This window comes from Physcomitrium patens, chromosome 2, assembly GCF_059467195.1.
Source record: "Physcomitrium patens ecotype Gransden chromosome 2, ASM5946719v1, whole genome shotgun sequence".
Lineage (NCBI taxonomy): Eukaryota > Viridiplantae > Streptophyta > Bryopsida > Funariales > Funariaceae > Physcomitrium > Physcomitrium patens.
The window spans coordinates 21,318,176-21,390,264 of NC_143411.1; the positions used below are offsets into that span (position 1 = coordinate 21,318,176).

The following is a 72,089-nucleotide window of genomic DNA, read 5'->3' on the forward strand; positions in this document are numbered from 1 at the left end:
TAGATTGAAACCTTGTTTTTTGGTTGGTATTTTCAAATACCTTACATCTTGAGAATTTTGTCCTTCGTTTTATTAGCCATATTAAGGTTTGCCAATGCTTAATAGCATAAATCCGCTTTTTATATTTAAACCTAAGGGAGGATATTGGATTTAATAATTATTATTATAATCATAAAACAAACTAAGAGGTCTTAAGGTATTATTCAAATTTGAGATTCTTGCTCTCTTCAAGTGATCTTGGATTTGCTATTAGTAATTCTCTTGTAGAAATTTTAATGGAACTACCTTGTTAGGTTGGCTACATATGTCCGTAGGATAGTTTCTCTTACAGTTTCTACATACTACTCTATTTTTTATTCAAAAATTCTTTGATAGGTGGTTTTTTCCACAAAGATGGTGTACTTCGTGTTGTTGTTATTGTTGATTTCTAAAGCCTTGGGTAGTATTATTTTTGAGGTTGGAATTTGGAATTGAAATCTATCATATCTTGATTCATATGGAGTAGGACATATGATTGTTACCTTCTTTGGTTTTTATGGTAATTTTTTTAGTTTGAGAATTTTTTTTTAATATGTCCTAAATAATTGCATTTAGTGCATCAAAGCCCTTAAGTATACCTACTAAATTCTATGGAAGGTGGAGCTTCATTATGATTTTTTTCTCTTAATTAAAAGAGTCATTTGCTCTTGCATAGCCTTTATTTGTTGAGAAAGTTTATTTTGAAACCTCCAATTGGCTTTGGAGGACTTCATTCTTAAAGTCTTCCTTCTATCTATTTCTATCTTTTGGATATATCAATTTAGGAAGAATAGAAGGTAGTCTAACCTCTAAAGGTCTTGGGTAGTGGTTTATAGATTAAAATTGAGCTTCTACAATTCTATACAAATTTTCTTGAGAATTTTTTATATTTTGGGCATGTATAGGAATAAAACTAGGAATTCTATGGTCTTCCTTCCTCCACATTTATTCTTACTGTTTGTCAATGTCTTCAACTATCTAAGTTATTTTTTTAGCCTCTTCTAAATTATTTGGCCTTTCCTTGAGGATCTTCTGAATTGTTCCATTACTATTGAATCCTTGAATAAAGTGAGTGAAGGTATCATCTATGAGAAGAGTTCCTACAAATCGGATTAATATCAATTCAAGTTGCCAAATGTATTTGGTGATTTCTTCTCCTTTCTCTTGTCTTAAGGAAGAAAGGACAGTAAAAGCATTACTTTGTAGCACTTCTGATCTAAACTTTTCTAAAATGCTCTCATGAGCATGTCTCAATTCTTAAAGATTTGAGGGAAGTGGTTTATATACCATTTGTAAGCTCCATCTTTCAAAGTACTTGAAAACCAAATAAAATAATAATTTGGATTGATTATTAAATACATCATAAAAAATTCCATGAACCTCTCTATGTATGCCAATAGATCATCATCTCTAGTCTCTTTAAATATAAGGAATTTATGGAGCATAGGAACTATCAAAGACAAGAATATAATATAGACAAATAAACAAGTGAGACTTCTTTCAAAGAAAGATGACAAAATAGAAATAACTTGATATGTATATTAAAAAAGAAACTGGAATGGCTATTGTCAAAAGACAAGAAAATTAGAGACCCTTGAAACTAGATTGGAAGCAAGAAAAGAATTGACAAGAGTGAAGAGGGCTTCACTTTTATCTCTATCTATACTATCTAACTAGGGGCTACATGGCGACGTTCTATAGGACCTCCAATATATGTTGACTTTGTAAGATACATGCCTTAACTTATAAGGCAAGTTTTTCTACATGTGGGCCACATAGTTAGCTTGGTCTTCAAGCTAAGAACATGTGTGGTACATGGCCAACTTGTTGACCACGTTTCTAATCCAAAAAATCAATTAAAGACACCTGTAAAGTCAAATTAGCATCTATTAAGCTTCTAGGAAGCTTCCATATCAAATACTATAGAATTAACTTACTTTTATCTATTTTTACTTACTTCTATCTATTTACACATGTAATTATTGGCTTACATGTATATGTTCATGACATTACCCCCCCCCCCCCCCTCCCCTCTTCTAGGAATGAGTTTGACGAGGAGCGGTAATCATATATTAAAGAAATCTATGATACGACGAATTATATTTGCCACATTCTCTCATCTTTGTTCTCTTCGAAGATGATTGATAGGACCTTTCAACCATTGGTAGTGTCCCATACTAGGATGGAAAGACCACCCAATTATTTGATCATTGTTGAGGCCTTCATAATTTCCTTCGAATAAAACATTTGGAATACCATTAGGAGTTGTTCCTACCTCTAGTAAAATCACCAAAAATTGGGAGTCCCTTCCAAGGTCGTGATACCAAATGCGTTGTATTTCACCATCTATTTGAGAAAGAACATGTCGTTCTTGAAGATCTTCATCTCGATTACGTCGTCTTGAAGGTTGAGACAATTGTAATGTCTTGTCTAGTAGATCAACAAACAAAGGCTCTTGAGTTGAATCCACTGGTTATTGGTTCTCCATCTCTTCAGCATCAAAACTATAAAGAAGCTATAAAGAAGGATTGAAAGTAAAATGATATCTTGCCTAGATCTTATTTCTTTTATAAAGAAGGTTTTCATCTTGATTTTGATAGATGTTGTCGATGAAAAGCCTCCACCACCTTTGCTACATTTGCAAGATTCTTTACTGGCTCCCATGAGCATTCACTAATATTATATCTATGCCAATGGATAAGATATTTTAATTTATTTCGGTGCCGCCTTGAATCTAAGACTTCTTCCACTTTAAACTCTTCATTATTGTCCACTTCTATAGGAGGAGGTAGAGCTTGTCTTCTTCTTGGTATGTCCATTGTCTTGTATGGTTCAAAAAGAGACACATGGAATACTGGATGGATTTTTATTGGCTCCAATAGATGTAAACGATATGCAACTAGATTGATTTGTGCAGAAATAGAATATGGTCCAAGCCTTCGATAGTCCAACTTGTCACAAGGACGAGTAGTCTTGATATTGCGATGAAATAACCATACCTTATCACCCATGTGGAATGGTGGTTGTTCCTTTCGATAGACATCCACATTGATTTTTAGTTATTCTTGAGCTTCTTTTAACTGCGCCTTCATCGTTGCATGTAGCTTTGATAAATGAATTGCCAAATCTTTTGCAGCAGGATTATCAACTTTTGAAAAGTCAAAAGTATCAAGTCGTGGATGATAACCATAATTAGCAAAGAAAGGTATTTTTTTTGTAGAAGAATGTACTGTATTATTGTAAGCAAACTTTGCTAATGGCAAAAGAGTTGTCCAATCATCTTGTTGGTAGTTAATGGTACATTTTAAACACTGCTCCAAAACTTGATTAACAAGCTTCATTTGTCCATCAGTTTGAGGATGGAATGTCGAAGATAGTTTTATATCCACTTTTAGAATCTTGAAAAGAGTCCGCCAAAATCTTGATACAAATTGAGTTTTCCTATTTGATATAACATCTTTCGGTATTCCATAATAGCAATAGATATTGTCAAGAAAGAACTTAGTTGTTTCTTCACATGTGATAGATTTTGTACATGGTATAAAATGTGCCATCTTGATAAAACGATCTACTATCACGAATATAGAGTCATAAGAACTTAAGATTGGAAGGTCCATGATGAAATCCATAGAAATAGAAGACCATGGTTGTTCTGGAATAGATAATGGCTGAAGAAGTCCGTAAGGTCGATGACGAGGAGTTTTTGATCTCAAGAAAATATCACAAGATTATACAAAATCTTTAACTGCTTTCCACATTTGGAGCCACCAAAAGTCCCTAGATATTAGTTCCAAAGTTTTATTGTATCCAAAATGTCCTGCTGCTAGAAAATCATGACGAGCATGAAGAACACGAAATCGAGCTTTACCTTCTGGAACATATAGGTGTTCCTAAAAATATAGTAGATTCTTCTTGAATTCAAATTTGGAAGTATCATGAGACTTTGAAGGATTTTCCTTAATATCACGAATAAGAAGATTAGAAGATATACTTGACTGAACTTGCTTAATGAAAGTTGAATCAACAGCTATTATTGATTTTATTGCTCAAAGATGAAGATGCTCTGACTTCAAGAGAATTATCCGTTGTTGATCAAAAGTAACATCTCCTTTCTTTGGTATAAGATAAGATCGTTTAAAGAGTGATATATCCAAAAAGTCGACTTGAACAGTGTGAAATACATACTTTTCTATCTTGACAAAGAGTCCTGCATCTTTTAGTTTTTGTAATACTTGGTGAACATAAAGTTCATGTTTTTGGGGGTTCTTAGAATAGATTAAGATGTCGTCTAGATAATAGACAATAAAATCATCTAAAAACTCCCGAAAGACAGCATTCATCAGATGTTGGAATGCTGTTGGTACATTTGTAAGTCCAAAAGGCATGACGTTGTATTCGAAATGTCCATACCTTGTTTGAAATGCAGTCTTTCATTCATCTCTTTCTTTGATGCATATCAAATTGTATGCTCCTCGTAGATCTATTTTTGTATAGATCTTAGTTTGATTCAACTGATCAAGAAGTCCAGATATCGAAGGTAGCGAGTACTTGTTTTTGATAGTGATTTTATTGAGTCCTTGATAATCAACACGCATCCGCAATGATCCATCTTTTTTCTTCACAAATAAAATTGGAGCTCTTGCTGGAGATTTGGAATGTTGTATGAAATTCTTGGCCAAATTCTCTTCAATATACTCCTTGAGTTCAGTCAACTCATTTTGAGATAAATTTTAGATTGGTCCAAATGGCGGTTTTGTTCCTTTTTGAAGGTCAATTGAGCAGTCATAGGAACAATGTTCTGGAAGAATATTTGCATTCTTTTTCTCAAATACATCTTGAAAATCTTGATATTGGCTTGGAATGCGACTTGAAGTCTTTCCACTAGTAGAAACATGTGTGGCATAAATGACACAAGGTGATCCTTGTTTTGCAGCATACAAGAAAGCACTTGCACCTACAAATATAAGTTTAATTATACTAGATTTATGACTTTCTACTTGATTAACTATACTCTTAGTTATACTTTCAAAAAAGTCAAGACTATAAGAAGTCCAATCTATTTTAGGATTATATTTTTCTATCCATGACAAACCTAAAATGATTAGATTAGAAGGAGATCTAATGATATTAAATATTATAAAGCTACTATGACTATTAGTTGCTATTTCTATAAGGAGGATTTCATGAGTAACATCTCCTGAAGACAACAAACGACCATCTATGACTTCTACATGAACATGTTTAGTTTTCTTTACTAAAAATATGCTATATCTTTTAGCAAATTTTTCATCTAAGAAACATGGTGAGGCTCCTGAATCTAGCAAGGCAGAGGCTTTGCAATATTTAGGTCCTAGAATAACATTTATCGTAAAACATAGAGAGGGTTCTGAGGAGAGGATAGGACCTTCACTAGGCGTTGTACAAGGTTCCAACCGCACGGTCCCTATTGTAGCTGAATAAATTTGTTTTTTGACATGCTATCATCTTTGACTGCCGTACTCCTCATTTTATGGTTGCGTCACTTCTTTGGATAATATTGAGTAGTGTGCTTAGGTTCTCCACAATATAAGTACAATCTTTCTTGACGATGACAAGTCTTTTCTTGCTCAGTAAGAGGTTTGAAATGTACTACATCAATTTATATATCTTCTACTTCCGAATGTATGTGTTGAAGAGATATTGGTGTTGTTATTGAATTATAGTTACGTTGAGGTTCACTTGTACGGTTCTCAAATCAGAATTCAAAAAAGTGATTGTCGCACTTCACAACAAAGTGAATTGCTTGACTCAATGTTTGAGGATCAGGTAAGTTGAGCATTAATTTTTTTACCTCATATTGTAATCTGTAGAGAAATTGGCTAATTAGTGCAGCTTCATCCCACTTGATATCAGTTGTAAGTTATCAAAATTGTGAAGCATACATCGTTACTGATCAATTACCTTGTTGTAAAATACAGATCTTATTGGTTGCAATACGAATTGCATCATGTTCTCTATACATGGATCAAAACTCCACCAAAAAAGCCTCTAGATTATCCAATATTAGATCTCGTCGTTCAAGAAAAGATGAAAACCATGATAATAGTGAAGCTGAAAGAAGCGTATCAATGAATCTAACTTGCAATCTTGGAATTGGATAGCTTTGGGGTTGAAGTTCAATCACAAGTTGTACTAGATTGATAAATCTTCTAAACTTTGATTTGGTGCCATCAAACTTCTCGGATAGGGCAATTCTTGGTTCTCTAATACTAGAAGGGCGTTCTACCATAGGATGAGGGACATGATTTAGTGCAGATATTGAAGCAGCTCCAATCATTTCTATATCTTCACTTCCTGCCAATCTTATTGCTTCTAGTGGTAGTAAATTGAGTTGATGCATCGAAAGCATTAACTCTCTCAATTACTCTTGTATTTGTGCCATTGCATTCTTCATTTCAATAAGTTCTGCCATGATAACACTTAGAAAAGAGAAGATGTCTAATTGTTAGGGACATAGTCTTTAGACCTTTCTAGAGACAAGTTTCTAGAACCTTCTAGAAAGAAGTCTCTAGAAACTTCCAGAAGATTCCTTGAATATTCTCTTATAATATTCTTTGAAGATTCCCTAAAGATTCCCTTAGAAGGCTCTAGAAGATTCTTAGAATATTTTAGTAGATTCTAGGAAGTTACTTAGGAAAGCTTCCTAGCTCTTGGTAAGTTGCTCGAGAAGCTTCATAGTTCTTGGGAATCTTCTTGATGTGCTTCCTTAGAACCATAGGCCAGTAGTATATATAGGAGTCGAGGTTGAAGAGTTCTTCAGTCTCGACAACACATCTCTTGAAGCTCTAGCTCAATTCTCTTGGCGTTGCTCTTGTACTCATCTGATAATCTAGTTCTTGTCATTTCTTCTTGAACTTCTTGTTTAGATTTCTTGTTTGTATTTTTGATCCGTGATAGTTTGTCGAGACTACCTTTATCTTAATATCAGAGCTGAATCCTTCTTGTTTGAGAGCGGATTACCCCTCTTCTTGAAGGTATTCTAGCGCTTTAGGGGTTGCGGATTACCTTCCTCTAAACTGATATTTTTTCAATCACAATATCAGAGCTTAGTTCTTTGAGGCAGACAGTGGACTACCCCTTTCCTTGGAGATACTTGAGCGTTCTAAGGGTTGCGGATTACCCTCTCTTGGACTGATATTAATTCCTTCTTTTTGTTTAGTATAGCTAGTAAAAAAGACTGTTAACATCGATTTTAGAGCTTTGCCTTCTTGATAGAGTGCGGATTACCCCTCTTCTCGAAAGCATTGAGGCATTTTTAGAGGTTGCGGATTACCCTCCTCTAAAACTGAAATCGTTTAGTATTTTTTTTCTTTTCTCCAAGTAGGTTTTAGTGACAGGTAGTGCTACAATTTTCTCCAAGAGACTTAGCAATTTCTTCTTCTCTCAAAATTTTAATCCATCTATTCTCTAAATATGGAAGTAGACCAGTTCATAGACAGTGCATCTCCACAAGTAGACAATAGAGTGACAACTCTTGCAGATCTTCAAGCTCTTATGAATAGTGTACGAAAGGAGATTGCATTTCTTTGCAATCCAAGTAAAGAACCTCAAATTGATCTAGTGATCGAAGAAGCTAGACGCGAAATTCATAGCCTACAACAAGAGATTATTCGACTGAGAGAAGCAAGACATGTGTCACATACGACCCCTATGGATACTTCAAGGATTAGTATGAAAGAACCAAAAGCGAGTATGCCAGACAAGTTTGACGGAACAAGAGCCAACTTTTGAGGTTTTGTGCAACAAGTACGGCTTTACCTACGCCTATACCCTTCTCGTTATCCGAATGGATTTACCCAGGTTGCTTTCATAGGTACTCTTCTATCAGGAAATGCTCGCTCTTGGTTTGCTCCACTAATGGAGAAGGATTCTCCAATATTGTATGACCTAGAGGCTTTCATAGAGAGACTTACTGCTGCGTTTGGAGATAGCGATCAAGAAAAAGTGGTTGAAAGAAAGATACAAAATCTACGACAAGGATCACGTTCTGCTGCAATCTATGCTGCAGAATTTCAACAGCTTACATGTGATCTTGATTGGAATGATAAGGCGTTCATGACACGATTTCAATATGGACTGAGAGATGATGTCAAGAACTTATTGATCACCATGCCTAAGGCGGATACTTTAGAAGAACTTATATCTCAGGCAATTATTTGTGACAATCGCCTCTTTGAATTACGACAAGAAAGACGATCAAGCTGGAGAAATGATGGAGCATTTGCTACATTTTCAAAAGGTCTAGAGAATCACTCCACAGATCCTAAACACATGCAAATTGATGCGGTATGTTTCAAACCCCTCACAGCTGAGGAAAGGAAGCGACGGTTTGAACAAAACTTGTGTTTATATTGCGAAGAAGCGGGCCATAAAGCTGTAGATAGTCGGAAGAAACAGAAGCCTCAAACAACAAGACTCAGGAGTAGAAGCATGCAGGAAAACAAGGACGCCCAGCCACAATAGGGACCGTGCGGCTGGACATCTCAACATCCAAAATTAATCAAGGTCCCTTTCTCTCAGCTCAACCTTCAGATTGTTTTATGGTACCTTTACATCTGGGTATTCAAGAACTACAAGTCGATGTTTTATTAGACTCGGGTGCATCCGCTTGTTTTATAGATGAAGAGTTTGCCAAGCTTCACAATATTTCTCTTGTAAAGAAACTTAAGTCTGTCCATGTAGAAGTCATAGACAGACGACCATTGTCTTCGGGCAATGTTATCCATGAAACTAAACCATTGAAGGTACGTCTTGAAAACCATGAGAGTAATATTGTGTTTAATGTTATCAAGACCCCTTCATGTCCTATCATTTTGGGACTATCTTGGCTTGATAGATATAATCCATTGATAGATTGGAAGTTGCGGAAAGTGACATTTCCAACAAACTCCTTGAAGGTGGAATCTGCCAAGACAATGTCTAGAAACAAATCCTTGTTTATAGGTGCAAGGGCTTTCATGAAGGAAGCCAAGCAAAATACACCTCTTGTCATCTTCGCAACTCCGACTCGAGAAGATGCAACTCCGACTTTGGTTATTCCAAAGCAGTATGAAGAATTCAAAGATGTCTTTAAAAAGAAGAATGCTGATATGCTGCCAGAGCATCGACCCTATGACTGTGCCATTGAATTGCAAGAAGGAGCACAACCACCTTTTGGACCAATCTACAATTTGTTGCAGACGGAGTTGACTGAGTTGCGGAAGTGCATTGACGAGAATCTAGCCAAGAACTTCATCCGTCATTCGAAGTCGCCAACTGGGGCACCAATCTTATTTGTGAAGAAGAAGGATGGCTTACTACGGATGTGAGTGGACTATCGAGGTCTCAACAAGGTGACAAAAAAGAATCGCTACCCACTGCCTTTGATCTCTGGTCTTCTAGAACAACTTGGGCGTGCAAGGATCTTTACAAAGATTGACCTAAGGGGAGCTTATAACCTTGTGCGAATTAAGGAAGGAGATGAATAGAAGACAGCGTTCCGAACAAGGTATGGCCATTTTGAATATAATGTCATGCCATTTGGTCTTACTAATGCTCCAGCGGTCTTTCAACACATGATGAATGACATCTTTCGAGAGCATCTAGACGATTTTGTTGTCATCTATCTAGATGATATTTTGATATTTTCTAAGAACGAGGAAGAACATGAGAAGCACGTTCGTCTGGTACTCAAAAAACTACGGGAGCGAGGACTCTATGCCAAATTGGAGAAGTGCTTATTTCACCAAACTGAGATGGAGTTTTTGGGATTCATCGTGACTACGGAAGGCTTGAAGATGGATCCAAAGAAGGTAGAAGCAATCATGTCTTGGGAAGTTTCGAAGATGGTTAGGGACGTACAATGTTTTCTTGGATTTGTTAACTACTATCGGATCTTCATCAAGAATTATTCTCAAGTTGCTGGCCCCCTCACTCGGTTAACGTGTAAGGACAAGCTCGAATGGGGACTTATCGCAGAAAAAGCATTTCAAGATTTGAAGATAGTATATATCACAGCTCTAATCTTGGTACATCCGGACTTTACAAAGGCCTTTTATTTGGAGACAGATGCTTCGGATTTTGCTTTGGGAGCTGTACTTTCACAGATGGGCGTAGATGAGAAGCTCCATCCAGTTGCATTCTATTCTCAAAAATTCTCGGCTGCTGAGATCAACTATGAGATCCACGATAAGGAACTCCTTGCTATAGTAGATTCTTTCCAAGAGTGGCGCCACTTTCTCGAAGGAACTGCACATCCAGTGACCGTATATACGGATCACAAGAATTTGGAGTATTTTATGTCGGCTCGGGTATTGAATCGGCGTCAAGCTCGGTGGAGTATGTCGCTATCCAGGTTCGACTTTGTTATTACTTATCGGCCTGGGAAGCAACAAGGGTTGTCCGATGCATTATCAAAGAGATCATATCTCGCACCAAAGGCTGGAGATGCAGCATTTGATCAACAATGCACGACATTGTTGAAGCCAGAGAAATTTCGGCTCAACGCAGCTATTGTACCAATTGATGCTGACTTCCTCGACCAGGTACGGGCCGCAACCATTGAAGATTCTCTAACCCTTGATATCAAGCAACATGCTAGTGATGATAAATTCAAGATGGAAGGAGATCTAGTATATTTCGAAGAGCGGTTGTATATCCCAAAAGGGCCAATACGACTCCGAGTTCTTCAATCTCGTCATGACTTTCCAGCTGCGGGACATTTTGGATTCAATAAGACCTTGGAACTTATTTCCCGCGATTTTTGGTGGCCTCAAATGTGGAAGGATGTGAAAGATTTTGTTGTATCTTGTGACATTTGTTCAAGATCCAAAAACCCTCGACATCGGCCTTATGGACTTCTACAGCCATTGCCTATTCCGCGTCGACCATGGTCTTCGATTTCCATGGACTTTATTACGGATCTACCACCATCGAATTCATTTGACAGCATTTTTGTTGTCGTAGACCGGCTTACAAAGATGGCGCATTTTGTCCCTTGCAAGAAGACATCGTCAAGCGAAGACACAGCAAGACTCTTCCTTGATAATGTGTATCGATATCATGGTCTACCAGATGATATCGTATCGGATCGAGGAACCCAGTTTGTGTCAAAGTTTTGGAAATCTCTTTTTGAAATATTGAAGGTGGATATGAAGCTTTCTTCGGCATTTCATCCTCAAACGGACGGCCAAACAGAACGGGTGAATCAAGTTATAGAGCAATATTTACGTTGCACCATCAACTATCAACAAGATGATTGGGTCGCATATCTACCGCTAGCCGAGTTCGCATATAACAACACCCTTCATGCGTCAACTCAACAAACGCCATTCTTTTCCAATTATGGATACCATCCGAAGCTTGACTTATGGAGTTTGTCAACGATTAACAATCCGGCAGCTGAAGGATTGGTGAAGGAGCTTTCGCACTTTCAAACTACATTGAAGCTTCAATTGCAAACTGCCCAAGAATCTTACAAGGCGTCCGCGGATAAATTTCGGAATCAGGCACCTAAATTCACGATTGGAGACAAAGTTTGGCTGCTTCGACGAAATATTAAGACCAAGCGGCCATGTGACAAATTGGACTATCGGAGATTGGGACCATTTATTATCCAGAAGCAGATCAATCCTGTAGCGTATCGTCTGGAGTTACCAGCTACTATGAAGGTACATCCTGTCTTTCATGTTTCTTTGTTGGAGCCTTATCGAGAATCGTCTTTTCCTAGAAGAGTACAATGTCCACCACCTAGCATAGAAATAGAGAACCACGAAGAATACGAGGTGGAAAAGGTCCTGGATTCATGGCAAAGACGGGGTAAATTAGAATACTTTGTGCATTGGAGCGATTACGATATTAATGAACGAACATGGGAGCCGGCCGAAAATCTCGCGAATGCGCCACAAAAGGTACAGGAGTTTCATCGACGATATCCTGAGAAACCTAAGCCGGTTCGACGATAGCTTCTTACTGAAGCTTGCTCATCCAAAAAACAGAAAAGAGGAGAGAGCACCACCAAACTCCATAGTTGATGTAGTCATTCTCTCCAAGATAGCGTAGAACTTTGTTAGTAGCCCAAGTTTGTTCTTATTGTTTTAGCCTTTGAATATGGATAGCCAAGATACTACACTTGTCATGTCATCTCAAGCAACTAGCTCACGAAGACGACCGCGAGATGAAGAACCGCTTGCACCACGACGACGTCGAAGGATTCCGAGCAACAGATCGCTGGTGATTGTATTTGAGGTCGAGGCTACCTACAATGGTCAGCCAGAAGGAGTGTTTGCAGGACAATTTCACAATGAAGACACGGAGGTTCATGCTTGGTCAGAAGTTGAAGGCGTGGGCCACTACCGTTGGCTTCAAGGACCATTGAATCACTTGCCTCGTGAACAACAATTGGAGTTCATAGCAGAGGTTATGCGACAGATCTTCATTTTCTTGCGTTGGTATTGACTGACGATAACATTGCTTCTCGAAGACCTCGAAGCTAAAGGATGAGGTGATGTTAGGGACATAGTCCTTAGACCTTTCTAGAGACAAGTTTCTAGAACCTTCTAGAAAGAAGTCTCTAGAAACTTCCAGAAGATTCCTTGAATATTTTCTTAGAATATTCTTTAAAGATTCCCTAAAGATTCTTTGAAGATTCCCTAAAGATTCCCTTAGAAGGCTCTAGAAGATTCTTAGAATATTTTAGTAGATTCTAGGAAGTTACTTGAGAAGCTTCCTAGCTCTTGGTAAGTTGCTCGAGAAGCTTCATAGTTCTTGGGAAGCTTCTTGATGCGCTTCCTTAGAACCATAGGCCAGTAGTATATATAGGAGTCGAGGCTGAAGAGTTCTTCAGTCTCGACAACACATCTCTTGAAGCTCTAGCTCAATTCTCTTGGCGTTGCTCTTGTACTCATCTGATAATCTAGTTCTTGTCATTTCTTCTTGAACTTCTTGTTTAGATTTCTTGTTTGTATTTTTGGTCCGTGACACTAATATCGCTTAAGATAAATAGAAGAAAGGACTTGAGAATAAAGAAAATACTAAGGACAATATCAATTTAGAAGAAGATAATCTGTAACTTCTAATATGCTTATGTCTTATCAAGAAAAAAGAGCAATTAACTCTTAATCAAGATTAGACAAAGCTTTGATATTATAAGTATACTCTTGTCAATCTGTCAAGGACAAGAACATAATAAAGACAAATAAATAAGTGAGACTTCTTTCAAAGAAACATGACAAAATAGAAATAACTTGATATGTGTATTAAAAAAGAAACTGGAATGGCTATTGCCAAAAGACAAGAAAACTAGAGACCCTTGAAACTAGATTGGAAGCAAGAAAGGAATTGACAAGAGTGAAGAGGGCTTCACTTTTATCTCTATCTATACTATCTAACTAGGGGCTACATAGCAACGTTCTATAGGACATCCAATATGTGTTGACTTTGTAGGATACATGCCTTGACTTACAAGGCAAGTTTTTCTATGTGTGGGCTGTATAGTTAGCTTGGTCTTCAAGCTAAGAACATGTGTGACACATGACCAACTTGTTGACCACATTTCTAATCCAAAAAGTCAATTAAAGACACCTATAAAGTCAAATTAGCATCTATAAAGCTTCTAGGAAGCTTCTATATCAAATACTATAGAATTAACTTATTTTTACCTACTTTTACTTACTTCTATCTATTTATACATGTAATTATTGGCTTACATGTGTATGTTAGTGACAGGAACTGTTATAAATCTTTAGAAATTATAATTGGCAAATCCCTTGGTTGAATTAAGGAATTAATGGATATTAGGGTGGATGTAGATTCTCTCTCAAATTCTATTAAAAAAGAAGGAGATGTTGATCCTTTTCTCTCTTGATTTATCTCTACAACCAATTTAAGAGAGTTAGAATCTAATTCTTTTTCTCCTACTTCATAGTCTAGATTTAATTCAAATAGGTTTAGAACAAAAATGTCTTTTAATGTTGGATGAAGAGATTGTTCATTCAATCATTTGGTCTCTACTCGTTTGAGCTTTGATTTATTTTTCTTGCTTATAAGTTTCAGATTATCTATGGATGACGATAAGTTGAAATGCTTAGATCTAGTAGAAAAATACATCTATATAATTATAAACATATTGTTCAACTTAGCGCAATTTTTAATCTATCTAATTCTCCTACAATTTAAATTTTGAGCTCCTCCACCTACAAATCACTTAAGTACTTTCTAATAGGAAAAGAAAAAATAAAATAAAATAAAATAAAATAAAGGAAGAATGTTTACTTGAATATTACCCTAAGCAAGACTATTTTTCACTTTAATTGTTATATGGAACTACCATATATAAGAGTGACCTTAAATTATCTTCATTGTGAAAAAAAAAAATCCATATCGGAAAATCATGAAGCTTGAGTTTTTTCTTTTTTACCTTTTTATAACAAGAAAGTTAGAAAATTACCTACTTCAATAGTTAACAATACTTGTTTACTAAACAAAAATTGTTCTTTATGAGAAAATCACAGAAAGACTCACCTACTTGCATCTCTAACCAATGTAGCATGTATTAAAGAATTTCAATGTGAACTTCCTCCTATCCAATTCAAACTAATCAATTTTTTAAAAAACTATTTTTGAGTTGGGATAAGAAAGGATTCTAAAGCTCTATTGATTGTAAAGAAAATAAAATCTATAAGAAGATTTAGAATATTACTTCTTCTTGCATCTTCCTTCTAAATTCTACCCTCCAATTATTAACTCTTGCTCTTTGTATTCAAGAAATTTTCTAAAATTTCAAAGAAAAAAATAATTGACAAGGTTCAAGGACTTACTTGTTTGCAAGCTATTAATGCTTTTTTCTTTTCTTCTTATGCCCCTTCTCTTCAAATTACAATCTATGTTAGCAAAATAAATTTAAAACTAAATAAATTTTGTTGAAGAGATATTCACCTTAGATTATAATTTAAACTTATTGGTCTTTTTTTTTTTTTTTTTTTTTTTTTTTTGTTGAATTCCTTCTATCTAATTTTTTTATTTATTCTTTCTTCTTAAACTTTTTTTCTTCTTTTGTTGATGAAAAATTCTCTTGAATTCTTCTTAAATTCATTCTAAACTACTTTAATGAATAGAAGGTATATAAGGGATGGAGGGAGTGATTAAATCTCCCTACTACTAGAAAAAAAGCCCTCCTACTCCAATCTAAATGTTAAACTTTTAATGCCAATATTTCTTTATTGAACCATTCAATTACATCAAAAATACAATTAAATTGTGGAAAATCAAGTCAAATTTCTATGTAAAAAAATTTCACTTCAATCCAATTAACAAATTGCTAAAGATTTTAAAAATACTTACTAATCCACAAATTTCAATTTTGGAGATCTTAACCTACAAAAATCTTTACATACTTTGATCTAACTATTTGATTGACCTCAAAATTTTTACATACACTAAAAACTAGAATACCAACACACTATCCAAAATTCACTTGCATATACACCACAAAATTCAAGAAATCCTCAATTTTATAAAAGTAATTATATTTTTCAAAATCTAATCCATTCAAGAACATCACTAACTTTGAAAATCTTCCAAAAATTAAATATTAATTCAATTGATATAAAATAAATGCTCAAAAATCTCTTTCCAAGTCTGCTCTCAAATTCTACTCTTTAATCTCCTAAAGAACCATAGAGTAGCTGTAGGTACATAGTTTTGTGCCTTGGAATCTGATTTCAACCTAGGTTGACAACTGGTCCTCTCTGAGTATCAATATTTAGTAATTTGAGGTAATTTTTCCTTAAACCTATTGATAACTTCTTTTTAAACATGTCTATATTAAATACTTATCTCATTTACTTTGAATTGAGGCATTTATGCCCCTATAAAGCAAATAGTAGCCCCTTATTTGAAAGGCAGCATTAAGACTAAACTTTTTATTACCTTCCTATCATTTATCCTTGTTTTTCTACCACATCTTTCTACTAGGCTCTTCTATAACAATATCCATGTTTTGATTTTCACCATAAAGTCGAGTTACTACACCACGTTAGTCTTTGTCCCTTGTTCCATGTCTCACATTCCTCATTTCTAACTCCTTTGCCTTGTTTCCTATTCCCATCTCTTGTTTCTTGTCCTACAAAATTAATCATCATATGGTTTGGAGGATGTGGCTTTAACAATTCCTTGATTTTAATATACTTAAGTTTTGAAATATATATTTTTTAAATGATAAAAAGTATTTACTTTTATCATCACAACAAAGTCTAAGTGAAACAAATGGTTCTTATACAATTAATGTCATGAGTAGACAAACATGCTTTTATCAAAATACAAATAATATTTTGTAACAATATTAAAATCTGATACTTTCTTCCTCTAAAGAAGAACCTTGTAAAAAAAAAAAATTAATTTCAAATGATGTAATGCCTATACATTTAAAATTCAGCATACTTTACCATTACATTGTATACTTTCGTTTTTATTTTTAATCCTTGTTTTGATTTATAATCCATATTTCAATGAGAAGCATGCATTTATTGATATAGAATTTATTGGCACAAGAAAATTTATTATAATACTTGCTGCTTAAAAAGAGCTAATTATGCTCTTCTATATCTACAAATAATATCTTGTGCCATTCAATAATTATATTAATAATAGATTTTATATTTGTAGATATAATATTTATTGTTTAAAAATAAACTAAGAAAGAAAAATGGCACCTAGCTCCTTGACAAAGTAAGCACTGCTCCAAAGCAATGATAGAAATAAATAAAATGTTACCTTTTGTCTCAAAACCCGTTGGATTTTTAAAAACTAGGAGGTAAAATATGGGCTACAAAAGCCATCACTCTCATCTTGAAAGTAGTATTACCAAAAGGTCATTTTTTAAATAATTAAATGAATTTAACATTCAAAGCATTAAATGAGGTGGCTTAAATGGTCGAACTTATATCTAACATTCAAGCCACCTCAAAATCTAATAAATTAAATTAATATTGAATATATTAAATGTAAGATGCACATATATATATATATATATATATATAGATAGATAGATAGATAGAGAGAGAGAGAGAGAGAGAGTGAGAGTCTATGTATTTTCAAAAGCACAAAAGAATTAATTTAAAGATTGTAGGGACTTTATACTTAAGAGATAAGGTGAGAGACCACAATAGTTAAATTCTTGGATTGACTTAAATTTAAGAAGTGTTTTGAATTTTTATTATGCTTAGAGAAGTCAACTCAAAGGTCATAAGAAAGAAAGAAAGAAAGAAAATAGAAATAAAAATAGAAATGATAAGATAGAATTTATAATTCTCCTTCATGGCATAAATAATGTTGTCTAATGGAATTTCTATTCGACCAATTTCAAGAGGAAATTTTAGAAAAAACAAGAAGTTGTGTCATATATCGCTAAAAAAAACAAAAAAATTATTAAAAAGCAAAAATTTCACATTTTTTTGAAATTACTTATACATAATTATTTATTCCGTTCCATATCTTTGTCTCATTTTATACTATATTCACAGATTTAAATATCCAAAACAATATATTTCTTCCCAAAGCAAAGAAATTTTGTGAAACTTTTATACTTTGACTTTTCAAAGTGAACTTTTAGATACAAAAATCACTCATTGGCACTCAAACATTGGATTATCTAACACCCAATTTGAACAAACAGTCTTTCATGGGAGAAAGAAAGACCGCACAAACTTAAAACCATTTTTAAGATCAAGAGGAGCAGCACAGCTTACAATTCTAAACATGGCTTCAAGATTGAGAGTTAACTTTTAAAATTCAATGTATTATTATGATTAATATTTCATTTCAAGTGTAGACATTGATGTAACGAAATTTACTAATAAGTAAAATATGAACAACGTAAATATAGATATATTTGACATAAATCCTTAGCATAAAGGTTGTTTGAGACCTTAAAACACAGCATTATTTTTATAGGATTTAAAAATAAAAATAATTATTTTTTGGGTGGCTGATTGTCATTATATGTATGTGTATGTGTGTGTATATATATATATATATATACACACATTATTTGAAAACTTTGGGGTTCTCATTCAGCAAATCAAATTCTGATAAATTTTGCATGAATAATTTAATGAACACTTGTAAATTACAGAGGAAGCAAGAAATAGACCAAGAAAGGAAAAAAGAACCTAGCCATTTTCAATTCAACCACTTACAAAACCTAATTTCTTTGTAGGTTTGGTGTATCAAGGGATGCATGATGTGCACATATAGTATTTGTCACTTCAAAAGAAACTAAGCTAATTTAAATACCTAATAGCTACAAACAAAATATATATGTATAAATTTAAGTCCTTACATAGCTAAAATAAATGTGATGGGTAATTTGTTCATCATAATATCACTAAAAACAATAAATGCGACCCAAAGCGAAATACCAGGAAGGAGGAAGAAAAAGATAAAGAGAACAAGAAAAAACAGAAATAAGAAAACAGAGAGATAAAGGAAACCAGGACGAAGAAGAGAAAGGCAAACACAAACACAAGCACAGAGAAAAAGAAAAAGAAGACACGACTGGAAAGGAATCGACGTCGACGATAAAACTCAGTGGACGATAAGTGTGACGATATCGTGAACGGAAATGATATTCGTCACGCAGTCAAGCGATTTTAAAATTAGGTTATGTCCGTCAGGGTTCTCAAGGAGCTACGAAAAGCCAGGAGATGCTGCTGAATTCGAATGCGAGTGACGGATTTGACTTTCGCGTTGGATCTATGGCAGTTTCATTCTAAGCGGTGGGACAGGATTTTGTTGACATCTAGCGCGGCAGTTGCTGAAAAATTTTTACGATTTTGTATCGTCCCCCGTTCAGACAGGTGTGGTGGTTCGAACTGGTTTCGCCGCTACTTGTTCGCGCTCTCACCGGTAATTGGAATCTGCAGATTGACGCTTGTTGAGGCAGGATCGGGAGGCGAGGGATTCTCTCCTGTTTTTGTGTGTGACGGTTTAAACATTGCCGTCGCTCCTCTACGGCTTAACTGGTAGAAATTGGTCGGCAGCGAGTCTTTTGTGAGTCCGCGGATTGTCCCAGGGTTCGGTTGCGGCCGCGGTTGATGGTTTTTATGGCGAATCAGTAACGGGTTTGAAATAAATGTGGCCGCTGGTGGTATGGCAATGCTTGACGTCTTGCGACAGATTCGCGTCGCCTAGCGCTCGATGGTGCTCCCTCACGTCCTGGATCTGGCTCAGTATTTTTCTCAGGTATGTTACTAACGTCTTCTTCGTGACCGAGCAGCATCTTGTACAAGATAGAGATGCATTGGTGTAGCTTACAGTATCATGAGTGCAGGATGATGTCTTTCAAGAATTTGTTTAACTTACTTTCAGCGAGTATCATACTGTATGTCGAGGTTGTTTGTCTTCATCCAATACAAGCGTTGGAGAGGTTTGTGTTTGACTTGGTTAATTACCTGTCACGAAGTTTCATTTTTTTAATTAGGAACCGGATAGCCGCTTCAGTACGCGGGCAGTGACAGGGTCTCTGTCTCTCATTGAATTTAAGCGAACCGCTAAGAACTTGTAATCAATTTCTTCGTGTTTCACTTATTTCCTCTCCATCCTCAGATTGTGAATCGTACATTGTCACCATCTTGTATCTGGTGGAGAAATTCTGAAGTCATTGACCGTTCATCTAAAATTTGAACCGCCTCTTCTAAAAGGATCGAGTACTTATGAGTGTGGAGAATTCCTATGAACATTCACTGACAGAAATTGTTCCTAGGGACATTTCTAGGAACATTGAATGATAGACCCCGGATTTTTTAATTTTGCCGATGGAGTCTTCAGGATTCCATGGAGCTGCCCTCGGTAACTTTTTTTTTGAGAAGATGGAGTTTTTGTGGTGGTCACTGCATGGAGTGCAGAAATATGTGAGAGGATCTTCATTCTCAGGTCTAGGCTTGCTTTTCAGTGAATTGAATACTGGGAGACCATTACAATATCAGTACTGGGATTTCCGCAGATTCTGACATTCGAACATGCTTGCCGGTTTGATTTTCGATTGCTGTCGCCATTCACGCTGATCATGTTCCCTGACGAAATTCAGGAAGTGAGTGCGCAATAATCCCAAAGCAGTGTCAGCTTGTACGGACGCAACGGGCGCTTCCGAAAGTGTCAATCGGATGTTTTGGTCAGGTCTCCGTAAAGCTAGTCGAGTTAAGTTAGCTTTTTCAATATTACCGCAGCAGGAATTGCGAATACAATTAGCATGGATCCTGCAATTGTCACGTACCCTCTGAGTGATGCTACTTCACTCTATATCTTTCTCTCATGTGGCTGATTTAGTGATGTATACCAAGAGCCGACGTCTGGTGTGGTTGAGTTACATGGGACAGTGTCCATCAGAACATACATCATTCACGAGGAGCCCACAATCTACCAAGCAATGGAAGTCGCATATCCTACGATAGTGACGACAAAAGTGCCAGGTTTTCCAGCTTCACATCCTAACTGATCTGTAACTTTTGTGTCGTTCATAACTTTGCTCACTCTGCTTGCGGTGCCCACGTCCCTGTCTTTATAGCAGTTTCCCATCTAAATTTCTTGTCAGTAATGTTTCCCCTTCTCGAGCGCCGTCCCTAGCCACTGTTGTTACTTCCAAGGAAGTCTCCTACACTCCATTGTATGTTGATGGTGCCGTTGGCTCTGTAGAGATGGCTCTATCTGCGATTCTGGCATGCATCATGTGCGGCTGTCCACCATCATATGAGTGTTTCGGCAACATTGATAGAACGGACGAGACTGGTAGTAGCTTCATCAAGCCCTCCGTCATCGATATCGACTCAAGCATGGCAAACTCCTAACATAGCTAATGGCAGCCCGCTTTCATGGGCTTCAACAAGCCTGTCGAATTCTCATATGAAGAGCTGCTCGCCCCCAACTATCACTTCAGTGACGATATCTGGACGGGTTCTTTGTGATGATCAAACAGAATTAAAGGAGACGTAACATATGAGCTTAAGATTCTCTCCCAGACCCTGATGGTCAATGTGGTAAGCCTTCTCACTTATTTTTTTCTCTCCTGGTTATCATCTACGAGATGAATTGAAGAGTTAGAATGTGCTGTATTGTGAGCAATTCTCTTGCGGGTGTGGCTAGTCGGAATGCATTTCTTGAACGAGTATGTCGAGAATGCCTCACTCTGCTATCTTCACGACTACCAGATTGCGCATTCAAGTTCTAGCTTCTCGTTAAGTGGAGGTCTGCTGTCTTGGAAATTACGAGTCTCGACTCCGCTAGACGTTGCTTACTTAAACTAGTATATCAATCCTAGCTTGGTGAACAAGGATCTGAAGGGCAGCTACATTATACTTCGCAGGAGCTTCCTTGCGAAGGCAGCTTTGTATGGCTTCCGTGTGCCGGACGTGATAGTCGAAGCCCTACTGTGACTGAGCACATCTTTGGCACGCAGAGGTACATTACTCTCAAGCACGGGTGGGTCACGACCAAGCCTCATGTGCCCTCTTTTTGGGGGTGGTGCTGCTAGAGATTTGGTCTGGCCGGGAGGCTATGGTTAGGGGTGAATGTACGCGAAAAGTCACTCCACTTTCGCTCTGCCTGCGACAATCTTCGACATGGTCAGTGGCGACGATTAGATGTCGAAGTTGCATCATTGGAATGGGTGCTCGTCGCAGATCAGTGCCTATCCTCGTGACACCAGCCATCACTTCGGCCAGCTCGGCCAAAGTAAGCTACCTGACATTGAGGACTACAGCACCGAGTTAAGGAAGTTTCAGGCATTTCTGTGGTGAGATTCCTCCTCGAGGCACCAAAGTGCCCTCATCGAAGCTCGGTGATCAGTGATAACGAGTATACATCTTGGCGTTCACTGGAAGAATGCCGAGTGATCAGTTATTCTGTCGTGATCGTTTTAGGAAAGAACTCTGTACCTTCGCTCCTTGGGAAGTGTGTCGAAATTTTTGTAATGACGCCGTGCTCGTTTCTCTCCTTCGAGGCACTGTAGAACAGGTGCGTAACTATTCGCAGAAGTGGCCATTGATTGAAGAAATTTCTGCTCATAATTGGGAATCTTCCTATCTCCAAGATGCTGCCTCATTTGTCTCGCCTACAATCAAGCTGTAGGGATAAGAAAGTAAAAGACTCCGCGAAACTAGCGCGTGCCCACCACGTAGGACCACCCAAATACTTCGAATTACTGTACGTCTGAGCACCAACGCATGAAAGGGATGTTCATGTACTTTTATGAAAGTACTCGTCACTCGCATAAATTGCATGAGCATTATCGTCTTCTTTTTGTTTGTAAACTGGTTTTTCACTGCGGCTATTTGTTGCTGCGCTGCTTCGTGCGTGAAATTTCTTGCAACGAAAACTCCGTGTGAGGCCCAGCACCAGTTGCGTCGTGGCTACCCGGACGGAAAGATGCAGCAGGTCTAATAGATGCGTCGTCACCATGAAATGCGGTACATTCGGCAGATTGTTCGCAGCCTGTTTAGGTATTGAATGATAGTGGCCTTTCTGTTGGGCAGCCTCCAAATTGGACGCGAACAGACCAATTATGGCACATATTCCAATCTAGTCTTGTTCATGTTCATATTCTATAAATAGCACTAAAACCGCCATGCCCTGGCATGACGATCTCACGTACTTAGGGTTGTGTCTCGGGAGACGAGCAGCGGTGACACTCAGTTTTTGCTGTTTTCGGGTAATCTAGCCATCCGGTGCACGTGTTGTGCTCCACGGTGTGTTGGCAAACTATGAACACATTCACAACGGAGAATCCCAATGCAACCACATTATGTCGAAGACGGCTGGACGATGGAGATTTTGCCACAGTTACTCGATTGACTTCGGTGTTTTTGCTGCTGCAAGCGATTCCCTGGTGAACGCTGACGGTTATGTAATCCCTCCACACCTGCCCCAGATTGTACGATTGGAATGGGGTGAATGAATGTTCTCAGCAAATTGCAGAAACGCAGCAGCCTTTTCTAATGTTTCATATTTTGCTTGAGCACTATCCCTCAAAGAAAAAGAACCCTAAATCTTCGCACTGACAGAGTATCAAATGTCCCCACAGGCGCTGCCTATTCTAAACTTGGGAGAGCGTATGGAGGGATCCCCTGGATGGAGCATCTGTGCCATGAAGTTCACGATAATGCGTCAGATTCTACGGGGAAAAAACTGACAAATTTTTATATTTGGTAGACTTGGATACGCAGGTTGTATATTTCTGAATGCAATGGTTGCATCCCTGACGTGAAGGAGCATCCCCTCTGCGACAGGTTGAAGCAGGTAGAGAGAGTAAGACGAAGAGTTCTGTGGGCGCCCACCAAAAAGATTGGCGTACAACTCGTTCTGGGTCCACCTTTGCGTGGAAACGTGGAGACACTGGGATTCATTGCTTACGCAAGTGTCGGCGTCTCCATGGCCTATGTATCCCTGCACTTGTTAACACGTCATGATCATTTATCTCAGAATTTGAGCCCCCCTCCACATTTCAATCCTTTTTTCTTCCGCTACTCACCTGATGCTCTGAGCCCCTTCAAGGTGCAGTCCCTCAATTCTTGAATTCTGAGATGGTATGTGAGTGGGTTCCGCTACGTTGAACTTCACGACTATACACTTTTGTGTCTTGGGGGTCAGTAGTAGTCCTGTCCCTCGATCGATCCGCACGTGACGTAGGGTCACTCGGTGATGAAAGCTGCTCGTGGTCTTGAGAAGAAAAGTTCGAGGACTTCGCGTTGTTTTGCTAGAAGGCTAGTATCTTTGAGTAGAATGCGTGAAGGTTTTTGTTGGAAGTTTTCTTAGGATTGCATTCTTTCAATTCCTGCCCCAATTCTGGTGCTTGATTGCGGTTGAATGACGAAGGTTTGTTATGTGTTCCTCCCCGTTCAAGCATGGGCATTGGCTCAGGTTTTGTTTCTTACTGCTGAGCAGTGTGATAGCGTTTCTCAAGCAAGCTGTCTCTTTTTCTTGGGCTGGGGTTCTCTGCCTTTGGGTCGCTGTGGTGCCGTAATAGTGGATTGTAGTAGTACACGCATTCAGTCCACCGTTTACGGAGTGTTTTTGATTGTAGTTTTCTCCTCTGTAAGACATAGACGTATGGTCGCGTTCTAATTTTGCTCGTTATGTGTATTTCTCGTCGCTGGATTAGAGTGCTTTTTTTGTTTGGTTTCTGTTTTAATTATTAGTCGTTCTCTTCTGCAGGCTTCACTCCCAGAGCAATCAAACATGGCCGATTTCGAAGGCGAGGAGAAAGTACTGGCACAGGACGTAGAGTTGAAAGAAGATATCTTGAAGGAAGAAATGCCAGTAGAAGACGGATTGTCAATTGGGAAAATGGAACATGGGTAAGCACTTGTTAGATTTCTCGTAGCGGGCTTACGCCTGCACAACTGTGCAAATTGGAACATTTGGGCCATTCTATGGACAGCTTCCTTCGAGCGGTATTGTTTTAGTCTCGTGAAGAGTAGTTTTGGGTATTAGCACTTTGCCGTTGCTACTCGTGTTCCGGTTCAAAATTGGATTTTGGGAGTTAAGGTCGAGAGGCGCAGAACCGCTGAATTTGTATAGATTTCTCGACAAGTTGTGTACACTCGTTTGAAGCCGGGAGGTTTGGCCGATTGTACGAGGTTATAATTCTTTTACCGCCGAATGTCTGATACCCTGGACTTTGTAACCGTGTCTTGGGGTTATCAGTGTTAGCGGATACTTGGTAACAGTTGAATATAAAGAAGCGACTTACAAGAATAACAGACTGGAAGCACACGAATTTAGCCCACGGGCTGACATGTGTGGAGAAGAGCGTGTTCGAAGGTTGTGTGTTAAAAGAATACAATTTCAGGATATTTCTAATTGGAACTGTTTCTAAGCAACTCGACCCTTTAAACTCCGGATGTTTTCCTCAATCGCACAAACTGTTTCGCGCAGATGCAAGCATTACAGGAGGAGATGCCGAATCCGAGCTCCATGCTGCAATGAGGTCTTCGATTGCCGTCACTGTCACAATGAGGCAAAGGTCTCAATGCTCTTTACCGAGTCTACTTAATTTTAATCTTACATTTTAGCATTTGAAGTACATTAAGTTAGATGCATGATAGTGGGTGCACTTCACTTGTTCGGTTTGAAATTGCCGTCTTATTGTCTGCTCAAACCTACAGAGTCCGTTGATTGTTTCTCCGAGCCGGTTTGTAAGCATGAAAGGGGTAGTAGTTGCAACCTTCTGTATTTTCATCTTTTAAGGCCAAGCTATAAATGAGTAATCGGGTTGTTTTCTAATAGCTGTTTTTCCTTTTGCAGAACTTCTACGAGGTTGACGAATCAAGGCGCCATGATATTCCAAGGCACCGCGTTGAGAAGGCATGAAGCACAAAGCCAAACTCATCGTTGATTCATACCAGAATAATTTTGTTGTTGTTGTTAAGGGATACGTTGCAGAAGAGAAGTCAGAGAAAGTCTGTCACGAGTTTCAAATTGGGCAATGGCGAGATACCGAAAGAATAAAGCTGGTTCACTCGGTGTGCAGGTTATTTGCTCGCTTTGTAATCATGAGCAAGATGTGAAGCAGGTGTGCGAAAACTGTGGTGTTTGCATGGGTGCTTACTTCTGCGACAAGTGCAAGTTCTTTGATGATGAGGTCAATATGATCTCAACCTAAACACTAGATCATATGAAGAGCTGCGTGAGTGAATGGACTCCTTAGTTCAGTGAATGCAAATCGATTCCGTTACTCTTACTCTTAAGTTTGATGAAATATGTATCACACTTAGTGGTACGTTTTCAGAAGACGAAGATTTTCATAACTCTTTCTCATTCTTCTCCATTCCTCTGAGTATCATTAATCAGTATTAATGCTGATTGTGATTTGATATTGACAGTTACCTCACGACTTCAGTGTGTTATCTTGATTGTTGCAGACAAAGAAGGAGCAGTACCACTGTGATAAATGCGGCATATGCAGAATTGGTGGTCGCGACAACTTCTTCCATTGTGATCGTTGTGGTAAATCTCTTCCCTACATCCCTCTTGTGCCACGTTCACTTCTCTTCCACTATACTCCATTATGAGACACGTGCCATACCTTGAACCTTGTAAAATGAAGAGTGTATCTATATATAATATTCAATTTGATGATGTTGCAGGCTCGTGTTATAAAAATTCTCTTCGGAACGTACATCCTTGTGTCGAGAATGCCATGCACCAGAATTGCCCCATATGTGTGGAGGTAATTGAACATTTAGTATTCTATTTTTTATTCTATTCTATTTCAGGATGGGCTGAGCAGAATATGTTTACAGCCTGCACGTTTAGGAGATTTGATAACATTTGGATATCAAGATTATTTGTCTTTAGACTAAGGCTGGTTTTAGTGGAGCTCTAAATGCTCACGTTTGTATGGATTGTTCTGCAGTACCTGTTCGATTCTGTAATGGATATCTCCGTATTGCCATGCGGTCACACCATGCATCAATTTTGTCTCAAACAGATGAATCAACACTCTCAGTACGCTCCTTACCTGAATTATTTCTTTTGGATTAGTTCCTAGCTTGGAATTTGTGTCAACTTACGAGGACATCATAGAATGAGTGAAGGCCAAGTTAATGAATATGAGAAAGTCTTGCGTACTGACTGGGAAGACCTATTCCACATTATTATCGTTTTCCCTGAACATCGAAAGGGGATCGTTTTCCATGTGAGATGTTTTCTGGCTTTGGAATTCTGTCCAATTGTGATCAACTTTTTATAATACGTCTTGAGTGAATCCGAAAGAGCTCCTCGGCATTTTTAATGTTTTAAGACCTTCAAAAGTGGGAGCTTACCAATGTTTCATGCTGCATATTTCAGATATAGTTGCCCTATATGTTCAAAGTCTACCACAGACATGTCTAGGTTTTGGGCTCGACTGGACCTGGAAATAGCCTTAACTCCCATGCCTGAAGAATACCGCAACAAGAAGGTAAAACATTGACAGCCTTAACGACCCTGTTCTTTGCTATGAGGTCTTACTATATTTATGTCATCCGGTCAGATTTTTGAACTCCGCTGCTCATTTTTGCAGGTGTGGATACTGTGCAATGACTGCGGAACAACTTGTGATGTTTATTACCACGTATTAGGACATAAATGCGCAGGATGCGGATCATACAATACACGGTCGGCATCTCCACCCTCGTCCTCTAGACGTGTTGACAGGACCTTATCCTTAGTTGGATCATTGTCAGATCAAATGGGAAACTTAACCACTGTAGCAGAAATTTCAGCAGAGTAGATCAGTGCTTCTTCTCACTTGTGGATAGGTACGAATTAGTCTGTTAGCCCGTGGAGATTCATGAGGACCGGTAGTAACCAAAAGTGGCACAATCATTGTTTTCTCTCCTGGTTTTAGGATCCTGGACATTACGCAGTACAGTTTACGAGTAGGGACGGGACAACTCAGGAGAGTCCATTTATTTATCAGCAAACCAGATAAAATCGAAGCATACATTAGGGTATAAGTTTGGAGTGAAATGAGCAGACCAGGACTACGATACAGAATGGTGGATATGTCAGAATGTTTCCACTGATGTTCAGGTACTAGGCCCTAGGAAAGCATGCCTGGAGTTTCTAGTCTGCTCAAGGGAAGGCTAGGGATCTGTGCTGAATCTGTACCAGTTCTTATGTACAATACATGAAACTTTCTTACTTTTGGGGTTGGCTGGTCGGTTTGGTTTCCTCATGGACAAATCCTGTCACGCAATGTTCTGACTGGATGATGTACTCTTCTTGGGAGACCTTGCACTGATAGAACTTTCGCCAAGCTTTAGATGCATGATGTGACAAGTTCTTCTGTTGTTGATCTGATCAATTTCAGGATAAGTGACACTCTTTTCGATGATGGCACACGATAGGGTAGTTAAACCCAAGTACCCGAACGTTGGGGAGAGTCCAGGCTATGCCACATCTTCAACAACTCCAAGGCTGCTTGGTGCATCTCGGTTCGAAGCCAGACTGCTTTAGCAGCAAATTCTGTGAGCATCATTACTTAAACGCAGTCAAAAGAATGTAGCAGGACACTGACCTGAAACATGTGCTACATTTAGAGCGTTTCAACTCGAGACAGTATCTAGTATGACGTAGTCCAGCTGAAAATGTCACATGCTAAAGAGTCTCTAAGGTCTTGCCGTGATTGATGGGACCTTTGCAGGGAATGAGCAAACACAGTCGAAGTTGAGTCTACTTATCTGTTCTGCACTCCACTCTATAGACCTGTCAACTGGCCTCGACGTGGTCCATTCTGTTACAATGCACTTTCTACGAGGTATTAGTATTTGTGAGTCGTCACTCATAGGTGACATTTTTTCAATTATTCTGCAACCATTAACTCAATAACACGTCAGATGTCAAGTAAAACTTTAATGTTTAGATTACAGTTGTGGGAGTAGGATGTTCATCTTAGTCTTCTCGGATTCTTCATATGATTCTTTTCATGAGGTCTATCATCTTGGGAGACTCTACGCATGTTTTAATATTTTTGTCTAAGTTTAAGGAAGTTGTTAATGTATTTTATGTTGAAACCATGAATCTATTATTTACTGATATATGATTTTACGTACTTAATATGTATGCGATAACAATGAAGCACTTTTCTGTTGAAGCAACACATGGAATTTTTTTCAGAATTTGTCTTATCATTAATGATTAAGATGAACTTGAAAAAAAAATAAAGCACATAACAATATAAAAAAATTCTACTATTTCATATGACTGGAATGAATTGACATTGAGTTTTGAACAGGCTGCTCTCTGAAGAGAGTATTATAATTTGAGAATACAATTAAAAGCAAGTCTACAGCTTCTAGTGGAAAAATCAAGTATCATGCAATGAATATATATATATATATATATATATATTATTGCTAATACAACCACATTTTTTACTATTGCCACCACAATCTACCACCCGTTTGACATTTTATTTTTTATTTTTTATAGATTTGTGTATTTCAATCAAATGGTTTGAAAAGTATTGAACAAAGATGATATGTGGTGAATGAGAGTTGTGTGAGCAATAGCAAAAAAATGTGGTGGCATTAGCAATATTCTATATATATATAATAATAATAATAATAATAATATTTTTTTTAGAATATTAAAATAAGAAGTACAATATCATATATGTTTTGATATGCAAAGTTTTTCCAAAGAAGACTACTATTTAAAAACCTAGCATAACATTCATGTGTTTAAACCAAATCAATATATATATATATATATATAGATATTCTTTATTCCTTGAAATGATGTGTATAGATAATTGTTTTATATATAAACATATAAACACAGTCAGTTTCAGCTTTTTACTGTCTGAAGTGAGGATCCTCAATCCAGCACATGCAAGTGCGTATGTTGTCTACTTCCCCTCCATTAGTAATCCAACTCATCCTATAAGGTGATTTTTTTCTATTTATTTTTTATTTTTTATATGTTTGTTTGTTTGATTGTGTCTATTTTGAGTTGTCTGGCTTATTGTCTAATTTATGCATTTATTTATTGGTAATTTTGTGTTGAATTGCTTTACCCAAGTCAGATTGTCAAAATCATAAAAATAATCTAGTACAACATGATTTGACATTAGGAATTGGTAATTTTTGTACTAACAAGAAATGATTGGATTGCTCAACTATTTGTAAGATGAGTTCTAAATCATTTAGTATCAAATGGTACACGATTTAAAAAATATTTTTAATGCTATTAATTTAAATTAATTAAAAAATAACAAACATGTAAAAAAATTAGATTATTATTTTGAAAATAATTAGTTTTTTTATTTGTTTTAATATTCTATAATACAAAGGTGTCAGTTGAATGATATAGTATATAAATTATAAAAAAAATTATTTATAATTTTACTTAGAAATCTTAATAATACTCTATGATATATATATATATATATATATATATATCCAAATAATCACTTTACGTTTTATCTACCTTTGGATTTTAAAAAAATTATCAATTTTTATTATATGCTATAACAGGTCAAACCCATAAGAAAGTACTGCAAGTATTCATAGTAATTTTAATCTTTTTGAAATTTAAAATAAATATAGAAAATATAAAAAATTTGAATGGTTCATTAGAGAAACTATTGAAAACAAAAACCATTCCGGAAATGAAAAATAATATTTTAATTTTTTTAATCAAGATAAAGATGATAATAATGAAGAATTCAATACTGATATGGATAGTAAAGTGATGAATGAATTTTTAATGCACAAAAGAATTTTATTAGTAAAGGTTTTTTTTTTTTGATACAATTGATGATCTATATATTATTATTTTGGTGCCATTATTATTATTATAATATTTCCTAAGAATATCTCCTTTATAGTAGGCAATATATAATTATGATATTTTCTTTGCTAAGAAAAATGTTTCCAATTTGTTTTATAGTTTATGCAAGTATTTTGATAGATGTTTTGGAAATACAAGTAGCATTTCTTATTGTAAAGAAAAATTAAAATACAATTTAAAAATAACTAAAAATGGTTGAAAGTTTTGACACAATTAATTAACTTTTTTGTAAGAAAAACATGCCAACAAATTCTTACAACTAATCAATAGTGACTAATTGTAGAGGTATGTTGTGTTGATATTATTAATAGATATTTAGTACCTAAAAAAATAATATAATTATTACAAAAAACATAGATTTTTTTTAATTAAGATAGAAAGCATTAATACATAATGTAGAAAATTTTATTAAATATTATAAATTTAAATTAAGAGATTGATTTAACATTAAAGATTTAAATAGATAAGAAGCTCAAATTTAGCATGAAATCTTAGAATGAGAACAAAGATAAAAGTGATAAAATGATTTTAAAAAAAAAATAGTTTTATAGTATTTTATCATAGAATAATTAATTATATCACATTTAGACTTAGGTTTTGTTTTTAAAAACATAAAATATATTATTTAATTATTTTTTAAATAAATAAAAAATTATGTGTGCATATTTAGTATATTGATATGTAGTGTTGGATTTTAAAAATAATTAAAAATAATTAGATTAAAATTTTATTCTTTTATATTATACATGATATAATTGTGAGTATTTTTAAAGTATATTTAGTATATTTATTTATTTAGAGGTATATTATGAAAGTTGTAGTATATAAACATATTTAATAAATAAAAATATGTAAAAAATATAACTCTTCTTATATATCATATTATATAATAAGTGAATACTTAACATGCATCCATCTAAATGTTCATAATTAATGGTAGTAATATTTAATTAATTTAAAAAATATTTAGATTATTCAATAATTTTATAGTTGATAATCTATGTATTTAAATAATAATTACACTCAAAGAAATATTGAATTATCTATTGCCAAATTAATATCATCTAATAGCACATCAGAAGAATAATAAGTTTTAAATATAATTTTTAGTATGATATATTAATGTTTTAGAGCTTAGATATTTAAATAAATACAAGCTTGTATGAAGTTCGTATCATTTAAATTAAATCAATAGTATAAATTATAATTAATATTTTTTTAAAGAGAATCATATATATATATATATATATATACACATAGTTTTGAGGATAAATCATCACTTTAAAATAAAATATACAAAAAAAAAAAAAAAAAAAAAAAAAAAACCAACTGACAAAATCCTAACTCTCTTGAATATTAGTAACCTTTGATCCAACCATCCGAATAAGTTTAATTTTGCAACATATATCTAAAAAAATTACATTCACAAATCCAAAAATATTTACTTATAGATCTAGTACAAAGTTCATACAATTGACCAAAAAATAATTTCTTTTATATTCTACAAAAATAGAGACACCTAAAAAAACTTTAACTTTGTAAAGTTCTAAAAATATTTTTATCTACTCAAATTTCTCAAAATTAATGCTCAAAAAAACCTTATCAAGTCTACTCTCCAATCTTACTTTCTAATCAACAAAGCTCCTATTTGCCATAAGGATTAAATGTCCAATTCTCGACAAGATGCTTCTGAGCATAAAATGTAAAGATAGATGTTACAACTTACTTTCTTATATATGTATATTATAAATTAAGTATCATAATTTAAATTAGATGCTGATGGAGCATAAAATGTGAAGTTAGATATTAGAAGTATTCTTTTCTTTTAAAAATAGGTGAAGTGATTCTTAATAGACTTAAAAATTAATAGATTTTATGCTTTAGAATCTTAATATGCTACTAATATATTATAAAGCAATCTAATTTTCTTTAAAAGATAGTAATGAATCACATAATGTGAAATTTACAAGAACTGTACTCTCTAAGACATATATGGAGTGATATCCAATCGTCTTATAAATGATTGACTTCTATTTTTAGTTATCTTAATTAATAATTAATATATTTTTAATTAAACATCTAAATTTAAACAGATTATTATGAAACATATAATATAAAGTTGGATTTTAGAGGTATAATACTCTTTTAAACATATATGAAGCGATATTCAATGGCCTTACAAAATATCAACTACGATGCCTTGATGTCTTTATATGCTATTACTACATTGTGAATTACACACCTCAATTTTGAAAAGATAGTAATAGATCATATATAGTAAAGTTAGATGTTACCAGAATTATACTCTTTTAGATATGTATGAAGTGACGTCTGATGGTCTTATGAATTATTGACTTCCATGATTTGGTGCCTTAACACAAAACTAATGCATTATGGATTAAGCATCCAAATTTTAACAAGATGCTTTTAGACCATAAAATTTCTAATGATTTTTATGATGAATTAATTATATTTATATTTTCGCTGATTAAAACAATAAAATATAATTAATTAATTATAAAAAATAATTAAAGAAAATAAATTATAAGATATATAGAAGATAAAGATTTTTTTTAATAACATATGTTTAGTTAATATTCTTTTTTATTAAATTTTTTAGTATAAAATTCATATTATTATATTGAATATATATATATATATATATATATTATGTTGGAAGAAAAAAAGAAATTAAAAATTATGTTTGTAATTCAATTTTGTTTTCATTAAAATACTTCTATGATTTAGGTTTATAAGACTATATAATGAGTATATATGTACATATACATATACACATATACAAATATTTGATATTTTTTAAAATTAAATACTTTAAAAATATGTATATTTTATCAAACTAAGAACATTTAAAAAATATACATATTAAAATTAGGAGCCAAAATAAAAAAAAAGTGGCCTATTTTTTTAATATTATTAATATTATTTTTAAAGTTTTAGTTATTTTTTAGTATAATCAAGATGATATCTTTTCTGAATATCATCAATACATTATATATTTCAATAATTTACCAATAGAAACTGATATAATATTGTTAATTTTTATTATAGATAATAAGTAGTAATTAGTAGAGATGTGAATAGATACTAATGGTATAATCAGTATTCTTTTATTTTTATAATTCTCGTCGTACTAAAAATAAATAAATAAATAATATTAATACTACTTAGATGAATTTTTATATTGTTAGAAATAAAGAAGTTCAAATTAAATTCTACTAAGAAAAAGTTTTTTTTTGGTCAATAGATATATTCAATATAAATTAGGCATTATTTGAATACAAGTAAATACTTAAATATCTTTTTTTAGCAAAATATTTCATTTAATGGAATAAAATGAGAAAATTTGATTTTACTATCACAAAATGGGAAGGAATTCTGAAGCAATTTAATGAAAAAGAGTATTAAGTTAATGGTCTTAATATCATTTGTTAATATTTGTAAAAAATAATTAAGCCAAAAATGGCTTTAACTTAAAGAAGTCTATTAAAATTTAAAAACTATTATTTAATTTATAATTTAATTATTTAGTTGGAATAATAATTTTTTATAGTATAATTGAATATCTTTCATTTTTTTTATAATATCTTTTTATTATAATATTTTTTTTAATCAATAAAAAATTAATTTTTTAATCAAAACATAATATTCTACTTATAATGGTATTATTTAATATATATATATATATATATATATATATAAAACTAAAATAAAAATTTAGAAATTAATATTTAGTTTTAAAGTAAATAGTTTAATTATTCTAATTAATACTATAATCTATATTTAAAATAAATCAAAATATGACATAATTATATCAAATCTTTAAAAAATTCTAATATATATATATATATAAAATTTATTATCATAAATAAAAAAATAAAAAGTAATAAATAACATGATAATTATAAAAAAATAATATTATTTTTAATTGATATTATAAAAGTTTTTATAAATTTAATTTTTTATCTATAGAAATTTATCTTATAATGACTACAAAGCTTCTATATAGCTTGTTTATTAGCCAGCATCTAAAAGAGCAAGATGAAGGCTATTTTTAATTTTTATCAATGAACTACTTATATTTGAATTTTAATATAAGAATTTTAAATTAATTTTATTTAAAAATATTAATTTTAATTTATTTCTATTTTTTAATTTTATTTTTAAAACATTTTTCTTTCTTCTTAATTAAGCTTATATATATAACAATTTTTTAGAATATTTTTTATATTTATATTATTTTTTCTACCTTATATAAAAGATCATGATTCAAATATAACTTTTTTTCAAAAGTCTTCTTGAAAAATATTGAACTTTATTTAATTAACAAAAAATATTATATTTTTAAAAGTAAGAAAAAATATATATGCAATTCTTTGTTTTTTATCTTTTATTTTTATTTCTTCAATTGTGTTTTGGCCTATGATCTTCAAAATTTGCAAAATAAAGTGATGTATGTTATTTTAAATGTTTTTAAGAAAAAAAATCATACATCTTTTTTAAAAAGATTATTTAAAATAAATTTGGCCAATTTAAGATAAAATGAAGTTGTATATAGTTATTAAAAATTTTGTTGTGTGGAATTATACGAAAAATATACATTTAAGAAATATTTTTTCTTATAATTTATTATTAGATAGTGTTAGCTAATAAAAAATTAAATTAAAAAAATAAAAAAATTATTGACTATACTATGTTATTTAAAAATAATCATTTCATTTAAAATTTTAAAATTTTAATCAATAATTTATATTTGAAACTAAGAAAATATAATATAAAAAATAAATTAATAATATAAAGCTTATTAGAGATTTATGGTTAATGATAAATATAATCTAAGAAATTTTCTTTAAATAGATTAAATAGTATAATTTTAAAATACTAACCAATGTAAAATATAAAATAAGAAGAAATTGAATATATAATACAATTATAATAGAATAATTAAGCATTTATCAACATTACTAGATATGTGGTATGGAAATGATTAAAATTTTGCAATCAATGTCAAAAAATGAATAATTGATATGGAATACAACTTTATCCAAAATTAACAAAGTTTTTGTACAAAAGAACCAAATTCCTAAAAATCTCAAGTAATGATGATTTGATGTTTTAGACTATATTTGGTGGCAGTCAAATTATATTTGATATAAGTTTTTTTTTTTTTTTTTTTTTTTTTCTAAACTATTTCTTTAATTCATTTTTGGTAGAGTGTGATACAATTGAATTCCTTATTCTTATATTGCTATATTTCTTAAATGGATTTGCAATGTCATTATAATATTAAGGTATGATATCTATAGATTTGTAATGTTGTAGCTTATAAATGTAATTGTAAGCCTGTCATCTATACTATTTTTATTTTTAAACCACTTGAAAGAATTATGAAAGTTTCACATTGTCAAAGTCAAGCAAGTGGTGATAGAAATTGTTTAGTCAAGTAGGATAAATTATTAAATTAATAGATATTTTTAGTATTATTTAAAAATTATTTTTTTGCTTAAAAAATTTCTATATATTATTTTTTTTCTTGCCATCAAATTTATACATAGTTTGGAGACATCATTTTAATGTCTTCTCAAGCCTATATCACAGACATACATATTTATCTAAATTAAAGGAATTAGATAGAAGTAAATAGATTTGTTAATATCTTATGGAGTAGCTTTTTAGAAGCTTCATAGATACATTTTGACTTCATATGTGTTTTAGGTGATTACTAGGTTGAAAACTTAGCCAATAAATTAACTACATGTTACACATGTTAACCACTTATGGTAGAAGTTAGCCATTAGGCACACATGTGAAACTTGTCTTGCATATTAGACACATATATTATAAGTTGGACATATGCCAAAGGTCCAATAAAATATTGCTACATAGCTTTTAGATAGATAGTATATATAAAGGTAAAAATAAAGCCTTTTTTTCACTCATGTCAATGTTTTTTTAGTCCTTTGTCTTGTCTTAAGATTCTCACGTTTTCTTATCTTTGATAATAGCCATATTAGTTTAATATTATACCATATGTGAATGATTATCTATTCTTCTTTAATAACACAAGAATATATTAAACTTTAGATTCTTTATGATTCATGTATTTAATAGCCTTAATATCAAATAATCTTGTTTGTTTGTTATTTTTATTTTTATTTTTTTTAAATAATAAAATATATTTATTAAAATTTTTGATGAAAAAATATTAAGAAATCTTGACTTTAATAATCCACCATTGTCTCAAGAATTAATAAATTCTAATCAATTTACTTTCTAATCTTCTTAAACATCTAAGTAATCAAGTTCAATTTCTACCATTAATTCATACTTATAATAATAATTCTTTCATAAAATGTATGCCTAATTTTTTTAATTCTTAATTAATTTTTTATTTTATTTTATTTTATTAAAATTTATCTATTTATAAAAATTTATCTAAATATAAATTATTATTAAAAAATATTTTTATCTATAAATAAATTATCATCCAAGCTTAACATTCATTTATGTCCAAACTTCATCTTTCATTCAAATGTTCATTGAATTCATTAATTTTCATTTAAAACTAAAGTCATTTATTTTAATCTAATTTTTCTTCTAATCTAATTTCTTCCAACCTCACCATAATTCAACCTAATGCAAAATCATCTACTTAGAAGAATCTCACCCAAGCTGAAAAAAGCCAAAAGAATTTGTTGTTGGTTGACTTGTGAACCACTTCTGATTCACCACAAGCTACCTAGTTGATGGCTTCCAATCTTTTTCTATGCCTTCACATAGCCTTCGGTAGCTTCTAATGAATATAACTACTATTTCTACAACCTAACTATGCCACGGCCTATTATATCAATTGCCTTACTAATCAACATCTCGATAGTAGTTATAATTGACCCTTTAGAGGTGATCCATTGCAATGAGTAAGATCTTATGTAACTTATAATAGGAGAAGCATGGCTTATTATTTTACTCAATATTGATTGTTTTACTACAATTTCAAGAGGTGAATTATCTTTTTAAATTAGTGTTGCTCTATTCTTGATCTAACTTAACTTTCAGCGAAAATATTATATTTTATTTTGCTCTAGCACAGTTAAGCAAGCACCTTCAACTTGGTCACAATAAAGAAGTCACAATTATTCATTGCTGATAAAGTTGCAATTATGACAAAATTGAGATGCAAGTACTAAGAATAGTATTGCAAAGAATCACTATTGCATGCCACTATTAGTCTTTGTTTAAACAAAAATAATTTAAATAGGATTAAGTTGGAGAACGATTGCTCAGCCAATGACCTTTGCTCTTTGTTGATGTCTTGAGAACCAAAAAAAACTATGTTGCACATCACATCTAAGACCAACATTGTTTCTTTGCAATACTACTCCAGCTTTAGACTCTCCAACAACTTTGCCTTGATTCATTGAGCTACTAATAGAAACAAAAAGAGAAAAAAAAATTAAAAAGTATTGTTGCAATCTTTTGCAATGTGTTCTAATACAACAATTGTAAAGCTCAAACCTTCTCTACATATACATACAAGTTTTAAACTCTTTGTGAAAAACTTGGATCTCAGCTAATGTCAATAGAATGCAACTCCAACCTTGCAATAACACCACTCTAAAATTGTGTAGTCTTTTGCAAGCAAGAAGTTGATAGCAACAACTCTAGATTATTGTGGATCCCTCTTTAATGGAGTTCTTTTGTTGAATAAAAAAAAATCCTTAACAATCCATTGTATTGTGTTGGTTGCATCAAATTAGTCACTTATCTTTGATCAATTGCAAAAATCGCAAGTGGACTAACCTTCATAACTGGAAACTAAAGAGGGACAATTGACGTCAACTAGATTCCACATCTATCACCTCAATGCTTGACAATTAAGCAAAAAGGTGCTCCTACTCTATTAATCCATAATATTAGTATTAAATAAATAAAAATAAATAACACTAGTAATTCTTTGGCTTGAGGAAGACATCAACAAGAACTTAATTATATAGCTTCACCACCATAATCCTACAGAATAATGACCAACATCCATATTATTATTACTAAAAAATGAAAAATAGAAAAGAATGTCATGATTCTCTGAGATATTGTACTAATTGTAGTGATATGATCTTTTGAAATATCTTCTAGATATGCAACTTAGACCTCCATACTTTATATTGATTATATAGAAAAAAAATAAGATGCCATACTATAACAATCTAATAAGACAAAGAAAAAAGAATGTTGCTACTTACACATGCAAAATAACATCCAAAGAGAATTCTATTGCAATTGAAGTCTAGAATTTTTTTCTATCTTAAATAAAATAAAAATAAAATAAATAAAAAAAACAAGGTTTGAGGTGGTTCAATCCCTTATCAACAAAGATGCTCTTACTATTCAAAGGCAACCTCTTGTCTTTTTGATTGCCTTTCTATTTTTTTTCTTCTTTCTTTTCTCTCTCTACTCTCAACTTATTTTTTCTTCTATTTTGATATTTTTCTTCCATTTTATTTGTTTAAACTATCAATATATATATATATATATATTTGAATTATTTTGAATCACGGATCTTATTTGAATTCTAGTCCAATTAAATATTTAATGAGGATAAAACTACCATTAAAAAATCATAAATTTTTATTGGCTAATCTAAAGAGAAGATATGTAATTTAAAATCCTTTCTTAAGAACAACTCTACAAAAGATCCATTCTTACAATCAATATTTTATTTTACTTAATTTTTAATTTTTCTATTTATATCAAAATTTCTATATTATTTTACTAAATTAGTGATTTTAAATACCATAAGTATATTTTTTGTACTAAAACATATTAGTGAGTCAATTCTGTGACTTACATATGGCAACCATCTTTGACAACTTAAAGAAGAAAAAATCCAAATACTCTTACTACTTGACAAGTTCTTATCTAAATTTAGATATTTTAGTTTTAATATTCTATTAAGACTAGAAGAAGTAGTACTAAAGAGCCAAAGTAAAATAATTATATAAAAAATAGTGATTAATAGTTTCATGCATACTATTTTTATACTCTTTCTCTTGAAATAAAAAAGTTATTGAAGAAAATAGTTTATTTACTAAAGCAAGGTGAAATAAATCTATAAAATAAGAAAAGAGACAAAATAAGAGAGGAAGAATAATAAGAAAGAGAATAAAAATAAAATACTTGGAAGTAAAAAATCTAAAAGTTAGTACTACGTAATTCTCCTCTAATGAGAGGAATTTAAATAAAAAGCCTTAGAAGCCTACAAATCCTCTAGGTTGGGCAAGTTGGCCACTTTCCTACTCTATCAGTGGCTCATATGAATAGTTGCCTACGTGGACCAGATTTGAACCTAGATCACGTTTTACATAACCACTTTTGTGGCCTATTGCCCAACAACCCAAATATGCTAATCTAATTCCTTATTGTATTGTATTATATTTTGTTTTAAAATAAGATTTATTATATCGTAATAAATAAAAGAAATAATATTGTAATAGAACTAAAAACCATATAGAGAATTTTTCTTGCCTCTTGATGAGTGAAGATCCCTATTTTCTTAATAAAAATCAAGTTTGGCTAAATTGTTTAGCTAGATTCCTATTCCATTCAAGTAACAAGAGAATATAGTATTTTTTTAGTTATGAGATGATTATTTCATACTTTATATTCTTTATATTTATCTTTAGATGTTTTAATTGGAAATACTTCACCATTTAATGTCTCTAATTGCAAAGAGTTGTTATCAAAAACTTTTCAAATATAATAAGGACTTAACCAAAGAGCATCAAATTTTCTAAAAAAATCCATTTTCTTGGCATCTTATAATAATACTAGTATTCTTGATTAGAAGACTTTCTTCTTATATTTTTTTATTAAAAGATTTTTTTTTTTTTTTAATTTCTTCTATATATTAAACTCCAATCCTTTAAATTGCATCAAGGCCTTCCAATTGTTCTAATCTATTCTTAAAGGATTCTTGAATAGTTAATATATCATCTATTCCTATTTTGAGACAATTAACTTCAAATTCTATTGATAATACAGCTTCTACTCCATATACTAAGGAAAGTAGAGTGACCTTGTAGGTTGTACAATATTGTATTAAAAATTAGTATTATATATAAAAATAATATAAAATATTATAAAAGTTTGAATTATAAAAAAATAAAAATAAAAATAAAATAAAATATTTTTTTAATTTGTTTGAGTTTGTAGTTTAATTTTTGTAATTAAAGATAAAAATTGTAGGATTTATTGGTGAAGAGTTTAGAGAGGCTTTAATATTAAGGATATAATATTTTGACTTTTAGACCATCTTATAAGGAAAGATAAGGCAGATTGATGGAAAACTTTATTTCTATTGATTAAAGGCATCAGAGATATGAATCTTGTAGAAAGAAATCTTCATTGTATTCTTGTGTCATTCAAAAAGACTAAAAAATCACTTAAAAATGTATGAAAGATGATGATGGCTAGACAAAAAGACTAGAAAGTCTTGAAATAAGATTAAAGATTAGAAAGGCATTGACAAGAGTGAAGAAAGCTTTATTCTTGCCTCAATATATATTCTCTAAATAGGAGTTACATGGCGATATGCTAGAGGACCTCCAATGCATATTGGCTTTGCAAGACATGTCTTAACTTGCAAGGTAAGTTGTCTATATGTATGCCACATAATTAGCTTGTTCTACAAGCTATCAATATGTGTGATACATGATTAACTTGTTGATCAAATTTTTAACTTATCAATCAACTAAAAATACATATAAAGTCAAAATTGCATCTATCAAGCTTCTAAAAATCTTTTCTAAAAGTTACTATGAAATTGATCTATGTTTATCTACTTCTACCTAATTATACATATAATTATTTGAGTAAATATGTATATTAGTGACATTACCTCCCTTCTAAAAATAAGTTTTACAAAGAGTGGTCATCATCTTTTATACATCTTATTTTTTTCATCTTGGTTTCAATGAATGTTGATAAAAAGCCTCAACCTTTTTTGTTGCATTTGCAAGATTTTTTGTTGACTTTCATGTGTATTAGCAGTTCCAGGGTCGATGCTTCCTGTGATCTTTTAAACTGTACTCCAATTCTTGTGTCTTATAATTTCAAGAAATAGATGTGTCCGATGCCAATCAACCATGCTTTTTCTCTCCTTCCGCTGACTTGTTTCCGAATGCTGATCTTGCTTAAAAAAATGGTAAACCTTGATCTTGTGCTCCTGGAATTTAACATCAATCTTCTTCTTGTTAGTGATCTGCTTCGGCTGGAGAGGGTGATGGTGAGACGTGATTCAATCTAGGGGAAGGAATTGTGGGTTCTCGAGTGTACAAGTCTGAATTGGCATCAAATCGATTAAGCCTTGTTCAAACTGGGGAATCGGTAGCCAACGAAAACAACTCACATGCCGTCTTGAAGAATCGTTCTTGCAAAATCAATGTCCTAGTGCCATGAAATTGTGCAAGATGAATCTCGCATCTTTTGATACGAACTAGTTGAAGAACTCCTTTGCTGATTTAAGTAGTGGAAGCAACCTGTGAAGTCATCGATCTTCTCTTCTTGAGTACGGTAAGAATTCAGTTGAGAGAGTTCGCTTGCACCGCCAATGTGCAGGTCAAGTCAAGGAAAACATGGTGTCTCTCTACCTGGACCGCGCCGCCTAATTTCACCCGTCCGACGACACCAAGGGAGGAATAGAATATGAATCGTGCCATTATTATCTCGTCGCACCACCCGAATACATTGATCGACTTGCACAGAATTCCTCGGCGTTACTACACCAACCAAGATAGGACTAAGAGCAAAGATCCAAGGCAAAGAAAACCAGAGCGGCCACCAAGGTAAATCCTGGCTGCCGCAATTAAGAGAAGCTATCGTTGATCTACCAATGGAAAGAAACGCAACCAAGAATACCAGCATCGCAGCTTTGACTTCCCGATACGATTAGTTGGAGATGTATCACTCCCACCACACGAAGCTGCGCCTCCAGTGCCAACGTCTGTGTGCCGACAACACCAAACCTTGATGCTCCACAATGATTATAAGAAAGAAATGCTGCTCCGCAGCTCCTCAATGGGATGGAGATCTTCCGCAGCCACACACATGTCGAAAAATACAGACCACCTATTGCGGATTGCTCCAGTAGCACACACCCAGAAAAAAAAGGAAAAAAAAAAAGAAGAGAGAAGCACCGCTGAGTTGAATTTGCAACACCATCGCAACGCCCAGCTTGAGAGCACCAACGCCCAAACAAAACGGGGACCAGCTGCAACAGACCTTAATCTCCGGAGCTTCGAACAGAACACGACACGGCTACAAGAGCAATTCCGCTCCCCACAGCCGATGATAACTATGAAGCCAGAAGGACAACAGAAATCCTCAAACCGCAACAAGCCGGAAGGGGTGGAGCTCTATTCGAATACACAGCAAAAACAAAATAGAAAAAAACAGATCCAAAAGTGCTGCCCGCCGCACTCCCACGATACGAAGGAAATAGAAGAAAAAACGGTTCCTAAGGGCCCGGATCTAGTGGAAAAAAAACCAAAAAAACCAAAAACAGAAGAAAAAGAGAGTGGATCTGGGGCGGCGCAGATCCCTATCAGCCCAGATCCCTATCAGCATAGAGGCTGCTGGAATTCGGAGGCAGCCTCGTGCCCTCCAATCCATCTTTTCCTTTCTTTTTCTTTTCTCCTTTTCTTTTCTGTTTTTTTTCTTCTCCTTCCTCTATTTTTTTATTTTTTTATTTTTTTTTACGTTTTCTTCTAATTTTTTTTTGAATTGACCACTTCAAGGTCATCTTTCCCTCCTAATCCAATTAACTTTTAATAGAATAAATCTACTATAAAAGACATTATAAATCTTTATCGGCTCAATTAAAAAAGGAATTACTTATTTTAAAATTCTTCCTTCAGAAATCCTACCAGGCACCTAGTTTTGTATTTAAAAATCCTATTTTTTGCTATTTACTTCAAAATCCCTATAGTAACTCACTAGATTGATGATTTTGAGCACTATAAGTACCTTTTTTGGTAGTAAACACACAAGTAAGTTAATTAAATGACTCACACCTATTTCTTTTTCTTGCTATGTATTTTCATCTTCTCTTTTATCTTTTTTCCTTGCCAAAGCTTCACATGCTTCCTTTCCCTATTATGTTGACTTTTCTTAATTGACATGGTTGAGGTAGCTCTTTCATTTCCTTTATTGTGTATATTTATAGAATTCATGTTCCACTCCTTTTTACTTGGCCATTCTTCATCTTCCAAAACTTCCATTTGAAATGGATTGGAATTCAATTTATAAGGGTCTCCACTTTGGTTCAGTTTTTACTTACTAATGTCTTCACTTGTTGAGTAGCAAGATGAAGATGTAATGGTCTTTCTTCCTAATTGTTTCCTTTCTTCATTGCTTAGTCCACCTGACTTTCATTGAGCAAACTGAACTTGCATGTCTCCATTTTCAATTCTTACTTTGATAATTGGTGTCTCTACAAACCTAATAGTTGGCTTCTAAACTAGCAGTTGATGACAAACAAGTGTCATATGCCCTAGTTGATTATAATTTTTGCACAAAAATATATATCTGACTTCTTGTCTAGCTTCCATGAAATTAATCAAGTAGTAATTCTTCTTACAATAATGGTAGCAAATTATTTTTCTTACTCTAGTATCTAGAATTTTTACTCTCTATGGCTTGCCTCCAATTTGACACTATTGAGGTCTATTTCTTCCTAAATACTCCATCGCGTAATAATGTGGTGCAAAAAATTTGGAAAAATTTGAATTTCTTCCTTCTTGTTGAATTTGATAAATTATACCCTCTTTCTCATCATTGATTTTTGACTTATACATTTTTTATTCTTCCTTCATATTTCTTCTTTATTTGAATCTAAGTCACTTGATGTAAAAAGAAGATTCCTTATTTGAACTCTGAGATATATGCTTCTTCTTTTTCTTGGACTTCTATTTCTCAACGTGTTGAGCTACTTCACAGGCCTCTGCAGTAGCAATAACTTGGTTAATACTAACTTGGTTAATACTAACTTGATTAATACTAGGAATAACTTGATTAATACTAGTAATAACTTGATTAATACTAACTTGGTTAATACTAACTTGGTTAATACTAGCAATAACTTGGTTAATACTAACTTGGTTAATACTAGGAATAACTTGGTTAATACTAACTTGATTAATACTAGCAATAACTTGGTTAATACTAACTTGGTTAATACTAGCAATAACTTGGTTAATACTAACTTGGTTAATACTAGCAATAACTTGGTTAATACTAACTTGGTTAATACTAGCAATAACTTGGTTAATACTAACTTGGTTAATACTAACTTGGTTAATACTAACTTGGTTAATACTAGCAATAACTTGGTTAATACTTAACTCAGAAGTTATAAATATAATGGTCTTCTCACTTGTACCAAAACTTCCTGTAATATTTTCTATTTTTTTTATTATTATTATATTAAAAGATTCATGTACAAATTTCTTTCTATCTTATAAATTATAAAGTTTCTTTCCTATACTTATACAATTATGCTTATGAACTTATGGTAGACTTTATTGCCGAGTTCCATACAATTCACAGTACTTTTTTGAAAGATATCTCTAACATTCAAGTAGCTCCTTTCTTGGCCAAAACCTATGTACATAGGCTAGCTGTACAATGACTGACTTGAATTTCTTTAGATCTCTTAGTAATTCCTTATCTATACAAGATTTGAATAATAAACCATTTCGTTCAAGATATCATCTCTGCTACAAACGACACTTCCTCCACTACAATTTCCTCGTCACGCTTTTCGACAAGTGATGTCATGAAGTCATTGCTGCTCAACTTCTAATAATTTGCAAAAATACTTCACATCTACCTCTTCACAGCTCCAAGCACAATTAGTAATGATTGTCACTCGCTACTTTCTACATTCCAATGATATCTCTTTTTACACGAATGATTTTAATATGCTACTCCTTGGCACTAGTGCCAAAAATAGATAGGTCTATATATGTAATAAACCTCTTAATAAGTATTTATTCTGATTTTTTGTAATACTTATAAATTTGTTGCTAGAGAATAGCAAAAAAACTTATTTGTGTGTAAAAACCCTTGCAAAAATCCTTGAAAATATACAAAATATCAAAATTTGAACCAAAATCTCTCTCTAATCATAATTAATTCAAATTTGCTCATATGTCATTAGAATAAATTAATGAAATATATCTTTAATTTATTTCCACCTTAACTATTTAGACTACTTATTTATCCTTGAAGCTAGGGTATGTGTTTTCTACTATAGTGGCCCGTTACCACATCCATTGAATTTGTCCTTAGTCCCCCATGTTTATAATACAATGGTAGTTTTAGCTTCCAAAATCCCAAATCATCTAAATTCTAATCATATAATCACAATTAGTCTATGTTCTTCTCTACTATATTCAACCTTAAGTAGATTAATGAGCCTGTACAGATCTAGTTTTCTCCAATTATTACTTGAGATACTAATTCAGCACTTACTTGAAACGGATAGATGTGTCTATATATGTTAGCTCTATCTCCTTCAAATATTTATTTTTCAAAGGAGTTGCATGTCAAAAGTCTGAAAACTTTGGCTAAGGGTACTAATGCTATAAGCCTAAATTTACTTTTTCTTAACTTAATGCCCATCTATTAATAATCACTACTTACTTGCTACTCAATATTCCATAATCAAGTAACTTTTTTTTGGAATCAGATGTCCTCTCCTATATCACTCAATGAATTTTTGTCCAAAATACTCATTTGAATAAAACACAATACTTATATATATATATAACACTTATTAAAAACTTATCTTTTTACTAAGTTGACACTTCAATCCAAGTTGGTTTACATGGAATGCATGAACTCATGCATTCATATGTATAAATTTCATATTGCTCTCTTCCAAAACTTCACACTTTGGGTCTTTTTTTGCACTTTGTCTCTCTTCTCTTCTCCTCGCTTTTTTTGAGGATATACAAGTCAAGGTTAGGAATTTCATAAGAATCTCTTCTTAAAAAGGGATCCACATAGCCTAAAATACTACCACCATAATATTTGGTTCAAAATACATAGCCCTAGCGATACCAACAATATCCAAAAATTCTACTGAAAATCAAAACACTAAAATTGAAATCACTCCAATTATTAACTCTCTAATTTAATGCATTCTAATTATCAAGCACTAAAAAAAATCACATATAGATGGATGGAGTTGTAACTCCCTCCTCTAACCTCCAAATCTTCTAAGGCCCAATTATTATGATTCTGCTCCTATTTAAAATCCATATGAAGAGTGTGGTAACTGTGTATTAATTCTTCCCTCTTTTATTCTTCCTTGACTTATGCTTCCTTAAAGAATTGAATTTGGGCCAAGAAAGCTATGGTAATTCCTTCTAACTTAACCAATGCATCATAAGCCTAGATTAATATGTCTTCTAACTTATGATATTCCAAGATAATTAAAAGTTATTTTTTCAACTTAATAATTGTAGGCAATGGAATATAAATCTTTTTGAGGCATAGTGAATCATTCTTCTTTTGATACCTTAATCTTCAATAGTAATATAGATGAGTAACTCTCCATTAGTGATTTATCTATATTCTCTAATTTTATTGATTCTAGAATTTTCATCTTTCTTCTTATACTTGAAGTAGAAAATAATAGTTTGTTTTGCATTGCTTTAATTTCTTTCTTCTATTTTGAATTTTTTCTAGAGTGTACTTGGCCAAGCTCCAAAAATGACTAAGCCTTTTTAGAACATGCAAGCTTCAAAAACCTTAGTTCCATCTTTGATTTTATTTCATTCCCTTCTTATTTAAGTTTTAGTTAATCTTACCTCTTATATAGGATCTTAATCACTTCGTAGGTACCTCATTCTTTTTATTTATACCTCAATATGTATATCTTCAATAATCAAAGTACTCCTAAAGAGGTCTTTATATAGGACTTTTATTTTTGTATCTACAAATAATTTCTAAAATTAAATCTCACTCACCACATTCTCTTCTCATTTTTGAACTCCACTTTTTAGAGTGTAAAATAAAAAAAATAAAAAAACTCCATCCACTTATTGATTTTTGTCCATAACTTGATCAGATCCTTCAACTTGCCAAGTAGATCTCACATACTTCCTTTGTTTTATAATCCTTAGGCCCTCAAAAATTACTATTCTATCTAAAACTTGTATCATTAGTTCTAAGGCTACTACATGGCTCCATTAATGTTGTGATGTAACATGGCTAATAGGTGAAAAAAATTTTAAAAAATATTATATTATAGAATATCTTATTTTAAAATATTATAAAAAATTATCTTAGATAATAGTCAAAGAGTGATAAAACTAAAAGTATTAATACTATCTTTTGCAAAGTAAGCTTCTATTTATTTTTTAGGGCCATAAATAAGATAAAACAAGATAGATTAGAAAAATAAAGAATATAGGCATATATATAAGAAAGTTAGAATTTTATTTTAGCAAAAATTATATCAAGAAAATAAAAATTGATATGTAAAAAGGACCAATTTCCAATCAGGGTCGAAATCAAATCTTGAGGCACAAAACCATGCTTCTATGGCAACTTTGGAGTTCTTTTATAAATCAAAGAATGAATTTTGAGAGGAGACTTTATAAGATATTTTAAAGCATTTATTTTGAATAATTAGAGTTTGTAATGACTTTGTAAGAGCTTTACAAAGTCAATGTTGTTTTATATAATCTAAGATTTTTGAAATAAAATAAGGTTTACAACTTGGACAAATTTGTGAGTTTCATAGCACATCTATAAGTAAAATTTTGTGGGATTGTGAGTAAAATTGTATTAAATGTAGGTTGTAAATTTGAGCTTAATTGGACAATTGGATTGGACGTTATCAAAGTTCAAGTGGATCAAGATCTTAGGAATTGGATTTTGAGGTCTAGTAAGTTTATCTAACTTAAAGTTATGAAATAAAACAATAAAATGTCATAATCCACTCAGGTATCGACTAGCCTCCATCATAGTCTTCATTGTGAATATTCCAATAGTAATAAATCCTAATTGATCTATTAACTTGCTATCAAATTTTGCACAAGTACTGAAAGTTAAGTCAATTATTGGTTCTAATGAAAATCACCTCAATCCAATAAGAAAATTATTGGAAATTGGATTTATTTCCAAATAAATTAGGATTTATTCAGCAATAAATTAGTTTTATTAAGAAATAATAAATATTTATTGATAAATAAATAAGGATTTATTGATAAATAAATAAGGATTTATTGATAAATAAATAAGGATTTATTGAAAAATAAATAGGGATTTATTGAGAAATAAATTAGGATTCATTTAGAAATAAATAAGGATTTATTGAGAAATAAATTAGGATTTATTTAGAAATAAATTAGGGTTTATATAGAAATAAATTCACGTTTATTTAGAACTAAATTAGAGTTAATTTGTAAATAAATTAGGGATAATATAGAAATAAATTATAATTTATTTAGAAAAAAATTATAATTTACTTAGAAATAAATTAGGATTTGTTTAGAAATGAATTCGAATTTGTTAAGAAAGGAATTAGAATTCTTTTAGAAATAAATAGGAATTTACTTAGAAATAAATAGAAATTACTAAGAACTAAATAAGGATTTATTTAAAAATAAATTAGGATATATTTCGAAATAAATTAGGAACTATTTCGAAATAATTTAGGATTAATTTACAAATAAATTATAATTTAATTCCAAATAAATTACGATTTATTTCGAAATAAATAACGATTTATTTCCAAATAAATAACGATTTATTTCGAAATAAATTACGATTTATTTCCAAATAAATTACGATTTATTTCAGAATAAATTACGATTTATTTCCGAATAAATTACGATTTATTTCCGAATAAATTACGATATATTTCCAAATAAATTACTATTTATTTCCAAATAAATTACGATTTATTTCCAAACAAAATAACGATTTATTTCCAAATAAATTACGATTTATTTCCAAATAAATTACGATTTATTTCCAAATAAATTACGATATATTTCCAAATCAATAACGATTTATTTCCAAATATATTACGATTTAATTCCAAATAAATTACGATTTATATCCAAATAAATTACGATTTATTTCAAAATAAATTACGACTTATTTCCAAATAAATGAGGATTTATTTCCAAACAAATGAGGATTTATTTCCAAATAAATCAGGATTTATTAAGAAATAAATAAGGATTTATTAAGAAATAAATAAGGATTTATTTTGAAATAAATAAGGATTTATTGAGAAATAAATAAGGATTTATTTAGAAATAAATAAAGAATTATTCAGGAATAAATCAGGATTTATTCAAAAATAAATCAGGATTTATTCAAAAATAAATCAGGATTTATTCAGAAATAAATCAGGATTTATTCAGAAATAAATCAGGATTTATTCAGAAATAAATCAGGATTTATTCAGATATAAATCAGGATTTATTCAGAAATAAATCAGGATTTATTCAGATATAAATCAGGATTTATTCAGAAATAAATCAGGATTTATTCAGAAATAAATCAGGATTTATTCAGAAATAAATCAGGATTTATTCAGAAATTAATTAGAATTTATTTAGAAAAAAATAAGGATTTATTTAGAAATGAATAAGAGTTTCTTTAGAAATGAATAAGAGTTTCTTTAGAAACAAATAAGGATTAATGAAGAAATAAATGAGGAATTATTTCGAAAAAAACGAGGATTAATATCGAAATAAATAAGGATTTATTAAGAAATAAATAAGGATTTATTTAAAAATAAATAAGGATATATTTCGAAATAAATTAGGAACTATTTCGAAATAATTAAGGATTAATTTACAAATAAATTATAATTTAATTCCAAATAAATTACGATTTATTTCCAAATAAATTACGATTTATTTCCAAATAAATTACGACTTATTTCCAAATAAATTACGATTTATTTCCAAATAAATAACTATTTATTTCCAAATAAATTACGATTTATTTCCAAATAAATTACGATTTATTTCCAAATAAATTACGATTTATTTCCAAATAAATTACGATTTATTTCCAAATAAATTACGATTTATTTCCAAATAAATTACGATTTATTTCCAAATAAATTACGATTTATTTCCAAATAAATTACGATTTATTTCCAAATAAATTACGATTTATTTCCAAATGAATGAGGATTTATTGCCAAATAAGTGAGGATTTATTTCCAAATAATTGAGGATTTATTTTCAAATAAATGAGGATTTATTTCCAAAAAAATGAGGATTTATTTCTTAATAAACCAGGATTTATTTCCAAATAAATAAGGATTTATTTTCAAATAAATAAGGATTTATATCCAAATAAATAAGGATTTATTTCCAAATAAATAAGGATTAATTTCAAAATAAATGAGGATTGATTTCCAAACAAATAAGGATTTATTTTCAAATAAATAAGGATTTATTTTCAAATAAATATGGATTTATTTCCAAATAAATAAGGATTTATTTCCAAATAAATAAGGATTTATTTAGAAATAAATAAGGATTTATTTCCAAATAAATAAGGATTTATTTAGAAATAAATAATGATTTATTTTAAAATAAATAAGGATTTATTCAGGAATAAATCAGGATTTATTCAGGAATAAATCAGGATTTATTCAGAAATAAATCAGGATTTATTCAGAAATTAATCAGGATTTATTCAGAAATTAATCAGGATTTATTCAGAAATTAATTAGAAATTATTCAGAGAAAAATAAGTATTTATTTAGAAATGAATAAGAGTTTCTTTAGAAACAAATAAGGATTTATGAAGAAATAAATGAGGACTTATTTCGAAAAAAACGAGGATTAATATCGAAATAAATAAGGATTTATTAAGAAAAAAATTAGGAACTATTTCGAAATAATTAAGGATTAATTTACAAATAAATTATAACTTAATTCCAAATAAATTACGATTTATTTCCCAACGAATTACGATTTATTTCCAAATAAATTACGATTTATTTCCAAATAAATGAGGACTTATTTCTAAATTCATGAGGATTTATTTCCAAATAAATGAGGATTTATTTCCAAATAAACGAGGATTTATTTCCAAATAAATGAGGATTCATTTCCAAATAGATGAGGATTTATTTCCAAATAAATAAGGATTAATTTCAAAATAAATGAGGATTGATTTAGAAATAAATAAGGATTTATTTTCAAATAAATAAGGATTTATTTTCAAATAAATAAGGATTTATTTCCAAATAAATAAGGATTTATTTCCAAATAAATAAGGATTTATTTAGAAATAAATAAAGATTTATTCAGGAATAAATCAGGATTTATTCAAAAATAAATCAGGATTTATTCAAAAATAAATCAGGATTTATTCAAAAATAAATCAGGATTTATTCAGAAATAAATCAGGATTTATTCAGAAATAAATCAGGATTTATTCAGAAATAAATCAGGATTTATTCAGAAATAAATCAGGATTTATTCAGAAATAAATCAGGATTTATTCAGAAATAAATCAGGATTTATTCAGAAATTAATTAGAATTTATTAAGAAAAAAATAAGGATTTATTTAGAAATGAATAAGAGTTTCTTTAGAAATGAATAAGAGTTTCTTTAGAAACAAATAAGGATTAATGAAGAAATAAATGAGGAATTATTTCGAAAAAAACGAGGATTAATATCGAAATAAATAAGGATTTATTAAGAAATAAATAAGGATTTATTTAAAAATAAATAAGGATATATTTCGAAATAAATTAGGAACTATTTCGAAATAATTAAGGATTAATTTACAAATAAATTATAATTTAATTCCAAATAAATTACGATTTATTTCCAAATAAATTACGATTTATTTCCAAATAAATTACGACTTATTTCCAAATAAATTACAATTTATTTCCAAATAAATAACTATTTATTTCCAAATAAATTACGATTTATTTCCAAATAAATTACGATTTATTTCCAAATAAATTACGATTTATTTCCAAATAAATTACGATTTATTTCCAAATAAATTACGATTTATTTCCAAATAAATTACGATTTATTTCCAAATAAATTACGATTTATTTCCAAATGAATGAGGATTTATTGCCAAATAAGTGAGGATTTATTTCCAAATAATTGAGGATTTATTTTCAAATAAATGAGGATTTATTTCCAAAAAAATGAGGATTTATTTCTAAATAAACCAGGATTTATTTCCAAATAAATAAGGATTTATTTTCAAATAAATAAGGATTTATATCCAAATAAATAAGGATTTATTTCCAAATAAATAAGGATTAATTTCAAAATAAATGAGGATTGATTTCCAAACAAATAAGGATTTATTTTCAAATAAATAAGGATTTATTTTCAAATAAATATGGATTTATTTCCAAATAAATAAGGATTTATATAGAAATAAATAATGATTTATTTTAAAATAAATAAGGATTTATTCAGGAATAAATCAGGATTTATTCAGGAATAAATCAGGATTTATTCAGGAATAAATCAGGATTTATTCAGGAATAAATCAGGATTTATTCAGAAATAAATCAGGATTTATTCAGAAATTAATCAGGATTTATTCAGAAATTTATCAGGATTTATTCAGAAATTAATTAGAAATTATTCAGAGAAAAATAAGTATTTATTTAGAAATGAATAAGAGTTTCTTTAGAAACAAATAAGGATTTATGAAGAAATAAATGAGGACTTATTTCGAAAAAAACGAGGATTAATATCGAAATAAATAAGGATTTATTAAGAAAAAAATTAGGAACTATTTCGAAATAATTAAGGATTAATTTACAAATAAATTATAATTTAATTCCAAATAAATTACGATTTATTTCCCAACGAATTACGATTTATTTCCAAATAAATTACGATTTATTTCCAAATAAATGAGGACTTATTTCTAAATTCATGAGGATTTATTTCCAAATAAATGAGGATTTATTTCCAAATAAACGAGGATTTATTTCCAAATAAATGAGGATTCATTTCCAAATAGATGAGGATTTATTTCCAAATAAATAAGGATTAATTTCAAAATAAATGAGGATTGATTTCCAAATAAATAAGGATTTATTTTCAAATAAATAAGGATTTATTTTCAAATAAATAAGGATTTATTTTCAAATAAATAAGGATTTATTTCCAAATAAATAAGGATTTATTTCCAAATAAATAAGGATTTATTTAGAAATAAATAAGGATTTATTTCCAAATAAATAAGGATTTATTTAGAAATAAATAAGGATTTATTTTAAAATAAATAAGGATTTATTCAGAAAAAATCAGGATTAATTAAGAAATAAATCAGGATTTTTTCAGAAATAAATCAGGATTGATTCAGAACTTAATTAGAATTTATTTAGAAAAAAATAAGTATTTATTTAGAAATGAATAAGAGTTTCTTTAGAAACAAATAAGGATTTATGAAGTAATAAATGAGGACTTATTTCGAAAAAAACGAGGATTAATATCGAAATAAATAAGGATTTATTAAGAAATAAATAAGGATTTATTAAGAAATAAATAAGGATTTATTTAAAAATAAATAAGGATATATTTCGAAATAAATTAGGAACTATTTCGAAATAATTAAGGATTAATTTACAAATAAATTATAATCTTATTCCAAATGAAATACGATTTATTTCCAAATAAATTACGATTTATTTCCAAATAAATAAGGATTTATTTCCAAATAAATGAGGATTTATTATCAAATTGATGAGGATTTGTTTCCGAATAAATGAGTATTTATTTCCAAATAAATAATAATTTATTTCAAAATAAACAAGGATTTATTTCCAAATAAATAAGGATTTATATCCAAATAAATAAGGATTTATTTCCGAATAAATAAGGATTTATTTTCGAATAAATAAGGATTTATTTCCAAATAAATAAGGATTTATTTCCAAATAAATAAGGATTTATTAAGAAATAAATAAATATTTATTTAGAAATAAATAAGGATTTATTCAGAAATAAATCAGGATTTATTCAGAAAAAAATCAGGATTTATTCAGAAAAAAATCAGGATTTATTCAGAAAAAATCAGGAATAATTCAGAAATAAATCAGGATTTTTTAAGAAATAAATCAGGATTTATTCAGAAATTAATTAGAATTTATTTAGAAAAAAAGAAGTATTTATTAAGAAATGAATAAGAGTTTCTTTAGAAACAAATAATGATTTATGAAGAAATAAATGAGAACTTTTTTCGAAAAAAACGAGGATTAATATCGAAATAAATAAGGATTTATTAAGAAATAAATAAGGATTTATTTAGAAATAAATAAGGATTTATTCAGGAATATATCAGGATATATTCAGGAATAAATCAGGATTTATTCAGAAATTTATCAGGATTTATTCAGAAATAAATCAGGATTTTTTCAGAAATAAATCAGGATTTATTCAGAAATTAATTAGAATTTATTTAGCCAAAAATAACGATTTATTTAGAAATGAATTAGAGTTTCTTTTGAAACAAATAAGGATTTATGAAGAAATAAATGAGAACTTTTTTCGAAAAAAACGAGGATTAATATCGAAATAAATAAGGATTTATTAAGAAATAAATAAGGATTTATTTAGAAATAAATAAGGATTTATTCAGGAATAAATAAGGATTTATTCAGGAATAAATCAGGATTTATTCAGAAATTAATCAGGATTTATTAAGAAATAAATCAGGATTTTTTCAGAAATAAATCAGGATTTATTCAGAAATTAATTAGAATTTATTTAGAAAAAAATAAGTATTTATTTAGAAATGAATAAGAGTTTCTTAAAAGACAAATAAGGATTTATGAAGAAATAAATGAGGACTTATTTCGAAAAAAACGAGGATTAATATCGAAATAAATAAGGATTTATTAAGAAATAAATATAGATATATTTAAAAATAAATAAGGATAAATTTCGAAATAAATTAGGAACTATTTCGAAATAATTAAGGATTAATTTACAAATAAATTATAATTTAATTCCAAATAAATTACGATTTATTTCCAAATAAATTATAATTTAATTCCAAATAAATTACGATTTATTTCCAAATAACTTACGATTTATTTCCAAATAAATTACGATTTATTTCCAAATAAATTACGATTTATTTCCAAATAACTTACGATTTATTTCTCAATAAATTACGATATATTTCCAAATAAATTACGATTTATTTCCAAATAAATTACGATTTATTTCCAAATAAATAACGATATATTTCCAAATAAATTACGATTTACTTTCAAATAAATTACGCATTATTTCCAAATAAATAAGGATTTATTCCAAAATAAATAAGGATTTATTTAGAAATAAATAAGGATTTATTTAGAAATAAATATGGATTTATTTAGGAATAAATAAGGATTTATTCAGGAATAAATAAGGATTTATTCAGGAATAAATCAGGATTTATTTATAGATTAATTAGAATTTATTTAGAAAAAAATAAGGATTTATTTAGAAATGAATTAGAGTTTCTTTAGAAACAAATAAGGATTTATGAAGAAATAAATGAGGACTTTCTTCGAAAAAAACGAGGATAAATATCGAAATAAATAAGGATTTATTAAGAAATAAATATGGATATATTTAAAAATAAATAAGGATAAATTTCGAAATAAATTAGGAACTATTTCGAAATAATTAAGGATTAATTTACAAATAAATTACGATTTATTTCCAAATAAATTATAATTTAATTCTAAATAAATTACGATTTATTTCCAAATAAATTACTTTTTATTTCCAAATAAATTACGATTTATTTCAAATAAATTACGATTTATTTCCAAATAAATTACGATTTATTTCCAAATAAATTACGATTTATTTCCAAATAAATTAAAATTTATTTCCAAATAAATTACGATTTATTTCCAAATAAATTACAATTTATTTCCAAATAAATTACGATTTATTACCAAATAAATTTCGATATATTTCCAAATAAATTACGATTTATTTTCAAATAAATAACGCATTATTTCCAAATAAATAAGGATTTATTTCCAAATAAATATGGATTTATTTAGAAATAAATAAGGTTTTATTTAGAAATAAATATGGATTTATTTAGAAATAAATAAGGATTTATTCAGAAATAGATCAGGATTTTTTCAGAAATAAATCAGGATGTATTCAGAAATAAATCATGATTTTTTCAGAAATAAATCAGGATTTATTTAGAAATTAATTAGAATTTATTTAGAAAAAAATAAGGATTTATTTAGAAATGAATTAGAGTTTCTTTAGAAACAAATAAGGATTTATGAAGAAATAAATGAGGACTTTCTTCGAAAAAAAACGAGGATTAATATCGAAATAAATAAGGATTTATTAAGAAATAAATATGGATATATTTAAAAATAAATAAGTCTAAATTTCGGAATAAATTAGGAACTATTTCGAAATAATTAAGGATTAATTTACAAATAAATTACGATTTATTTCCAAATAAATTATAATTTAATTCCAAATAAATTACGATTTATTTCCAAATAACTTACGATTTATTTCCAAATAAATTACGATTTATTTCCAAATAAATAACGATATATTTCCAAATAAATTACGATTTATTTCCAAATAAATTACGATATATTTCCAAATAAATTACGATTTATTTCCAAATAAATTACGATTTATTTTCAGAAAAAAAACCATTTATTTCAAAATAAAATACGATTTATTTCCAAATAAATTACGATTTATTTCCAAATAAATAACGATATATTTCCAAATAAATTACGATATATTTCCAAATAAATTACGATTTATTTTCAAATAAATTACGCATTATTTCCAAATAAATAAGGATTTATTCCAAAATAAATAAGGATTTATTTAGAAATAAATAAGGATTTATTTAGAAATAAATATGGATTTATTTAGGAATAAATAAGGATTTATTCAGGAATAAATCATGATTTATTCAGAAATAAATCAGGATTTATTCAGAAATAGATCAGGATTTTTTCAGAAATAAATCAGGATTTATTCAGAAATAAATCATAATTTTTTCAGATATAAATCAGGATTTATTTAGAAATTAATTAGAATTTATTTAGAAAAAAATAAGGATTTATTTAGAAATGAATTAGAGTTTCTTTAGAAACAAATAAGGATTTATGAAGAAATAAATGAGGACTTTCTTCGAAAAAAACGAGGATGAATATCGAAATAAATAAGGATTTATTAAGAAATAAATATGGATATATTTAAAAATAAATAAGGATAAATTTCGAAATAAATTAGGAACTATTTCGAAATAATTAAGGATTAATTTACAAATAAATTACGATTTATTTCCAAATAAATTATAATTTAATTCTAAATAAATTACGATTTATTTCTAAATAAATTACTTTTTATTTCCAAATAAATTACGATTTATTTCCAAATAAATAACGATATATTTCCAAATAAATTACGATATATTTCCAAATAAATTACGATTTATTTTCAAATAAATTACGCATTATTTCCAAATAAATAAGGATTTATTCCAAAATAAATAAGGATTTATTTAGAAATAAATAAGGATTAATTTAGGAATAAATAAGGATTTATTCAGGAATAAATCAGGATTTATTCAGAAATAAATCAGGATTTATTCAGAAATAGATCAGGATTTTTTCAGAAATAAATCAGGATTTATTCAGAAATAAATCATAATTTTTTCAGATATAAATCAGGATTTATTTAGAAATTAATTAGAATTTATTTAGAAAAAAATAAGGATTTATTTAGAAATGAATTAGAGTTTCTTTAGAAACAAATAAGGATTTATCAAGAAATAAATGAGGACTTTCTTCGAAAAAAACGAGGATTAATATCGAAATAAATAAGGATTTATTAAGAAATAAATATGGATATATTTAAAAATAAATAAGGATAAATTTCGAAATAAATTAGGAACTATTTCGAAATAATTAAGGATTAATTTACAAATAAATTACGATTTATTTCAAAATAAATTATAATTTAATTCTAAATAAATTACGATTTATTTCTAAATAAATTACTTTTTATTTCCAAATAAATAACGATATATTTCCAAATAAATTACGATATATTTCCAAATAAATTACGATTTATTTTCAAATAAATTACGCATTATTTCCAAATAAATAAGGATTTATTCCAAAATAAATAAGGATTTATTTAGAAATAAATAAGGATTTATTTAGAAATAAATATGGATTTATTTAGGAATAAATAAGGATTTATTCAGGAATAAATCAGGATTTATTCAGAAATAAATCAGGATTTATTCAGAAATAGATCAGGATTTTTTCAGAAATAAATCAGGATTTATTCAGAAATAAATCATGATTTTTTCAGAAATAAATCAGGATTTATTTAGAAATTAATTAGAATTTATTTAGAAAAAAATAAGGATTTATTTAGAAATGAATTAGAGTTTCTTTAGAAACAAATAAGGATTTATGAAGAAATAAATGAGGACTTTCTTCGAAAAAAACGAGGATTAATATCGAAATAAATAAGGATTTAATAAGAAATAAATATGGATATATTTAAAAATAAATAAGGATAAATTTCGAAATAAATTAGGAACTATTTCGAAATAATTAAGGATTAATTTACAAATAAATTACGATTTATTTCCAAATAAATTATAATTTAATTCTAAATAAATTACGATTTATTTCTAAATAAATTACTTTTTATTTCCAAATAAATTACGATTTATTTCCAAATAAATAACGATATATTTCCAAATAAATTACGATATATTTCCAAATAAATTACGATTTATTTTCAAATAAATTACGCATTATTTCCAAATAAATAAGGATTTATTCCAAAATAAATAAGGATTTATTTAGAAATAAATAAGGATTTATTTAGAAATAAATATGGATTTATTTAGGAATAAATAAGGATTTATTCAGGAATAAATCATGATTTATTCAGAAATAAATCAGGATTTATTCAGAAATAGATCAGGATTTTTTCAGAAATAAATCAGGATTTATTCAGAAATAAATCATAATTTTTTCAGATATAAATCAGGATTTATTTAGAAATTAATTAGAATTTATTTAGAAAAAAATAAGGATTTATTTAGAAATGAATTAGAGTTTCTTTAGAAACAAATAAGGATTTATCAAGAAATAAATGAGGACTTTCTTCGAAAAAAACGAGGATTAATATCGAAATAAATAAGGATTTATTAAGAAATAAATATGGATATATTTAAAAATAAATAAGGATAAATTTCGAAATAAATTAGGAACTATTTCGAAATAATTAAGGATTAATTTACAAATAAATTACGATTTATTTCCAAATAAATTATAATTTAATTCTAAATAAATTACGATTTATTTCTAAATAAATTACTTTTTATTTCCAAATAAATTACGATTTATTTCCAAATAAATAACGATATATTTCCAAATAAATTACGATATATTTCCAAATAAATTACGATTTATTTTCAAATAAATTACGCATTATTTCCAAATAAATAAGGATTTATTCCAAAATAAATAAGGATTTATTTAGAAATAAATAAGGATTTATTTAGGAATAAATAAGGATTTATTCAGGAATAAATCAGGATTTATTCAGAAATAAATCAGGATTTATTCAGAAATAGATCAGGATTTTTTCAGAAATAAATCAGGATTTATTCAGAAATAAATCATAATTTTTTCAGATATAAATCAGGATTTATTTAGAAATTAATTAGAATTTATTTAGAAAAAAATAAGGATTTATTTAGAAATGAATTAGAGTTTCTTTAGAAACCAATAAGGATTTATCAAGAAATAAATGAGGACTTTCTTCGAAAAAAACGAGGATTAATATCGAAATAAATAAGGATTTATTAAGAAATAAATATGGATATATTTAAAAATAAATAAGGATAAATTTCGAAATAAATTAGGAACTATTTCGAAATAATTAAGGATTAATTTACAAATAAATTACGATTTATTTCCAAATAAATTATAATTTAATTCTAAATAAATTACGATTTATTTCTAAATAAATTACTTTTTATTTCCAAATAAATTACGATTTATTTCCAAATAAATAACGATATATTTCCAAATAAATTACGATATATTTCCAAATAAATTACGATTTATTTTCAAATAAATTACGCATTATTTCCAAATAAATAAGGATTTATTCCAAAATAAATAAGGATTTATTTAGAAATAAATAAGGATTTATTTAGAAATAAATATGGATTTATTTAGGAATAAATAAGGATTTATTCAGGAATAAATCATGATTTATTCAGAAATAAATCAGGATTTATTCAGAAATAGATCAGGATTTTTTCAGAAATAAATCAGGATTTATTCAGAAATAAATCATAATTTTTTCAGATATAAATCAGGATTTATTTAGAAATTAATTAGAATTTATTTAGAAAAAAATAAGGATTTATTTAGAAATGAATTAGAGTTTCTTTAGAAACAAATAAGGATTTATCAAGAAATAAATGAGGACTTTCTTCGAAAAAAACGAGGATTAATATCGAAATAAATAAGGATTTATTAAGAAATAAATATGGATATATTTAAAAATAAATAAGGATAAATTTCGAAATAAATTAGGAACTATTTCGAAATAATTAAGGATTAATTTACAAATAAATTACGATTTATTTCCAAATAAATTATAATTTAATTCTAAATAAATTACGATTTATTTCTAAATAAATTACTTTTTATTTCCAAATAAATTACGATTTATTTCCAAATAAATAACGATATATTTCCAAATAAATTACGATATATTTCCAAATAAATTACGATTTATTTTCAAATAAATTACGCATTATTTCCAAATAAATAAGGATTTATTCCAAAATAAATAAGGATTTATTTAGAAATAAATAAGGATTTATTTAGGAATAAATAAGGATTTATTCAGGAATAAATCAGGATTTATTCAGAAATAAATCAGGATTTATTCAGAAATAGATCAGGATTTTTTCAGAAATAAATCAGGATTTATTCAGAAATAAATCATAATTTTTTCAGATATAAATCAGGATTTATTTAGAAATTAATTAGAATTTATTTAGAAAAAAATAAGGATTTATTTAGAAATGAATTAGAGTTTCTTTAGAAACAAATAAGGATTTATCAAGAAATAAATGAGGACTTTCTTCGAAAAAAACGAGGATTAATATCGAAATAAATAAGGATTTATTAAGAAATAAATATGGATATATTTAAAAATAAATAAGGATAAATTTCGAAATAAATTAGGAACTATTTCGAAATAATTAAGGATTAATTTACAAATAAATTACGATTTATTTCAAAATAAATTATAATTTAATTCTAAATAAATTACGATTTATTTCTAAATAAATTACTTTTTATTTCCAAATAAATAACGATATATTTCCAAATAAATTACGATATATTTCCAAATAAATTACGATTTATTTTCAAATAAATTACGCATTATTTCCAAATAAATAAGGATTTATTCCAAAATAAATAAGGATTTATTTAGAAATAAATAAGGATTTATTTAGAAATAAATATGGATTTATTTAGGAATAAATAAGGATTTATTCAGGAATAAATCAGGATTTATTCAGAAATAAATCAGGATTTATTCAGAAATAGATCAGGATTTTTTCAGAAATAAATCAGGATTTATTCAGAAATAAATCAGGATTTATTTAGAAATTAATTAGAATTTATTTAGAAAAAAATAAGGATTTATTTAGAAATGAATTAGAGTTTCTTTAGAAACAAATAAGGATTTATGAAGAAATAAATGAGGACTTTCTTCGAAAAAAACGAGGATTAATATCGAAATAAATAAGGATTTAATAAGAAATAAATATGGATATATTTAAAAATAAATAAGGATAAATTTCGAAATAAATTAGGAACTATTTCGAAATAATTAAGGATTAATTTACAAATAAATTACGATTTATTTCCAAATAAATTATAATTTAATTCTAAATAAATTACGATTTATTTCTAAATAAATTACTTTTTATTTCCAAATAAATTACGATTTATTTCCAAATAAATAACGATATATTTCCAAATAAATTACGATATATTTCCAAATAAATTACGATTTATTTTCAAATAAATTACGCATTATTTCCAAATAAATAAGGATTTATTCCAAAATAAATAAGGATTTATTTAGAAATAAATAAGGATTTATTTAGAAATAAATATGGATTTATTTAGGAATAAATAAGGATTTATTCAGGAATAAATCATGATTTATTCAGAAATAAATCAGGATTAATTCAGAAATAGATCAGGATTTTTTCAGAAATAAATCAGGATTTATTCAGAAATAAATCATAATTTTTTCAGATATAAATCAGGATTTATTTAGAAATTAATTAGAATTTATTTAGAAAAAAATAAGGATTTATTTAGAAATGAATTAGAGTTTCTTTAGAAACAAATAAGGATTTATGAAGAAATAAATGAGGACTTTCTTCGAAAAAAACGAGGATGAATATCGAAATAAATGAGGATTTATTAAGAAATAAATATGGATATATTTAAAAATAAATAAGGATAAATTTCGAAATAAATTAGGAACTATTTCGAAATAATTAAGGATTAATTTACAAATAAATTACGATTTATTTCCAAATAAATTATAATTTAATTCTAAATAAATTACGATTTATTTCTAAATAAATTACTTTTTATTTCCAAATAAATTACGATTTATTTCCAAATAAATAACGATATATTTCCAAATAAATTACGATATATTTCCAAATAAATTACGATTTATTTTCAAATAAATTACGCATTATTTCCAAATAAATAAGGATTTATTCCAAAATAAATAAGGATTTATTTAGAAATAAATAAGGATTTATTTAGAAATAAATATGGATTTATTTAGGAATAAATAAGGATTTATTCAGGAATAAATCAGGATTTATTCAGAAATAAATCAGGATTTATTCAGAAATAGATCAGGATTTTTTCAGAAATAAATCAGGATTTATTCAGAAATAAATCATAATTTTTTCAGATATAAATCAGGATTTATTTAGAAATTAATTAGAATTTATTTAGAAAAAAATAAGGATTTATTTAGAAATGAATTAGAGTTTCTTTAGAAACAAATAAGGATTTATCAAGAAATAAATGAGGACTTTCTTCGAAAAAAACGAGGATTAATATCGAAATAAATAAGGATTTATTAAGAAATAAATATGGATATATTTAAAAATAAATAAGGATAAATTTCGAAATAAATTAGGAACTATTTCGAAATAATTAAGGATTAATTTACAAATAAATTACGATTTATTTCCAAATAAATTATAATTTAATTCTAAATAAATTACGATTTATTTCTAAATAAATTACTTTTTATTTCCAAATAAATTACGATTTATTTCCAAATAAATAACGATATATTTCCAAATAAATTACGATATATTTCCAAATAAATTACGATTTATTTTCAAATAAATTACGCATTATTTCCAAATAAATAAGGATTTATTCCAAAATAAATAAGGATTTATTTAGAAATAAATAAGGATTTATTTAGAAATAAATATGGATTTATTTAGGAATAAATAAGGATTTATTCAGGAATAAATCAGGATTTATTCAGAAATAAATCAGGATTTATTCAGAAATAGATCAGGATTTTTTCAGAAATAAATCAGGATTTATTCAGAAATAAATCATAATTTTTTCAGATATAAATCAGGATTTATTTAGAAATTAATTAGAATTTATTTAGAAAAAAATAAGGATTTATTTAGAAATGAATTAGAGTTTCTTTAGAAACAAATAAGGATTTATCAAGAAATAAATGAGGACTTTCTTCGAAAAAAACGAGGATTAATATCGAAATAAATAAGGATTTATTAAGAAATAAATATGGATATATTTAAAAATAAATAAGGATAAATTTCGAAATAAATTAGGAACTATTTCGAAATAATTAAGGATTAATTTACAAATAAATTACGATTTATTTCCAAATAAATTATAATTTAATTCTAAATAAATTACGATTTATTTCTAAATAAATTACTTTTTATTTCCAAATAAATTACGATTTATTTCCAAATAAATAACGATATATTTCCAAATAAATTACGATATATTTCCAAATAAATTACGATTTATTTTCAAATAAATTACGCATTATTTCCAAATAAATAAGGATTTATTTAGAAATAAATAAGGATTTATTTAGAAATAAATATGGATTTATTTAGGAATAAATAAGGATTTATTCAGGAATAAATCAGGATTTATTCAGAAATAAATCAGGATTTATTCAGAAATAGATCAGGATTTTTTCAGAAATAAATCAGGATTTATTCAGAAATAAATCATGATTTTTTCAGAAATAAATCAGGATTTATTTAGAAATTAATTAGAATTTATTTAGAAAAAAATAAGGATTTATTTAGAAATGAATTAGAGTTTCTTTAGAAACAAATAAGGATTTATGAAGAAATAAATGAGGACTTTCTTCGAAAAAAACGAGGATTAATATCGAAATAAATAAGGATTTAATAAGAAATAAATATGGATATATTTAAAAATAAATAAGGATAAATTTCGAAATAAATTAAGAACTATTTCGAAATAATTAAGGATTAATTTACAAATAAATTACGATTTATTTCCAAATAAATTACTTTTTATTTCCAAATAAATTACTTTTTATTTCCAAATAAATTACGATTTATTTCCAAATAAATTATGATTTATTTCCAAATAAATTACGATATATTTCCAAATAAATTGCGATTTATTTTCAAATAAATTACGATTTATTTCCAAATAAATTACGATTTATTTCCAAATAAATTACGATTTATTTCCAAATAAATTACGATTTATTTCCAAATAAATTACGATTTATTTCCAAATAAATTACGATTTATTTCCAAATAAATTACGATTTATTTCCAAATAAATTACGATTTATTTCCAAATAAATTACGATTTATTTCCAAATAAATTACATTTTATTTCCAAATAAATGTGGATTTATTTCCAAATAAATGAGGATTTATTTCCAAATAAATAAGGATTTATTTAGAAATAAATAAGGATTTATTTAGAAATAAATAAGGATTTATTTAGGAATAAATAAGGATTTATTTAGAAATAAATAAGGATTTATTTAGAAATAAATAAGGATTTATTTAGAAATAAATATGGATTTATTCAGGAATAAATGAGGATTTATTCAGGAATAAATGAGGATTTATTCAGGAATAAATCAGGATTTATTCCGAAATAAATCAGGATTTATTTAGAAATAAATCAGGATTTTTTCAGAAATAAATCATGATTTTTTCAGAAATTAATTAGAATTTATTTAGAAATAAATAAGGATTTATTCAGAAATGAATTACAGTTTCTTTAGAAACAAAGAAGGATTTATGAAGAAATAAATGAGGACTTATTTCTAAAAAAACGAGGATTAATATCGAAATAAATAAGGATTTATTAAGAAATAAATAATGATTTATTAAGAAATAAATAATGATTTATTAAGAAATAAATAAGGATTTATGAAGAAGTAAATGAGGATTTATTTCGAAAAAAACGAGGATTTATTTCGAAATAAATAAGGATTTAATTAGAAATACATGAGGATTTATTTAGAATTGAATGAGGATTTATTTTGAAATTAATTAGGATTTAATTAGAAATAAATAGGGATTCAATGAGAAGAAAATAAGGATTTATTTTGAAATAAATTAGGATTTTTGGAGAAATAAATAAATATTTATTAAGAAATAAATAAGGATTCATTAAGAAATAAATAAGGATTCATTAAGAAATAAATACGGATTTATTTAGAAATAAATAAGGACTTAATAAAAAATAAATAAGGATTTATTTAGAAATATATAAGGATTTATTTAGAAATAAATAAGGATTTATTAAAAAATAAATAAGGATTTATAAAGAAATCAATTAGGATTTATTGAGAAATAAATTAGGAATTATTTTAAAATAAAAAAGGATTTATATAGAAATAAATAAGGATTTATATAGAAATAAATATGGATTTATATAGAAATAAATAAGGATTTATTGAGAAATAAATTAGGATTAATTTCGAAATAAATGAGGATTTATTTAGAAATAAATGAGGATTTATTTAGAAATAAATGAGGATTTATTTAGAAATAAATGAGGATTTATTTAGAAATAAACGAGGATTTATTGAGAAATAAACGAGGATTTATTGAGAAATAAATGTGGATTTATTTAGAATTAAATGAGGATTTATTGAGAAATAAATTAGGATTAATTTCGAAGTAAATGAGGATTTATTTAGAAATAAATTAGGATTTATTTAGAAATAAATTATGTTTTATTTAGAAATTAATTACGATTTATTTAGAAATAAATTAGCATTCATTTAGAAATAAATTAGGATTTATAATTATTATCCAAATTATTGCGGCGTTCGCCACGAGTCTATGAATCATGGCAGCCCAAACGTATCAGCCGCATTTCACAGTTCAGAGCGAATGGGTTCTCTCCAGAGGCCCAGAGCGAATGGCACTCAACGAGAAGGGAGGGATGAAGACTTGATCTCAGTAAGGATCTCAGTAAGGGTAAGCGACTCGGTAACTGAAACAAGTGAGGAAGGTGCTCATCAGGTTGGAGACGCCCCTTCCGCTAATGGTTCTGCTAATAGCGCGGCTTGTGCAAATGAGTCTTGGCGTCAGATTCAAAACCTGGTTAAGATCAGCAAAAACGAAGAATTGAAGACAGCTTTGGACGATTGGAAGGAGATCAAGAACGGTTGCGAGACCCGCCTCAAAGAAATAAGCAGTGGTCAAGCGGACTTGAGAAACCAGGAGTACAGCATAATTGGATTCTTCAGTGTCTTCGAAGGGGTGGTTCTCACCGCCGTGTCGCAGTTGACGACTGGGACGTCCCAGCGAAAGTGCGGGAAGATTTGGTGTCCGATTGTGTTGACAGTAATTGCTGCAGGACTCGCCATAACTGCGCTGCTGGAGAAGTTCAGACGATTCCCGGATTTGGAATACCAAGAAGCAGACCAAAAGTTTCTTCGAAAAGTAAGTACACAGGGTGCTTTTCTGTAACTTCATGTGTGCAACATGAGTGTTTTTCTCCAAGCGTCCTGGCCAAGATGCAGTCTGCGTGACCGTGGCTGTTCGCATCGCTGACCCGTCGAAGCTAGTGCTATGAGTTGTATGTGTCTTCATCGTTGCTCCGCAGAAAAATTAAGGTTCTGTCGATATCTTTTTTTGCTGGCAAGTCTGAACATGGTGTGGGGAATGATATCCAGGTTACAGCAGGGCGAATATCGCAGCTTAGATACAAGGGTAATAATTTTGATTTTGCCAAAGACGCTACGGAAAATCCAAGCGAAGTGCAGGGACTAAGCAGCAATCACTCCACCGCGCTGTGCAGCGCGCTGAACTTTGGCAGGGCTGGTGTCATTGTGTCGGTGATTTGTTTCACAGCAATATTTGTCGTCTCACATTTTGTACTCCTTTGCGACAAGTGGGTTCTCCAAGGTTGGGACTGAGCCACCAGGGCCTCCGCAGTCAGCGGCAGTAGCAGGTCCGAAGTTAACATGCCGAAGACCATAAAGATAACCAATGGCACTGGTGACAGCATCACGATCAAAATGAACACTGAAGGTATACTGTCCGACATGGGTCCCCCAATAGGCAAGCAGGGGCATATCAATGTCAACGTTTCGGATGCATCGTATTGTGAGTTCTGGGTTTATTCCTGTACATCTGGTGGTCAAAGTCGACAACTGGTGCTCAGCTCGAACGACCTGTTGAAGCATAAGGAAGTTGTGATTAGGACCTCTGCTTCTACTGGTAGTCAACCCGACTTTACCTGGGAACCTGTTCCATCATCTGCGGTGGGTATGATGGAATTTTTTCGTCAGTTCGTGGGAAAAGGTAACCTTCAAACGGAATGGATTCTGGTCACGTGTAGGTCTGTCTTTCAGAATGGTTCTTGGTGTAGCTTGAGCATCTTGATTGCGCATGTTTCACGTTGTAAGATAATCCGCTGAGATGTTGTGGGGGCTGGCTCTGAGTCGCGAAGCTGAGACGTCCTGCGGTGTGGTGGAACCTGTTTCGCTGTCAGTGTCTTCTGTCACCGCTTCTGATCATGCTTCTGGGTCTACCTCGGAGGAACATCAACCTCGCTCTACGTCTACTCCTGGCGCTGGCGGTGAAGGCGACATCGAAGTCGGTGGGAACCGAAAACTGGCGGGATCGAGTAAATGAGCACCATGGCTCAATATCTCAGTTCGCTTGCAGTTTCCACAATCCTGGCGTGATGTCGTTCCATTGCAGTGTGACCTACGTGTACCCTCTAACCCCGTTTGGTGTTGTTTGTGAGACGAAGCCTTCTGAAGCACGGAGTGTCTACGCGACCAGAATGTCAAGATCTCCTCTCCGGATGTGGACAATGAACCAGCATTCGGACATCTCGAGCTCAGGTAGTTGTTGGTTTGCGGCTGCGAGCCTTAGATAAGTAGATGGACAAGTATGCAGTGGGCTTTATTGTTGCACCGAGTATGCCGGTATACTTCTGGAGTCGAAATAGATCGAGTTCAACATGCTAGGACACTATAATCTGTAATTGCACTGTGTGGTCGAAGTTGGCAAAAGAACAGCAAGCAACTTCTCTCGCGCTTGTGCGCACACCTGATGTAGAACTTTTGTTTAGTACTAGTTTTTCCGCGAAACTAAGTATAGATGGTAATGTCAGTTTATACTCTACACAGCATAATGTAGAATGTTTGTATAAGTGATTTTCTTAAACAAGAAATTTAGTTTTATTTCAATCTAATTGCAAAGTTTGGTTGGTTGGTTGGATAATCAATGTTAAAGATGGCAACAAAATTCTTCAAAATCATGATTAGGCCTCATAAATAAATTGGACATCATTTTAGGAGATCTAAAACTTTCGTTTTCATGTTTTATAATATAAAGAATTGGTTTATAAGTATCTTAAAATAATCTATTTGTATGTAAAAGCATAATAAAAATATTTTTTATTATTTTTGGTTTTATTTTATGTAAAAGATTATCATTTTTAATGTTTGCTAAAGTAATTAATGTCCTTTTAAAATCTTGCAAAATGTGCTTCTATCTTTTAGGTAGACCAAATTCGTGAGAAATTAAAATAAGAATATCCAAAATTTTGTTGCTTTTAATTTATTAAAAAAAAAAAAAAAAAAAAAAAAATCAAACCAAACCAAACAAAGTCTTGGAAGTAAATACCAAGACTTTGCTACTATGCTTTGTTATTTAGAAAAAATAATATTTTTTTCTTCTATAAACTATTATAATTTAGAAAATATTTGTAATAAAAATAATTTTTAATAAAATAATTCTAATAAAAATATCTAATCTAAATTTTTTAAAAGTATATCATAAATTTTTTTAAAGATTTTAAATTATAACATCAAAAAGAATTTGAATGAGCCTTCTTTATGGTAAAAAGCAAGAAATAGTAAAATAATAGCCATCTTTTGGAATCAAATTAAGTGACTCAATTGCAAAGCTAAAGAAACTAAGAGAAGCTCCTCTTATTGACTATGAGATAATTTCAACTAATTAGCAGGTTTATAAAAAAAAAATTGCACAAATGCAAGTATCAATTAAGAATAGTCTTATATATGATTTTGCTTCACTTGTCAATGAAGCCAACTTATAATGGAACTAATAAATATCCTACCATAAATATTCTAATATTTGTCTTTTTAAGTAGAATCAATAATAAACTTGACTTGATTGTAATTCTCAAGATTCAATAAATAACAGAAAAAAAAAAAAAAAACAAAACAAAACAAAACAAAACAAAACAATAGCTCGTGGCTACATTTAGCAATTTAAATATGAAAAATCTTAAGAAATCTATAATAATTAGAAATTAAAGAATATTCTTAAGTAAAAAAAATAGTGAATTTAAAAAATAATAAGAAAAAAATTGTACAAAAAGGATTTAGATTGATTTACAATAAAAATTCTTGACTAAAGTAGTAGTTTTTAATATAAAAAAGAGGCACAAAATATTATATTTTTAGATTGTATAAAAAAATAATCATCTTGATTATCCTTAATTTATTACATTGAATACAAACTTATTTTAATTTCTAAATTTATGTCTAATTAATACAAATTTTGATATATATAAATTATATTTAATAAAAAATACAGATATTAATTAATTCCTCATGACATATAGGAGTCATTTAGAGATTCAATATTAATACTATATCTCCTACTTAGAAAAAACATGAAAAAAGAAGAATTACTAATTAGTAGTTTAAAATTATTTATTTAAATATTTCACGAATTACATTAATAAGTTAAAAATAAAAACATCTTAAATTAATTCAAAAGATAATTGTAGTAATAAAAATATAAATATTATCAATATTACCTTATATATATAGAAATCTTTAAATATATATTTTAAATAATAAAAATATTGCTATAGATTATTTTATTCTAATCCTAAAATAATTATTATATAATAATGAGTATAATATATATATATATATATATATATATATATATATATATATATATATTTCCATCATATATATATATGATGGAAATAATATATATATATTATTTTTAAAATTAATTTGAGAAATTTGACTTATCTTTACTTTATTATTTTTTGTCATATATTATTTCCATCATAACCATATCTTTTTAATGTGTATTATTGTCCTACTTACATTATATTAAATAATATAGAACAAAAATTATCCTTCTTGTACTTTTTTCATTAACAAAAGATAAAAATAATTATAAATAGAGAAAACTTAAATTTTAGGTATTATAGAGTTATATAAGAAGGATAGCCTTATATTTAAAGCTCATTAGCTACTTGTTGTTGTCTTATAAGTGCTACTTATATGAGTGTTATTTTGAAAAAAAATTCTATTATTATAGGATATTTTTTAATACTAAAATGATAAAAAAAATATATTATTATTTATCATTAAAATTATATTAATATAAAAAATAATTTAATATATTTTAAAAAATATTTAAAAATTAATTTATTTGATTTTTTAATATTTATTAAATAAAACCATCCATCTTTTTTAAACTTTTCTAGTTATTTGATTAATATGCAATTATAATAAATAAAAATCCTAGTCCTAATTTGACTTTTTTATCTTATATTTTATATTTTATATTTTCTATTTTTATAAAAATTAGAAATTTTGCTTCAATATTTAGATAACTTGTTTTCAAACAATGTAATAGCTTAGTTTATTTTTCATCATACATCAAAAAAGAAGAAATCTTTTCTACCATAATTTCTAAATAGTATTTACATTAGAACTTTGATATGTTGAGATTTATTTGAATGAAATTTTAGTATCCAAAATTTTTAAAAATATTTTTTTAAGTAGATTTTGAATGGATTTGGTATAGAATTAGAAATAGTAGATTGAATTATGCTTCTATGGTAGCTATTTGAAGACAAAAATAAAATCCACATACTTTCAAAGTAATTAGACAAGACATATGTTCTCTTAATAATTTGATTTAGCTCTACATGATTTTATTCTTATAAAGCATCCAATCATTATACTTTCCTTCAACTTCTTTT

The 72,089-nt window shown here is 29.2% G+C and overlaps 4 protein-coding genes and 1 long non-coding RNA gene across 17 annotated transcripts; 4 read left to right on the top strand and 1 right to left on the bottom strand.

Annotated features, from left to right (window-relative positions):
* The first annotated feature begins 18,744 nt into the window (after positions 1-18,744).
* Positions 18,745-22,337, top strand: LOC149989794 (uncharacterized). Of its 7 annotated transcripts, none has more exons than XR_016501834.1 (4): positions 18,745-19,275; positions 20,120-20,501; positions 20,725-21,065; positions 21,237-22,337. XR_016501834.1 is itself a non-coding variant. In XM_090248315.1 (4 exons), the coding sequence occupies exons 2-3, from the start codon at positions 20,459-20,461 to the stop codon at positions 20,874-20,876; spliced, it is 195 nt and encodes a 64-aa protein (XP_090104441.1). In that variant the 5' UTR covers positions 18,745-19,275; positions 20,120-20,458; the 3' UTR covers positions 20,877-21,065; positions 21,392-22,337. The 7 variants fall into 7 exon arrangements, 6 of the variants coding, with proteins under 6 accessions (XP_090104441.1, XP_090104442.1, XP_090104439.1 ...); XM_090248315.1 differs by having other exon boundaries at positions 21,392-22,337; XM_090248316.1 differs by having other exon boundaries at positions 21,485-22,337.
* A 310-nt stretch (positions 22,338-22,647) lies between these two features.
* LOC112278438 (E3 ubiquitin-protein ligase MIEL1) lies at positions 22,648-28,352 on the top strand. Of its 6 annotated transcripts, XR_016501833.1 has the most exons (13): positions 22,662-22,930; positions 23,108-23,577; positions 24,238-24,380; positions 24,961-25,048; positions 25,330-25,389; positions 25,556-25,666; positions 25,947-26,031; positions 26,172-26,254; positions 26,441-26,532; positions 26,875-26,986; positions 27,089-27,183; positions 27,881-28,037; positions 28,214-28,352. XR_016501833.1 is itself a non-coding variant. In XM_090248310.1 (12 exons), the coding sequence occupies exons 2-12, from the start codon at positions 23,455-23,457 to the stop codon at positions 27,915-27,917; spliced, it is 1,029 nt and encodes a 342-aa protein (XP_090104436.1). In that variant the 5' UTR covers positions 22,662-22,930; positions 23,108-23,454; the 3' UTR covers positions 27,918-28,039. The 6 variants fall into 6 exon arrangements, 5 of the variants coding, with proteins under 5 accessions (XP_024367729.1, XP_090104436.1, XP_024367763.1 ...); XM_090248310.1 differs by lacking the exon at positions 28,214-28,352 and having other exon boundaries at positions 27,881-28,039; XM_024511961.3 differs by lacking the exons at positions 27,881-28,037; positions 28,214-28,352 and having other exon boundaries at positions 22,648-22,930; positions 27,089-27,711.
* A 12,745-nt stretch (positions 28,353-41,097) lies between these two features.
* On the bottom strand, positions 41,098-43,022 carry LOC149989795 (uncharacterized). Its single transcript, XR_016501835.1, has 2 exons — positions 41,786-43,022; positions 41,098-41,602 (listed from the first exon to the last, which is right to left on the bottom strand). It is a non-coding gene; the product is annotated as an uncharacterized LOC149989795 (long non-coding RNA).
* A 23,942-nt stretch (positions 43,023-66,964) lies between these two features.
* On the top strand, positions 66,965-68,010 carry LOC112273165 (uncharacterized). The gene is made up of 2 exons (XM_024501649.3): positions 66,965-67,534; positions 67,768-68,010. The coding sequence occupies exons 1-2, from the start codon at positions 66,980-66,982 to the stop codon at positions 68,008-68,010; spliced, it is 798 nt and encodes a 265-aa protein (XP_024357417.1). The 5' UTR covers positions 66,965-66,979.
* A 48-nt stretch (positions 68,011-68,058) lies between these two features.
* LOC149989796 (uncharacterized) lies at positions 68,059-69,294 on the top strand. Of its 2 annotated transcripts, none has more exons than XM_090248318.1 (2): positions 68,059-68,398; positions 68,547-69,294. In XM_090248318.1, exons 1-2 carry the CDS (start codon positions 68,059-68,061, stop codon positions 68,729-68,731), a joined length of 525 nt encoding a protein of 174 aa, XP_090104444.1. In that variant the 3' UTR covers positions 68,732-69,294. The 2 variants fall into 2 exon arrangements, with proteins under 2 accessions (XP_090104444.1, XP_090104445.1); XM_090248319.1 differs by having other exon boundaries at positions 68,589-69,294.
* The last annotated feature ends 2,795 nt before the right edge of the window (positions 69,295-72,089 follow it).

Coding starts and splice junctions, on each gene's coding strand:
- LOC149989794 (XM_090248312.1), top strand. CDS start 19,166: ATGTGGCCGCTGGTGGTATGGCAATGCTTGACGTCTTGCGACAGATTC. Junction 19,276..20,418: donor TGGCTCAGTATTTTTCTCAG/GTATGTTACTAA, acceptor AGTGTCCATCAG/AACATACATCATTCACGAGG. Junction 20,502..20,724: donor AGTGACGACAAAAGTGCCAG/GTTTTCCAGCTT, acceptor TTGGCTCTGTAG/AGATGGCTCTATCTGCGATT.
- LOC149989796 (XM_090248318.1), top strand. CDS start 68,059: ATGCCGAAGACCATAAAGATAACCAATGGCACTGGTGACAGCATCACG. Junction 68,399..68,546: donor TCGTCAGTTCGTGGGAAAAG/GTAACCTTCAAA, acceptor TGAGTCGCGAAG/CTGAGACGTCCTGCGGTGTG.
- LOC112273165 (XM_024501649.3), top strand. CDS start 66,980: ATGGGTTCTCTCCAGAGGCCCAGAGCGAATGGCACTCAACGAGAAGGG. Junction 67,535..67,767: donor ACCAAAAGTTTCTTCGAAAA/GTAAGTACACAG, acceptor AATGATATCCAG/GTTACAGCAGGGCGAATATC.
- LOC112278438 (XM_024511961.3), top strand. CDS start 23,455: ATGGCCTATGTATCCCTGCACTTGTTAACACGTCATGATCATTTATCT. Junction 24,381..24,960: donor ATTGGGAAAATGGAACATGG/GTAAGCACTTGT, acceptor TGTTTCGCGCAG/ATGCAAGCATTACAGGAGGA. Junction 26,987..27,088: donor AAGAATACCGCAACAAGAAG/GTAAAACATTGA, acceptor TCATTTTTGCAG/GTGTGGATACTGTGCAATGA.